Source organism: Meriones unguiculatus, chromosome 7 (assembly GCF_030254825.1).
Source record: "Meriones unguiculatus strain TT.TT164.6M chromosome 7, Bangor_MerUng_6.1, whole genome shotgun sequence".
NCBI classification, from domain to species: domain Eukaryota; kingdom Metazoa; phylum Chordata; class Mammalia; order Rodentia; family Muridae; genus Meriones; species Meriones unguiculatus.
The window spans coordinates 120156510-120227614 of record NC_083355.1 but is presented as its reverse complement, the minus strand read 5'-3'; the positions used below and the strand labels follow the sequence as shown (position 1 = coordinate 120227614).

General features: G+C 51.2%; 2 long non-coding RNA genes across 4 annotated transcripts; both read right to left on the bottom strand.

Annotated features, from left to right (window-relative positions):
• Nucleotides 1-26023: 26023 nt before the first annotated feature.
• On the bottom strand, nucleotides 26024-46434 carry LOC132655314 (uncharacterized). Of its 3 annotated transcripts, XR_009593168.1 has the most exons (4): nucleotides 38875-39205; nucleotides 37203-38274; nucleotides 36716-36795; nucleotides 26024-28198 (listed from the first exon to the last, which is right to left on the bottom strand). It is a non-coding gene; the product is annotated as an uncharacterized LOC132655314 (long non-coding RNA). The 3 variants fall into 3 exon arrangements; XR_009593167.1 differs by lacking the exons at nucleotides 37203-38274; nucleotides 38875-39205 and adding an exon at nucleotides 46084-46434; XR_009593169.1 differs by lacking the exon at nucleotides 37203-38274.
• A 10051-nt stretch (nucleotides 46435-56485) lies between these two features.
• On the bottom strand, nucleotides 56486-58489 carry LOC132655464 (uncharacterized). Its single transcript, XR_009593274.1, has 3 exons — nucleotides 58082-58489; nucleotides 56956-57050; nucleotides 56486-56789 (listed from the first exon to the last, which is right to left on the bottom strand). It is a non-coding gene; the product is annotated as an uncharacterized LOC132655464 (long non-coding RNA).
• Between the last annotated feature and the right edge of the window lie 12616 nt (nucleotides 58490-71105).

Here is a 71105-nt window from a genome sequence, read left to right as displayed (position 1 = left end):
ATTTTCCGTAATCTCTGAATGTTAAGTATTGACCATTACTGATTTTTGAAATCAGATAAAAGCAGCAACACTGGCCAGCTCTGAGAAGTGGACGGAATGTGGACAAGGCACTCTTCCCCCTCTCATCCTGGGATTCCCCAGGCAGAATCAGGCTTGGCTCTCCCTGGTACATGGGCATCTAGTCTGTTTTCAAGTTCAAAGAGTCTTCAGTGTTTCCCTTCACAGTTCATTCCTGGGTTTTTCAAATCTATCTGGACGAGAAAATTCTCCTGGGTTTAATCTGAAACATCAGTCCTCAATCCGAACCTCTGCTTTTCCCCTCCAACTAGCAGCAGCAATAGAGAACAGTGACGCTGTTTGTCCTAACCGAGAAGTTCTTTTCCACACACCCTGCAAATTAAACATGTGTACAGACACACACAGGACATGATGACCTGGCGAAAATTACACGATCAAGTGCTAAATTCTGTGGCTCCAGAGAAGGAGCCCTTTAGAAATCCCTACCCTGCCCTGGCCTGCCCCGAACGGCAGCCCAAGGTTGCCTGGCTTGTCCTTTTCCACAATGACACTTTAAGGAGCCTGCCTGGGTGGAGGGAGGCCTGGAGACCTCAGGACGCCGCCTTGGACTATTCCAGGCAATTAGGGAACTCAGACTTCAGGCCTTGACAGAAGGAAAGAGAGCAACAGTTGGCTATCCCCACAGCTATGTGGAGGACATAGGTCAACAAGAGCCTCGGCCTTAGCTTTCTATAGGTCTGTCCCTCCTCTCCGTGCTCTCTTCTACTTAACACCATCACAGCTGACAGTTAGCTCATTTCTTATGCTTCTGTCTTAGAAACACTGAGGGAACCCGTTTATTTCTCATGATCATCCTTATAAAACCAGAACCATGATCCCTGTTGACATGGTCTTGTGTAAGAGCTTAATTCTCTCCTCTCTGGGCACCAGTGGCCTGTGACTGCCATTCAGGAAAGCAGGTAGGAAGCTACACATTGGGGCCTTTTCTTTCTTACAGAGCTGGTTGTCCACAGGCATCAACACGAAGGGTTTTGCTCTCAGCCATTTCCTCATTTTCTGGGAGCCTGTGGCTGGGTAGATTGGTGTCAACTTGACATAAGTTAGGGTCATCTGGGAATAAGGAATTTCAGCTGGAAAAAAAAATGCCTGTCAGATTGGCCTACAGGTAAGCAGGGAGCCTTTTCTTGATCAACGATTGACATGGAAAGCCTCCCCACACAATGGGCAGTGTCACCCCTAGGCAGGTGGTCCTGGCTTGTGTAAAGCAGCAATGGGAGCAAGCCACTAAACAGTACTCCTTCCTGGCCTCGGTTTCAGTTTCTGGATCAAGGTTCCCGTCTTGAGTTCCTGCCCTGACTAACCTCCTGATGGACTCTGATCAGAACATGTAAGCCAAATAAACCTGTTTCCACCCCAAGCTGGTTTGGGTCACAGTGTTCTATCACAGCAGCAGAAAGCAAACTAGGACAGAACCGGATAGATGCACCTCGGTATTTAAGGGCTGAGAACCTTTTTGAGGAGAGGCTCTGCCCTCACTTTGGGAAGTTCTTCCCTTCCCTGACATTGACTGTTTTCTTTGCATTGTTCCAGTTTCTTATAGGCATAAACTCTCTCCTCCTTAAAACAAGTGCATTAGGAAATGCACTTCACAAATGAAACAAACAAACAAAACGGGGGTAGAGGATAGTCAGAGACAGCAGAGCCCATCGGCCCATTGGCCAGCCAGCCTCGATAATGGACGGTCTCCAGGTATGGTGAGAGAGAGACCCTGCTTTAAAAGAAAACAGTGGTGAGAGTGGCAGAGAAAGTCAGCCAATACTACCTCCTGTCTTCCAGATGCATGTGCCCACGTCTGTATGGGAACCTGCAGACACAAGAACACACACACGAACACATGAATATACCACACGTACACAAATCATGTTAAACAAGAATTTTCTGAGTCTCCAAAAGCAGCTCTGCCTGGTGAGCAGGCTGTTGGATTTCTCTGCTTGTTTGTCTCCGGTTTCTGACTGGCTAGATGCTGGGCGAGGAAGACGGTGAAGAATGGTGCTGATGCGAAGTGCCATCTGCTGTGCTCTTCTGAGTCAGGCTTCTCAGGCGATGCTCAGGACCCCCGCAGGTGTGGGCAGTGGTTTTGCTGTTTGAAATGCTTAACATGACACACACCGCACAGAGCGTCGTAGCCTTCCGACGTGACTGTCCCCTGGCGATAAGATTTTCATTTTGCGCCTGCCTCGCGCTTAGAGCTCAGAGTCAGGTCTGCCTTGTCTGTTCTCTGTCTAGATGGTCACAGAGCTAGGTTCTCTGGGGTTTGTGTCTGCCGCACTCAGACCACAGCCAAGTTCCATCCATGCTCTGAGGCAATTCTGGAGATTTGTACCTTGAACCTAGCATTTCTTTTGAACCCAAATGTAGTGCTTAGTAAATTAAAAGAAAAGGATTCTCAAACACCCTTGTAAGAAACAAGGCTCATTAACATTCCAAAGACACCTCCAATGAGCGTGTCTGCGCTTGATTCTCATCAAGTTCAAGGCGCAGTGACAATAAGACATGAATCTCATTATGTGCTCAGCAGGGAGCCGACCGCTGAAGCAAGGACCTCTTCATCCAACAGGAGAATTTCCCATGGGACTGTGTCGAGCAAGAATTATCAAAGTTAACTCCGAAATTAGCTCTCACTATCAAATGGCTCGCATGCCTGTTTAAACGAGTGTGCTGGAACTTGCACATCTTCTATGAATTTATTTCTCTTCATTTTTTTTTTTTTTAACTTTAAAGGGAGAAGAGGCACGGAGGGTGGGACCGGAATCGGGAGCAGAGGAGGAAGGGAGGTATAACCAGGATGGAAAGTGAGTAAATTAATTAATTTAAAATATTGAGTCAGGTGTGGTGGCACATGCCTTTAATCCCACTTTAATCCCAGCACGAACGGAGGCTACACAGAGAAACCTTGTCTGAACAAAACAAAAGAATTATATGTTTATATATAAGGGTGTTTTGCTTACATGCCTGTGCACCCCAAGTATGAACTATCAGGAGGCTGGAAGAAACTGACCCCGTGGACCTGGCACTGTGGAGGATAATAAGCCCGTGCTGGGCACCAGTAATTAAACGAGGGCCCTTTGGAAGAGCAGTCAAAGCTCTCGAACTCTGAGACCTCTCTCTAGCCCCTGCTCTCCTCTTTAAAGATGTTATTATAGGAGATTATTTTCTTGTTCAACTATTAATGGAGATGCCGCTTTTAAACATTCATAGGTTGGTTGGACCAGCAAGGCGGCTCAGGGGGTAAAAGCACTGATGCCAAGACTGAAAACCCGAGGCCAATCCATGGAGACACATGGTGGAAAGAGAACTGACTCCTGAAAACTGTCCTTTGTTCTGCACAGGCATGACGCGGCATGTATGCACACACGTATGCACACATGCACGCACGTGCACACGTGTGCTCATGTACATACATAGGCAAAATAAGTATACTAAAATTTCAATTAAAAACTTAAAAATGGGCGGCTGGAGAGATGCCTCAGAGGTTGAGAGCACTGCTCGCTCTTCAAAAGGTCCTGAGTTCAATTCCCAGCACCACATGGTGGCTCACAGCCATCCATAATGAGGTCTGGCGCCCTCTTCTGGCCTGCAGGCACACATACAGGCAGAACACTGTCTAAAAAAATACATCTTTAAAAAAAACCTTAAAAATGAGTACCTAAAGGTATTGCTAGAGCTCAGAGTGTGTGATGTATAAAGCCTTGGGTTAGGGTCCCAGGGTCCTTAAGCTAAATGTGAGCTTCCCACAGATCCACTAAAACTCACTAGACTCTGCATATAGAATAATGAATCTATGGATGACATTACGCTTCAACAATGTTGCCAGAGCAGCATATTGACTGGCTTCACCTTCTTGCTCTTATGGTTCTAACTTGTAAAAAATAACAACGATATTGACAAATTTATATAGCTATAACTAAAACATAGAGGCTACATATGAAACAAAGTAAGAATAAAATGCAAAAATTAGGGAAGCAGAGGCAGATGGATCTCTGAGTTTGAGGCCAGCCTGGTCTACATAGAGAGCTACAGGGCAGTCAGGGCTACACAGAGAAACCCCATCTCAAGAAACCAAAAGAAAAAAATTAAAAATGATGTTTCCCATAAACAAAAATTTTTGTTTAAAATGAAGATTTTTATACACATCTGTAAGAAAGAGGCAGGAAGTTTCCACTTAAATGAACAAAGGCCTGAGAAAACTAGGTCACTGCCCCTTGAAAAAGGAAATCGTAAGTGCAGTCATGCTTGCTGGGGATGAGTCCAGGATGCCCCCTTGGAACCACATTAGCAGATCCTCGTATAAAATGGCCTCAGATTTGCATGTAATTTACACACACGCTTCCACATATTTCAGATCTCTGCGTGACTCACAGCACACATGCACTGTAAATGCTGCAAACTGTTGCTTTACATAGTGTTTAAAGGGTGATGACAAAGGGAAAAGGCTGAGAGTATTCAAAGCAAGTGTAAGATTTTGATTCTTTTGTTTGTTTGTTTGACCTGGTAACTCATAAATTCAAGGGGCTGAGAGATAGTCAACAGAGAGAAAACGTACCTAAGAAGTTGCCATCTTAAAAAATATTAAAACATAGCAAAATGTTTGGCTATGATGCTACATGCTAACACAGGCATGGTGAGAGAGGCCGTCTCTGGGGTGTGAGATGAAATGCAAGGAAAGGCATCCCTTTAGGAAGACAGCTGGGTGATGTCCCAAAGCCTCAGGATAACGTATGACCGCACCTAGAGACTGTCCGGAGTGTGACCCAGGGAGGTGACTGGGCTGGGTGTGAGCAGAATGCTTGCAGGCGGAGAATAAGAGGAAGAGAAGACACGGGCAGAGGGCCAGCGTGTGTGCCTGTCTGCTTCTGGCTGCAGACAGAGTGACCAGCTGCCCCGCACTCCTGCTGTGCTTGCCCTGCCAAGACGGGCTGATCCTTCCACTGTGACTCAAGAGAAACCCTTCCTATGCTTCTCTTGTCACGCCTGCCACAGCACCGAGAAAAGTAACTCACAGAGACCTAAAATTGGTGATTGGATCAGTCTGCTGTAATGAAGAAAGACTAGCTCGGGAAATGCTTAATCTATGCACACACAACACACACAGATGCTTACTTATATTTATGAACAACAAACTACTTAGCAAGAGAATGCAGTAAACTAGTTATCTGAGTAAACTAGTTGTCTTAGTACACTGGTTACTTTAGTAAACTAGCCGTCTTAGGTTAAGGAGGAAGGCGTCTACATCATCTTACAGTAGGCCATCATCCAGGAATCAGTGCACGCACGCAGGGCAGGAGCCTGGAGAGAGGAAGCGGTGCAGAAGCCGTGGGGGAGTGCCGCTCAGCCTGCTTTCTCACAGCGCACAGGCCCACCAGCCCGGGCTGGCACTCGCCCTCAGTGAGCTGGGCCCTCCCCGGTCAACCATCAATCAGGAGAATGCACCACAGGCTTCTCTGCTGGTCAGTCTGGCAGGAGCATTTTCCTAATTGAGGGTTCCTCTTCCCAAAGGGCTCTAGCCTATGTCCCATTGACATAAAACCAGCCAGCGCTCTAGTCCACGTTCATCAGTGGAATACCAGAAAATAATTTCAGAACATTTACGAAGAGTTCGTAGTACCATGAGGAGACACAGTTAGCATACTTAATGAGACGGAGGACAGAGACTATTAGGATGTAAACTGTTAAGTGAGAAAAGTCCCATTGTGATCCAGTATTGTCTCAGTTAAGGAAAGGGCCCAGAGGAAATGGTATCTCATACTTGTCACACATAAACCTGCTGGCCTTTAGTATAGATGGGATTTTCAAGTGTTCATTGCAATACTACGTCTATAGTTAGACACGCAGTCTACTGCTTTCTTAAAAGGCCTTGAGAACAAAAGCCCACAGCTCACTGCTCCTGCTCCAATCAATCTATCAAGCTCGTACTTAGTGGATGCAGTGATTTGGTGTGACACAGTAAAATTATAATTCTCTAGCTAGAATGCTAGCCCTTATATGGTTCCGAAGCTTTTTAAACCAGTGAACCGCTAAGTTGGCAGCAGTACGGTATTTTGCAAGTAAAAAGTTAGCTAGCCATCTACAAATGGGCTGTTATTATTATTCCTATGATTATCAGTGGCATTTGATCACAGCTCAACAGAACAAGGGCTGTCTGCTTTATATCACAAGGAACCAGCAAGAAGTCAGTTCAGACCCAAAGTCAATCAATTCAATGAGACAAATAAGATTTTTTAAATTGTCGGTTGGCGTGGCATGAAGTGAAACTGATTGACTGACTGAGCTCCTCAGCTTTCTACTGATTTGCATAGCATTCTGAACACTCGGGCATTTGGCCTCTTTGCTTAAAAATGCAGCCTGCCTCTAGCTACATCCTCTCATCAGAGGCCAGACAATTTTTTTAAAATCCTCCTATAATTATCAAGAGACCGATGTTTATATGCCCACTGACAATCACCCAACATTCAGTGTAAGGTCTCCAGCCCAAGGCTGCAGGGGGAACACTCAGAAAATGGCCGCAGCCCCGACTGCTGTAGACACCACCTCCGCTCCCACCCCAGCACACCTTCGGGATGGCTAAAGCCGGGCTGTGCTGCTCAACAGGAAGGTGGTTTTTTCCCCACTCCTGTCTCCTCACTCGTGGAGTGCTGACTTCTCCTCATTCCTGTCTCCCCACTCTTGGAGCGCTGACTCATCAGCAGCATCTGTGGCCCAACATGGCAGTGACCCCTTGCCTCGGTGGTGGGGATTCCCAGGGCAGCATTTGTAGTTTTGGTAACCTGTGAGCCAGGCTGTTCTCTGGGCTTCAGTGGGGAAGTCTGAGGAGCTCCCCACTCAGGAACAAGGCAGACCAGATGATATAAAATATTTCCCAAAATGCAAAAGAAAATAAAATAAGGACCTCACAATCACACAGCTAAGCTCCCTGGCAAGCTCTTATTTGGGGAATTCCTCCAAAGAAAGAAATTGGGGCTGGAGAGATAGCTCAGAGGTTAAGAGCACTGCTTGCTCTTCCAGAGGTCCTGAGTTCAATTCCCAGCAACCACATAGTGGCTCACAACCATCTATAAGGAGATCTAATGTCCTCCTCTGGCGCTCAGCTGTACATGCAGGCAGAACATTGTATACATAATAAAATTTTTAAAAGGCTTGGACTATTAAAAAAAAGAAAGAAATTAATAGTATAAATTATGAACTTTGAAAAAGTAGCGAAGCCAGAGTTTCCCTGGAGACCTGTGGTGCCTTGGGCCTGTGAAAAGCAGAAGTCAAAGACCAACCCCCATGCTCTACCCGAGCTCTGCAGTGAAGTTAGATTTCCCACAGGCTACTTGTACTTTCAAGAAAAGGGTAACAACTGTGCCCAGGCAGAGCCATGGCTCTGAAGGTAAGGGAAGCAGGTGCCCCTAAGAACTTATAACTTGATTCTTTCATTATGAATCTGTCCATTTACAAGTATCGGTTGGGCCTACTGCCTACAAGGCTGCGCTAGGTGTCAGGGTTACAACAGTGGACGGAAGAAACAAGCTCTTTAAAAGGCATCGTGCTGTGGTATGAGAGGATGAATACGGCAGGCCAGGAGTGAATCTTGGGAGAAACTAAAGAAGGGTAAGGAGGGAATAGTGCCGGCAGGGGGTGAGGGCTTAGCTAAGTCAGTGCAGGAAAGACTGCAGCATCTGAGCAAGACCTGAAAAAACTAGAGAGTGAGATAGTTGTGTATTTAGGGGGGAAAGCAAAAAGTCTGAAATCAGGGTGCCCGAGAGGCAGGAAGGCACCTGGAATGGTAAGGCACAGGGAGTAGAAGAGAGGCAGAAAGGGCTGGGCCTCTGTGGACCCCAGGGCCTTTCTTGGACTAGGATTCTAGCCTCAGGACTGGAAGTCTACATTGCCAAGGCTCAGCCAGTGCTGCCGAGGGAGCAAGCTGAGCACCAGCCCTGCACAGCAAGCCACGCACAAGGTGGTGACAGGTGAGCCATGCAGTAGCCTGGCCGCTGCAAGAGGAGGAAGAGATCAAAGGTGATATCATAGTTGCCCGGAAGAACTGAGTTAGTTTTCCCAAGAGGAGGACGGGGAGGGGAGGACAGACAGGGGTCTGCATTTATAGGTGGTCACTGTCGTGTGGCGATGTCACAGACCTCGTGGAGATAGCCGACAGGAGAACCTTAAGCCTTAAAACTCCCCTTTAGAGTACAAAACGAGCTACAAATGAGAGCCAAGCACTCAGCTGCAGCAGCATTGAGGTGGCTTCTCCAGGAAAGCTGCTTGCAGCCATGCTTGACCTCAGTAACACCCCCCAGGCACGCATGCATGCCAGGGCGCGCACACACAGGCACGCACGCACGCATGTGAGCACACATACACACAGGGTCTGGAGAGGTGGTGTGGGGAGTGCCCAAGACACCCGTTTCATTTCCTCCTCCTCTTCTGATAACTGTCAGTGAGATTTTCATGTTTGTTTGATTTTTGAAATAGCTCAGCTCTATAGCGCACCTGACGGGCAGCCTCTATCTCCTGAGTGATGGGGCTGCAGCTGCAGATCAAATTATGAGGGGCAGTTTTGCTTTTTTAATAATAAGGTGGTGGATCAATTGACTAAATCCTTCCTTGCAATTAAAATTCAGCCTGTGCGACCCCTCATTTGCCTCCCCATGGGGAGAAATAATTCTCTCGGGATGTGATACAGAGGAAGTGAGAAGGCACATGGGGACCGCCTCAGTGAGGGGCGGACACAGGCCAAGTAAACCTACCTGATGGTTACCGCCCGCCACTCCAGCGCTGCAGAGAACAGCTGTTCCACGACCAGCGAGAAGGATCACCGTGGTTCTGAACAGAGAAGAGACCTTGTTAACAGATCTTCCGCGCTGTTGGACTTGGCCTGAGGCCCACGGCTTGTCCTCCGGCCTGGCGGGCAGCGCCGAGGATGAGGCACCCCAGCCTTGCTCCCACGCCCCGTGTCCTCAAGGAACACAGCGAAGGCTGCACCTTGATGCTTAAAGCAAGTGAGTGTCTCACTCAAACTGTCTGTCCAACCTGCCCTGGCTCTTCCTGGGCGCTGGGCGCCGACTCAGTCTTCCTTGTCTTCTGCCGACTGGCACTCTCCCATTCTCGCCCATCTTAGGTTTCTATCACTGAGCTAAAACACTGACGAAAAGCAGCCGGGGAGTCAGGCTTTCCTTCATCTCCCGCTGCAGTTGATAATCTAGGGCACCACAGCGGGGACTCAAAGCGGGAACCTAAGGAGTGGAACTGCGCAGAGGCCATGGACGGGGGCTGTGCTGACAGGGGCTGTGCTGACTGGGTGCTGTGCTGACTGGGTGCTCGCGTCTTGCTCCGCCCGCTTTCTGCTACCAGCCGGGGTTGCCAGCCTATAGGTGGTGCCGCCTGCAGTGAGCTGCGCCCTCCCACACCAATCATCAATCAAGAAAATGCCCCCAACCTAGGCCTGCCAGTCTGGAGAGGGCAGTTTCTCAATGACCTCCCTTTTCCCAAATGACGCTAGCTTGCGCCGAGTTGACACAGAACTCACAGAGCCATCCTCTACAGCAAAGGAAGACTTCTTGGCTCTGTCACTCCACCCCCCTCCTTACATCTTGGAGTTGTGTTTAGTAGCCCTGAGACTCCCATTGCACGTATCTCGTCACACTTTAGCTCGCCCCGCCCTGGGGACTCTGTCTTCTAGGGTGCATTGGCTTGGAGAGTGTTGCTTGGTTCAAGGGTCCATCAAGATGGTCTTGGTTGTAACGGATTTCAAATTAAATTGACACAAGTAATATAACGATGGCGTGGGAACAATGGTGAGTACCGACGATACCTCTCCTTTCTCTTCTCTCCCCTTCTCCCCCTCCCTCTGCCTTCTAACTTTGTACATGCCAGCGAGAATGCTACCATGGAGCTGCACCCCACGCATGTGGCATGTAGTTTTTTCTTTTTCCATTTTGAAGATAAAGTTTTTCTATGTAGTCCCAGCTGTCCTGGAGCTCACTAGGCTGGCCTTGAACTCACAGAGGTCTCCCTGCCTCTTCTTCCCAAATGCAGGGATCAAAGGCACGTGCCACCACATCTGGCTTCCAGGGGCTTCTCCTCAGCTTCCCTGCCAGGTCCCTGCTCTGTCCTGGAACAGGCGCCCACAGCGTCTGATCCACAGGGAGGAAACGTCTTCTCATAGACAGACATCCTCCTCTTAACTCACTGGCGTGAACTGGGCTTGAAAGAAGCCGGGGTGCAGTGTAGTGAGTGGGAGTGGGAGTGGTCAGCATCCAGGTGGTGCCTTCCGAAGGGACCTCCCCTGCACGTCAAGCCTGCCGGAAGAGGGGCCGCGATGCTGCTGCCTCTCCCCTGCTCTCGCCTGTATCTGAGGCCATCTTTTCACAGAGAATGACCTTTTAGCCCTCGCTCTCCGGCTTCCGGCCGATTTGGTCTTGGGAACATCAGCAGGGGAGTTGCTGTGGATCTCACAATGGCTGCATTATTCTACAGCTCCTATCAGCTGACTTGACACCCTTCCAACTCTCTCTTCCCAGGCTCTGTCTCTTTCCCCACCTGTCTGACCAGGTGCAGAGGCAGCAAGAGCTACCTGTTGCCAGCCCCTCTGCACACCATCCTTCCTGCGAGGCTCTCTCTATGGCCTGTGCCCACCCCAGCCCCTCTGCACACCATCACTCCTGCGAGGCTCTCCCTATGGCCTGTGCCCCACCCCAAATTCAGATGTTGAAATCCTCATGCCATGAAGATGAGGCGAGAGGACGCTTGGTCACATCATGGAGGGCAGAGCCACCATGCAGACAGATAGACAAGCGAAATGCCTTGCCTTGCTTCGTGTCAAGCTAGAACGAGAAGCTGGCTAGCGCTGGAAAGTCAAGCCCTCAGCAGCAGACACTGAATCTGCTGGTGGCTCGATCTGGGATGTCCGTCTCCAGGACGGGGAGGGGGAGTTTCTGTTGTCTATAGAGGCGGACGTGCAGCAGCCTAAACGGACGGAGCACCTCTCCAGCCACACCTCTGTAATAAACCCTTCAGTGTTTGTTACCTTACTTACCCGTGTGCCCATGGAGTCCTCCCTGAACCCTGACTTTACAACACCTGCACAAAAGTTGGGGAACTGTCACCAAGAGGAATGAAGAGTCATCCAAACCGGCCAGTGTGTGCTACCTCTTCCCTCCTCCCCGTCTCACCACGGAGAAGAAGACACGCTTTCTAACAGACGGCCCTGCTGGCTCAGGATTCCGTGCAGCTTGTATACACTAACAGCACTTTTAAAAACACGAGGCTTATCTCTTACGGTAATTCCCTGAAAGAGCACAAGGCTTCCACTGACTTCAGCAGGACATCCCAGGAGGAACAGATGCCAGGCCTTGCAAATCTGTGACCAGCAAACACTGAGCATGCCAACGATCAACTGGGAAACAGAAGACACAAAGCAGGAAAAGAAAATAGGTGGGGTCCCAGGACAGACAGGAGGAGGAACGAGTCATCCTGTGAGAAATGTTAACCTCCCAAGTCTCCAGGTGACTTCAACAGACGTGGCTTCCCCAAACCCGTTCCACTAACAACCCAGAGAGGCAGGGCTGCTTTTGTTTCCTTTTCTCATAAAAGCACAAGGACAGGCTAAGCCAATTTTAAGGGAGAGAGATTTATATGGGAACAGGTGACACAGTGCGCGTATCTGGGCTGCGGCACAGAATTCCTTCAGGATTAAAGATTGCAGACAATGCGCACAAAATCAGGGGGAATCTGCTGGAAGAAGCAGAGGAACAGACTTGGCACTGTGGAGAAATTCCATTCCGGAACTCCCTCCGACCCCTTCAGGAAAGTGAGCCCTTGGGACCGGCTGGGCCGGTTGTCAACTGAGATTAATTGGGGAGGAAAAGCCATCAGGTTTTCTCATGATGAATGTGTGTCTGCAGCGCCTGATGGAGTGACAGCCAGCAGGGCGGTCACCACCACTGGCAAACTCTTTCCCTTCTCGCCAGCCGGGCAGCCAAACCTTACAGGGCAAGCGCTGGAGCACACCTGTGTGCGCCAGCCCTGTCCTGGCAGCTGGGGAGGCACGCGTGTGTCCACACGGGGCTTGAGGCTGGCATCTGCCTCAGCATCTGTTCTGCCACGGAAGGAGCAGGAGGGTCCTTGTCCACCAGAACAAAAGGCCAAGGAGGCAGAAACATTTCTGTCAAAGGGGTTCAGCTTCCTGGATGACCTCATTGCAAAGGTCTGCACGGTGCAGATAAGCCCTCAGAGCTCTGGCAGAGGGCCTGCCAGGGAAAGGGGCAGGAAGCACCATTTTCCTCAGGCTGAGGGACAGGACACCTGTAGCCAGCAGAAGCCATGGGGCCCAGCAGGCTCTTGCCAGTTCCCTGCAAAGCCACAGGAGGCTCTCAGTACCCACAAAGCAAGATATGCTTTCCCTCAACAGACCCCACGTGGAGCATGTTGTTCTGTCCCCGCCATGCTTCTCCATGTTCCCGTCAGACAGAGCTACATGCCATTCTTGAGCTCTTTCTTCCTTGCTGTTCTCAGGAAATGCAGGATCACGGATAGAAGGGGGACTATGAGATCAGAGCAGTGAGTGAAAAAGAAAGCAAGGCTTCCAGGGTTTGTGCAGTTTGAGGCTCTAAGTTAGACAAAGTTCCAGGCCTGGAATTGCCCACAGACCAGTTAGAAGTCATGGACCCTGATGAACATGATCTTATGTCACATGTTGAAGGTTTGTTCCTGCAGGCTTCGCTAACACTACAGTAAATAAGAAGTCAACGGAAAGAAAAGAAGGCTCTCAAAACTTCATTATGCTCTTTGAGTTTCGCCCTAGGTTTCATTAATTTGTTTAATATCTTCTGTGTTCCAAAAGCATTTTGAGCAGTAACGGAAGATTCCGTCTGAGGGCTCATTTCAGCACTGGGCTGTCCCTTCTCAGCGAGCCGCTAGCATCATGTGTCTATGTGTATGTCTGTGTTTGTGTGTGTATGTATGTGTATATGTATGTGTGTCTATGTGTGTGCATATATGAGTCTGTGTGTATATGTGCATGTGCCTGCAAGTAGAGGTCAAAGGTCAAAACTGGGAGTCTCCCTTAGTCACTCTCCACTGAACCTGGAGGTCTCCAGTCTGGCTAGACTTGCCAGTAGCACGCCCCTGTGATCCTGTTTCTGCCTCCTCGATTGCTGGGATCACAAGCTTGTGTAGCTGCGTGTAGGCACTAGTTTTTCAAATGCTACTTTATTTGGGGGTCCTGAAAGCCTGTACCTCTCTTTCAACCCCCAAAGCCCAGGTAGGGAAAAGAAAGTCATGAGGGAAAGCGGACGCAGCCCTGGTTACGTCTTCCTGCTGGGTAGGGTTGCAGGATTTTGGGGAGCCATACCAATATCCATCGTGGGGATCCAGACGTCCAGGTGCCCAGCAAACTGTGAGCACGGCGCACAGTCCTCCCCCGACTCCTCCAGGCCACTGTACCTTCTTCCTCTGGGAGCTATGTTTATACCCCTCCAAGTCCTCAGACTTCAACTAACTCCAGCTGGCAAAGACCACGCTCCGCACGAGACCCTTAACAGGTGTGGACAAACTAACCCCCCACTTGGAATTATAACAAAACATGTTTACATCTCATAAACCAAACGGCCACAACGGCATTGCCCGGCTTGTACGTGCCAGGGATCGAACGCACGCCCTTATGTTTGCAAGGCAGGTACTTCACTGATGGAGCCATCGCCATAACTTCCTGTCTTTAAGAACCCACACAGTGATTCCCCATCCTAGGAAACCTCTGAGCGTCCCTCTTCCTGTGCTGTTGGGAGCTCTCCCTGAGAAGAGGCATGCTCACTTTGAGGTAACAACAGGAGCAGGGATTGTCAGGGAAGCACAGGTTTGTGGAAAAACAGTGTTCTTACTAACTTAAGAAAGCTACAGGATATGATGTACTTGGAAATGCTCGTGGTGTGGAGAATTTAGAACTGTCCAAACTGTGATGTGCTCCTCAAGAAAACAGAAACTGCCGCTGTAAGAAAAATTACAGACACGTTTAGATAAAAACAAAGCAATTTAGGCACAAATTCCTGTGACAGATTTTATATTAATTATGCAAGGGCACTCCTCAAGACAAAGCAGGAAAACACAGCAGCTGTTGCGCCCTGTACACACACACACTCACGTGTCCTGTAACACACCTGACCAACGCTGAAATAGTCCACTTACACCTTAGGGAAAATCAGCTGAAATACTTTCATTGCTCAATAAGCAAAACACAAAAGACTTCAGATTTTCAAGTTTTTTATGAGCTGCAATTTTAACAAGCTTACAGACGACATGCTGAAACCGCCTCTATCAAATCAAGGGAGGAAGTGAGTCTGGAAGGCCTCTCTGTGTTAACTGGCTCATAATCTTTCTGGGAATGCATCCAGTCGGAAGCCTCTGCAGCCTGACGCTGGACTTCAGCGGGACTTGAGCGAAGTGGAGGCACCATAAACAGAAATCTTTTGACAAGTTGTGTCTCATCAAATGTTTGTTGCATAAAGATGCTCTGAGTGGGACCAAAAGACACGTAGTGGAGATAGTGTCATAGTTCGCTGTGAGAATGGGAGAATTATGGCCTTCAGAGGCCAGAGAGGTGGCCCAGTGCTTACAAGCCGGCTGCTCCTGCAGACAGAGTTTGGTTCCCAGCTCCCACACCACCTGTATCTCCAGTTTCAGAGTTCTGGCACCCTGTTTTGGCCTCTCTTGGAACTGCATGTACCTGGTTCACATACAGATAAGGAGCACACATACACAAAAATAATTAAAAAAAAAAAAAAGAAAAAAGAAAAGAAAGAAAGAAAGAATAGCCTTCAGTCAGCCTCACTTACTCGGTGCTTATTAAATATTTCAGTGCACGGAAAGAGAGTAGCTCCTCAATGAAAAACATTTGATTGTGATAGGGCAGGACAGTGCAGAGGTTCCTCCGCCTGGTATTCTTGCTGGGGTCGTTTTAGGTTTGTTTGTCTTGAATTTGACCTCTTTGATGGAGAATCCCATGGAATATTACCCAGCTCTATTCGAGGAGCCTGAGATCAATAGGCCCCGGATTATCTATCCTGGCTTCAGTTAAACTGTATGCTTACAACAACTTCCCCTCTAGGTAACTTACCTTAGCTTCCTTTAAGCAAAACTTCCCCTGCAGCTACAAGGTAACAGGATGTGGGCCCCGAGTACCTGGGTATAGTCTCGGCCAGTCGGAATGAGGCTTTCAGTTGGCTGTAGACAGCATCTGAGCAGTCTGCTCTGGTGGGCTCCCACGAGCATGGTTTTAGCATGCTTTAATTCACCCAGCCATAGCCCACCAGCCTGGCCACCACTGTTCCTGCTGTATTTTCCTCACAGGTTGGATTTTTTCATGAGAGCAAGGATTTGCTGCTTCTCACTTTAATTGCACTTGCTGTGTGTGCCAGGCCTTGCTGCCCGACTATCGCAGTTCCCAGTAACCACAACCCTAGTCCTGGAGTGCCTCCAGCTCCCGGGTGAGGCCAGGCAGCCTGGGTAGAACTCCGGTCCCTTCCCTAGGGAACTCTTCCTGGGTCTCTGTCCTCAGTTACTGTCTTCTTGAATAAATAAGTATAAATGAAGGGATGAACAAGCAGGGAGAAGGCAACTGTGCTCAATACAACCATACGTGTGGAAAGAGGGCAGCAGAGAAAGTGGACACCAAACCCTTCGTTCTCTTGGCCGGGGTGAAAGGCTTTGAGCCAGGATTTCCTAGGGATGTAAGCAAACAGGCTTGTTTACACAGCACACAGCTGCCAATTCAAGGAGGCAAGAAAACAAAGGTGTTTTCCACACCCTGCTGATAAGGAGGCTGATAATGGGGCTGTTTACTCAGACACCAAAAAGGATGCTCCCCAGCCTGGGGCCAGGATGCTGAGGGAAAGTCCCTGGCTCCCTGAGGCAGTAAGGGAAGAAGCTGGTGCCCTGAGGCTCCTACCCTGGTAAACGTGGTAGCAGGGGAGGAGAGGTGTGTCCTGAGCAGACATCCTGAGGAAGAAGATCTTGATCTGTGACGGCCCCAGATCTTAGGAGAGAAAACCGTCTTCCCGGGGAGGTCTGGGTTTGTTAAGTTGGTGAGATTTGGAAGGAGAGCTTCCTTGCGTTTGAGCTGCTTCCCAGGAAGGACTCAGCAGTATTTCTGGGAAGGAAGTAAAGGGATGAAGGGAGTAGTTGTCCCACATGGAAGAAACATGGTATGAGAATCTGTGGAGAAGGAAACACGAGAGCACTGTCACAGGCAATGACTCTTCTAGGGCAGCCAGGAGAGCTGATGGCCTGAGCTTAAATACATCTCACACAGCTCTGGGCTCCCTGCTCCTCATGACTGTGGGTCTGTTGTCTTGTCTACAGAACCCACTTTTTATTTTGTTTTAGTGTCTGCTTCTGTCAGGACCCTTGAATGGACTCACCTTCCTGATGCATTGAAATGAAACGCACTAATGGCAACACCCATTAATAAATGCAGATCTTTTGAGAGCAGCCTGGGAGGAGAGGGTTGAAAGTAAGAGGGGAGAAGAGGAGGAGAGACAGAAAAAGAGAGAGAAAAGAGCAGAGGAGAGAGAAGGGGGAGGGGAGAGAAAGTGGGCTGTAGGGGAAGGAGAGAGAGAAAAGGGTAAAGGGCCTGGAGGAACCAAAATGTCCGGATTATATAGCAAAGGCTCTGTCTCCAAACTTGATATTGGTTTGGGGGCTTGGTGGGGATGGGGGCTGTTCGTTTGTTTGTGTTTCTGAGTAGCAAGTCTGAGCACCCTGCTCTATGGTGTCTTCCGGCATCCCCTGCTCTCTGGTTCCACAGACAGTAGTTAAGCACACACACATCTTGGGCACCGACAGGAAATGGAAAGGACAGAAGCACAAACCCCAGCTGAGCTGAAGGGAGTTGGAAGATGAAAGACAGAGGAGTCTGTGGGGAGAAAGCCTTCCTGCTGTCTGTGCTGTGAGGCACGCCTGGGAGGGACACAGTAAAAACTGGCAGTTCCTGTCTTTGCTGCACCTACCTGTGTGCTCTTATTTTGCCTACTTTGGGGCTGAAGGAAGAAAGGAAGGGGGGGAATACTCGATGTCTTCTGCTTTTAGGGAGACACTCAGCCATCCTGAGGAAGGCCACAGACACAATGTCCCAGCAGCCAGCAGGCTGCCTCAGCAGACCATGGCACCATGGGAGACACGAAGGCCCAGGCAGAACAATGGGGTGGATTGTGCCTCTCATGGGAATTTTACTCCTGACTCCGAGTAACAGGTTTTGGTCTCAGGCTTGCTGCCAGTTAGCTTGCAAAACCCTTCCAAACGTGTGCTGTTTGTGGGTCCCCCAGGAGACCTGGGAATTTCACCCGGAAACTTGGTGCTGTGAGCTATGCTGCATATTCAACATGTCCCTGTAAAAACTGGCGGGAAAACGCATGGTCCTGAGCTGTTAGCTGAGAGTGGGGAGCCGGGAGCCCCCCAGGAAGCTGACCATCGTCCAGCCTGCCCAGAAGGTGTGTGTTTCCTGCTGGAAGGTGTGTGTTTCCTGCTGGAAGGTGTGTGTTTCCTGTTGGAAGGTGTGTGCTTCCTGCTGGAAGGTGTGTGCTTCCTGCTGGAAGGTGTGTGCTTCCTGCTGGAAGGTGTGTGTTTCCTGCTGGAAGGTGTGTGCTTCCTGCTGGAAGGTGTGTGTTTCCTGCTGGAAGGTGTGTGCTTCCTCCTGGAAGGTGTGTGTTTCCTCCTGGAAGGTGTGTGCTTCCTGCTGGAAGGTGTGTGTTTCCTGCTGGAAGGTGTGTGCTTCCTGCTGGAAGGTATGTGGCTCCTGCTGAGTGGTTGGCTGGTCACATGGGACCGCGGTGGGCACCATGCTGCCCGGGCCTCAGGAGAAGGGCCTGAGTGTGCAGTGGCACACTCCTCAGAAGCCTGGGTGGCGGGCTGACTGCAAGTCTGAGGACACTTGGGCAGGGCTGGGGAGCGTGTAAACCTTGCGTGTTGTTTCAGGTGCAGAGTCCCCAGGCGGTTCTGCACGTGGCACCACAGGGGCTCCTGGGAAAACAGCAGAGTTGAGCCATGCAAGGACAAAGGTGAAATCTTTCTACAAGGTCTCCTTTAAAAAAGCCCATTATGTTTGGAACTTCCGGTCAGGCCACGCACATCTGAACTGTTCACGCTGGGTCAACCCTTGCCTTGCTCGCCTTGTCCAGTGGTGCTGTGGGAGGTGCTGGGGGGAGCCAGCAGGCAGAGGAAACTATAAATACCTCCCCCGACACACACACACACACACACACACACACACACACTCACACACCCAGCTGGCATCCTTCAGAGCCCAGCGAGGGAAGCACCTGCCGCTTTCAGGCACCTCCCCGCCTGGAGCTGGCTTCTGGCCCTCGGCCTTCGGATGTTGCTTTGTGTGACCTCTCCGCCTCTGAGGAAGCCAGAGCGGCCCAGCCCCACAGCTGCAAGTGCAGGGCAGTGCTGCAGGCTGCCAGACCCCTGCCAGCTCCATCCCCGAGGGCCATGGGGAGCGTGGTGGCCTCTCACAGAATGGCCTGCCTCTCTGCTCTCTCTTCTTTGGGGAGGAATGAAGCAAACCCTCATCAGTCGAGCTTCTGACTTCCTGAGCAGGAAATGCTGCAATCAGAAGGGTTTTCAAAAATCAGTCAATGAATAAATAGTTCCATTTACCTGCTTTGTTTTTATTTATGAAGTGCGGGCTCAGAGGTCCCTTGGGTGTTTTTAAACAGAGAGGCACTACTGGTCAGTTGTGGATGGTTCTGTAGTGGAGCCGTCCTCAGAACGCGCCTCGCTTTGTGTGAGATAGATAAAGAATTTAAAGGCATTGGCTGACAGTATTCATGCTTCACTGAGCGGAAGAGCAGGGGGTTATTTAAGAGGACTGCCAGATGTGGAGGCTTACACCTCTAACCCAGCCAAGAGAGGAGGCTCTATGAGAGAGTCCAGGGCCAGCCTGGGCCAGCCTGGGCTACGGAGAGAGACCGTCTCAAAACACAACTCTCCACACCGACCCGGAAGCCTCCTTCCTGCCTCCTGAGATCGGAGTTTATAGTTAGGGGCCAGGATTAAAAAACTGCCCCTCGAGTGTGAAATTCCATCTAGATCTTCCTGACTGTACCTTGGAAGGAGGTGTCAGTCAGCAGGACGTGATATCTAGCCAGAAGCAAGTGGAGCATGGCTCCGAAGCTAGGAGTGGCTGCTGCTCCCGGCCTGCTCACACCCACTCACACCCAATACACACGTGAACATAAAAAAAAGGAAGGAAATGCAGATTTTGAATTTGAGACTAGAGCCCAGCAATCCATTTTCACACCCCCTCAGATAGTCTCGCCTCACACCAAAGGCTGACAGGCACAGTCCAACTCCTGGCAGACACGGAGGACTGGTGCCGTTGATGCTAGAGCCACTGCTCTTGGCAGAGGAAAAGTCACCTCCAACAGAGATCTGCACACGTGAGCCAGACTGGAGCTGGGGGAACTAGCAGGCTTTCCTTCAGAGACACAGCCGCTGAGGGCTGTCCTCAGATGCAGCCAGGAACCCCTGTGTCCGTGAAACGGGAATGCTGCCTCCTCCACGGGTCTCTCAGGAGTGAAAAGGCTGCTAAGCCCTGAGCCAGCAGCTGGCACTCAGCAGAAACTCACCTTTCCTGTGTCTCTGCGGTTGTTATTTTCTTTGAACTAATAGGAATCTGGAGTGAAAAATTGTATTTATTTATTGACTTACTCACAGACAGGGTCTCATGGCGTCTGGCTGGCCCCAAACATGCTATAACACATTAGAGAGCAGACTTAGGAGGGCAAGAAGCAGTGTTCCCTGGACTTTGTGTTTTAGATTAAAAATAATAGTCCTGACCCCCAAAAGCATGTGGCAGTGATTACATCGACCCACGCTAAAGAAGAAAATGATGAAGTGTGTGTGTCATCTGGGAGCTTACGGATCACACAGTTGGGAACTTGGTGTCTTGGTGAGGGTTTACTGCTGTGAAGAGACGCTGTGACCGCAGCAATGTTATAAGGGAAACACTGGGGCTACTTCCAGTGTCAGAGGTGTAGTCCATTGTCCTCATGGCGGCACGCAGGCAGACTTGGTGCTGGAGGAGCCGAGAGGGCCGCAGAAGGACGCTGTGGGTACACTGGGGGTAGCTTGAGCATAGGAGACCTCAAAGACCGCCCCCACAGTGACACACTTCCTCCAACAAGGCCGCACCTCCTGATAGTGCCACTCCCTATGGGCCAAGCACTCACACACGTGAGTCTATGGGGCCATTTCTATTCAGACCACCACACTTGGGCATGCACAGGGGCTACCTGCGCAGGTACCAGCTACCTGCGTTAAGATGAGGAGGTGCTGGTCGTGTGCAGCCTTAGAGGTCACCTACTTTAATTTAATTAAGGGAAAAGTGACCCGTGGCCTCAGGGCACGGAATGGTGGGTGATGGTTTGCCAACCAGACCTCCGGCCTCAGCCAAACACTTACCAGTGCTGCCAGGGGTTAGGGCTTTGAGACACAAGGTTTCTTCTAAAGCTCATAAGGACTTTTATCTGCAGAAGTGTGGGACGGGGCACCGGGTCAGCGCGTAAGTGGCCGTGAGCAAATCTAGCCCTGGCTTGTGGCTCTGGGTCCATGATCTACATCACAGCTGTTTCCTCCCGAAGTTAGATGAATATTTCAGCTGCCACAAGTCCGAACTTCCATTATCCATCATTGCCCAGCACCGTGTTCTAGGTTAACTAAATAAATCCTAGTCTCTGTGTGGTGATTTGGTTATACAGCTCTTTAGGATTAACGGCAGCTTTACCAGAAGATATATCAATAATAAATATGAATCGTCACCTACAACACAGATGACCCACAGAAGACACACAGTAGTAAGGAAGGCGTTGGTATAGACCACTCAATCAGACACTGGCCCCTGGGAGATAAGACTGGAAGAGACACTTGGGTTGACACAGACCCGGAATGAGGCCTCAGCATCAAGGGCTTGTGCCATGTTAGCACTCAAGCTGTCCAAACTTCCAACATGGGCTCAACCTGGACCACAGGAGGATTTCTGGCAGTTAAGCACAAGCCAGCGCCCCTCAGGAGCTTGTGAAACCAGTCCCCATCTGCCAAGAGGACTCACTTCGTTTACTCTGTCAGAAGGGCCATGCGGCTCCATTGACAGATACTCCCCTCTTTCTTTCCCCCTTATTCTCACTCTCCCTATGCTCTTCTAGTCTCTGTTTCTTGCTCTCTCACTATCTTCATTATTCTCTCCCACTCCTGTGTCTAGCCCTGGACCTGTTCAGTCTACTGTTTCTCTCTTGGTTCTCAACTCTTCCAGGTGCCTCTAACTGTTCCTTCTCTCATCTCCAGGAAAACCCTCAGCCATACAAGGAACGGCTGTGCTGGCAGTTTCTTTTCTGAGCCCTCTCATGTACACACTATTTTCCATCTCCCTGATTCCCCAAGAGGAGGAGTTTCCTGGAACAGAGACACAAAGGGCTATTGTCATTTATCCTAGGAGGCCTTTCTTGCTTTCACTGGCTGCTTCATTCATTCATTCATTCATTCATTCATTCATTCATCAGACAGTCCTCGTGGTCTCATGGTTTATCCTAAGTGAGGCATATGTCTCCTGAAGTGATACTGGGAATCTGTACATCCTCCTGGCTGAAGATAAGATTTAATGTTTCTTTCTCTGTGTTTAAATAGCAACTCTATCAGGTTGTAATGTTGACAGTTAAAAACAAAAGTCAGTGTGTGCTCTCATATGGGTCCAGAGGAACAGAACTTTGGAGCATTAATGTATTCATTCACATTTTCACACCTGTGAGCAACCTGTCAGTAGCAAAATGACCGCACATTTCCTCTCTTCCTTGAACACCCGTTTTCTTTGCATCCCCACACCTTTGGCACTTTATGCCTCTAGCAGCACCAATTCATACAAACCTAACTGACTTTATTTATTATAGCTTACCTTTGGGGTGTGTGCTGTGTGTGCATTTGTGTGTATAAGCACAGGGATGCACACCCATGCACACCTGTGCAGAGGCCAGAGCTCTATCGGGCGTCCCCATTCTCCACTGCAGTTCTCGGATGGAGCCTCTCGCTGAACCTGGAACACGATTGGCTGGCTAGGCTGGCTGACCTGCCAGGCCTCTGTCTCTGTCTGCCCTCCTGGTGCTGGAGTCAGACACGCACGCAGCCTCCCCTAGCTTTTACACAAGTCCTGGTGTTTACACAGAGCCAACGCTTGGCTGACTAAGCCCTCTGCCCCAGCCCCAAATTACTTTTTAATTAATTCCTAATTTTTAAAATTTCTAATTTTAAGGTTTCACATACTAATTTCCCTGGATTGTTGAATTATCTAAACAAACAAACAAACAAATATAAATGCACCACATTTTTAAACAATGTGCTTATACCTTGAGGCGACAGGGGAAGTGGACTTTTCTTTTTGAACACCCAAGGCAGGCTGTGAAAGAACAAACAGCCTCATGGTATCTTCTTGCCAGTATACCCCAGGCCAATGTCGCTGGGGCCTGGAGACAAACTCCCTGAAATGCATCCAGTCTAATATCCCAACTGAAGGCACTTCCTCGGGAGCCAAGAGCCCCGGATCCTTAGGGGCAGCTGCAAACAGATGCAGTGGGACCAGTCAGAAGACCAGCCTGACAGGGAGAATGAGTGGGAACGGTAGGAGATGCAGAATGTGGGCAGAGGGACATTGGGGGAAACTTATCTGGCAGACCAGCCCACCACCAACAGGGCATGGTGACCAAGAAGGCAGTCGACCTCCGAGGGTCGCTGTTGTCAGCTCTGTGAGCTCTGTCCACAGAGATGAGCACCGCCTAGGCCCTGCACAGCCCAGAGAAAGAAACTTGACTCTTTCTCTGCAGCGTCAGGCAGCGCCCTCTGCTGGTAGAGCCCCCAAGGCTTCAGGACCCCAAAACCAGCACAGGTGGTGTGCAAGGAGGGACACAGGGAATGCACGCCAAGAGAAAAGCACGGCTAAAGGATTAAGGCGTGCACAAGAAGGGCGAACGACTTTCTCTCTGCCTTCGCTCCAGCTGAGCAGCTGGGAGACGGCACGCTGGTGCCTCCGTCAGCTCCGTGGGACGAAGTGTGACCAAGCAGATGCTCCACGCTCCACGCTCCACACTCCACGCTCCACGCTCCCTGCACTGGGTCCTGGCTGCCTCTGAGGCTGCCCACCCCTCCCAGACACACTTGAAGTTTGTCTCCTGGGTAATTCTAGGCCCTTCAAGTGGGTAAGCAAGATTATGTATCACAGTAGCCAAGCTGGAGACCTCCCGGAAAACCAACAGAATACTATTCAGCAACAAAAAAAGACAGGGCTGCTTAGGCGAATCTCACCAGTGCTGTGAAAGAAAGCAGATGCAAGAGAGGGTATCCTGTGAAAGTTCACGGTGTAAGAACACAGACAAACCCTCCATGATGGAAGTCAGAGAATCAGTACATGTGGGGCCAGGACGGATGCTAAGAGCACAGGTGTGTTTGTGGTGCTCACGGAGCTGGGGGCTCACTTTGTGGCAGTGACTCCTGCCCACACCTGCCCTTAGCAACACAGTGGGCTTGCTTCGGTCCCTGTCCACTACGGGTAGGAAGGTGGGGATGGGGGAGGAGGAAAGGGGCTGGGGGCGGGGCAATGGGGGCTGGGGCTGGGGGCGGGGCGCTGGGAGAAGGAGCGAAGCCTTCTGGTCCCTCATCTTCGCAGCCAGACAGCTCAGCCGACCCGAGGGCTCCTCTGCCACCCCCAGCAGGCCTCAGCACTGTGGTGACAGGGGGACGTTTGTGTCGCCGCCAACCAACCGTGGCGGGATGATTTCAGAATTGTTCCCTGTTGGCCTTCTCAAAGGAAACTCTGCTCTGATCTATAAGGCACGCCATGACTCACCGCACACCGGCTGGAAGGAGGCTCGGAAGGCGGGACGGGCAGACAGTGTCCTGGCAAGGAAGGGGCAGCCAGGTGTATCCACCACCACCAACTGAGGGGTGTGGGAACATCACTCGTCTTCATCCCTTCCTTCATCTTCCGCTTCTTTCCCACACTCCTCACACCCAGTGTGGGACCGTGGTCCCAGCCCGCAGCCTCCAGGGGAAACTGGGACGGCTCTGTCCATGCTGTGGACTGGATCAGGGCACGTGGTTGTGGATCCTGTCTTCACAGTTCCCAGCCACAGGCCTTCGATGGCAGTTTCACTTATGCTATCTTTTTAAGCCGTCTTGTTTCTTAGCGTGTCAAAGGCAGCAGAAGCATACAGAATGGTGGCTCGCACAGGCGTGCAAGCATGTGCCTCTGCGTGGGCTTGTGGGGACCAGGGGCCGCCGCCAGGCGTCTTCCTCCAGGGCTCCTGCCTTGCTTGAGCTGGGACTCCCCCGAAGCCGGCGCTCACTGGCTGGCTGGGCTGTCATCAGCGAGCCCCCGGGATACGCCTGCCTCCTGCTGCCGCCCCTGGTGCTGCTGCCGCTGCAGACCTGCGCTGTCACGCCTGGCTTTGGGAACCTCGAGTCTTCACTTTACCACTAAGCCATCTCCCATCTACACAAACATGTCTGTGAGTTTGCCCTTTGCTCAAAACATAATGTTCAAATATCCCCCGAACATGTCTGTGCTCTTTCTTAGCATGTCTGTGCCATACATGTAATCATTCTCTGACTTCCATCAACTTGTCTGTGTTCTTCACACAGTAAACTTTTACAGGATCCCTCTCTTGCATCTGCTTTCTTTCAACAGCATCTATGAGATTCACCTAAGCAGCCCTCTCTTTTTAGTTGCTGAATAGTATTCTGTTGGCCCTCCGGGCAGTCTCCAGTTTTGGTCACTGTGATACTTAATCTTGCTTACCCTCTTGAAGGGTCTAGAATTACACAGGAGACAAACCTTTAGGCCAGCCTGTGAGGACTTTTGAGATTAGGTTAACTGTGATGAAGAGACCCTCCTTAAAATGTGGGCATGCTGTTTCATGGTTGGGGACCCCTGCTAAGTAAAAATGAGAGCGAGCTAAGCACCAGGATCCATCTTTCTCTGCTTCCTGACTGTTTTAGGGTTGCTGCCATAAAACACCATAATCAAAGAATTTAAGCAGGAAAGGGCTCATTTGCTTTCCGTTTCCACATCAATGTTCAGGAAGTCAGGACAGAAACTCATACAGGGCAGAAACCTGAGGCAGAGGCCATGGAGGGCTGCTGCTTCCTGGCTTGCTCCCCATGCCTTGCTCAGCCTGCTTTCTTAGAACCCAGGGCCACCAGCCCAGGGGTGGCCCCACCCATAGTGGGCTGAGCCCTCCCCCATCAATCACTGTTGGGGATTCATCTGATGCTTGTATTTTGATGCTAATTGAGATCTGGTCACTGCCCTATCCTTGTTTTGTGAACCTGCCTAAGACATTTTTCCTGATTGGTTGATTAAAGGCCTAAAACCCAGGCAGGGTAGAATGGGTTAGGCGTGACTAAGGTTCCCCAGCTTTGGGAAGAAGAGAATCACAAGAAACAGACAAATGGAAGGAGAGGAGGAGAAAGGATGCCAAGATGGAACCTTGTGGGCCGGGAGGAAGGACTCCAGTAATGGCATGAAAAGGCCCAGGTGAAGAATACAAGCAAGAACTTAGATGATTATGGATGGAAGGTGGCCCAGATAGGAATGGTTAAGGGGATGGCATTGGATGGGGTCTGGGGGGGGTGGATGGTGAGGTTAGTGAGACAGCACAGATGGAATTATCTCCCCAGCCCATGGTGTTTTCAGGCAATTATAAAATCTAGCAGGTGTCTGTGTTTTGTTTGATTGTGATAGGGGGTTAGATGACACCGCCACAATAATTACAGGCCAATAATAATAAACACTATAAGCCTAATGCCATTTAATTTACTACTACAAGCGACATAGAAGTAACCAGAACAGCTGACAGTGGGGTGGGGGTGGGGTGGGCAGCTGCCGTGACAGCCTGGAACTGAGTGAGGAAACTGTTTCCCCCTGAATTGCTCTTGTCGGTTGTGCTGTCGAGCAGCTGAAAAGCGGCGGAGACGGCGGTTATGGGGCCTCTGTGAACACTGCTGTGCACGTTTTAGTACATATTACACTCAGCACACATTACGCCCACCCTTTTCCACCTTGAGTGTTGCATCAGCCCAAACACAAGAGTAAAGCTGCGTCATAGTTTGAGCAGAGAAGTTTAATGTGAAGACTGTTTAGGACAGGAGACATAGGAAACTAACGAGGAAGGAGGAGAGAAACTCTAAAGAACGCAGAAATCCCAACAAGCCAGCAGACACAGGTGGTCCCCTGGAGGAGAGTGAGCAAGCTGACCTGCTGTCTGGGGCTGAGGCACTGATCCTACTGAGACGTGGGGTGGGGGGTGTGGAGGGCTCTGCCCCGCCTCCCTCTTGACCCTTGTATTCCAGCCAAGATGACAGTGGACTCAGACATAGCCCCTGGGGTAGCAGGGACCAGGGGCATCAACAAGGCCCCAGGCAGAAGCACAGCTGTGCCCATGAACATGGCCTCCAGCAATGGCTCAGGCCTCAGACATCTGAGGAGGTTCAGCCTCTCTCCACCTCACACATGCTGCTCCGGTCCTCCATCCTTCCCTCTCCTCCATCACAGATGCAGTGGTCGCAAAGGCACTGAAAGCTGCAAGTCACCTTGCCTGCAAATACTCATGGCCATGAGTCACTGCTCTGGATCTGCAACACCATAAATGGCTGACTCTGTGGGTCACAGCGCTTGCTGCTAGTGTTTTTTTTAAAGCTGTTTTTTTTCTTACTTGTGAGCACTGGAATAGAAGAGGTTTGCTGTCACACATCAGCTTACACACTGTAGCCATATTCTCCCAATTAGTATTGCCTAATTATTAAAAAAATGTTTTAGAGACAGAAAGTTACAATCCTGTTTTCCTGCTCCAAAACTGAGAGTCATGGTAGAATAGAGAAAGTTCATCTTTTGAAATTGCCCTGTGTGCTTACAGAAGACTGTAAGTGTCTTAGTTAGGACTGGGCTTGCTGTGAGGAGACACTGTGACCAAAAGCAAGTTGAGAAGGAAAGAGTTTATTTCGCTCACGATTCCACATAATAGATCATCAAAGGCAGTGAGGACAGGAACTCAAACAGGGCAGGAACTCACAGGCAGGAGCTGATGCAGAGGCCATGTAAGGTGCTGCTTATGGCTTGCTCCCATGGCTTCCTCAGCCTGCTTTCTTACAGAACCCAGGACCACCAGCCAGGGATGGCCCCACCTGCAGTGGGCTGGGCCCTCCCCCATCAATCAAGAAAATGCCCTACAGGCCTGCCTACAGCCAGATCTTATGGAGGTAATTTCTCAACTGGGGTTCCTTCCTCTCAGGGGACTCTAGCCCATGTCAAGTGGACAGAAAATTAGCCAACACGGTAAACATTTTTATCATTATCGGAACAATTAAAGTATTTGTCCTTCTTTGCTCTGTCAGCCCAGTCATTGAAATCAGGGCTTTGTAAAGAATGATGCAGGATCTAGTTTGCAATGGAAACTCCTCCTCTATAGAACCAGCTTGTCACCTCCCACCTCCGGGAAAGACACACAGCCTTAAAAACTGGTGGTGGGATGACGGCACTTCTCGGCATGTTTATGACATCTGCCCTTCCTTGTCGTGCATTTTCTTTCCTAACACGAAAATCCATGAAAGCAGCAACCAGTGTGCGCTGTGTACCCAGTGAGTGCCGAGTTTGTTTTTTTTTGACTGAATCACAGTCATTATTTAGTTCAAAAGTGACCATGACAGAGTTTTGGGAGAAGAAAACATGAGGTTCAAAGACGAGCGATTGCTGCAGTAGACAGACCTCCACCACTTTACAGTTCCCGGCTGCAAAGAACCAGCTAGAGAAACCAGCTCTGCAGCCGCCTCCCCCACCGGGTACTCGCTCAGCCGGGCAGGGGCTTCATTTGTAACAAGTCAGAATGACGTATTCTGAAGGCGTGTTTGGAGAAGGCTTACTTCTGAGAACAGGAGACAATGGAATGGAACAGAAGAATAAAACTTACATCATCTTGGCAAGAGAGAGCTTCTCATCCAGTGATCATCTGTTGGTGACAGCTATGTGCCAGGCCAGGCTACACATAACGTAGATGCCAAAAAAAATCACAAAGGAAGATCACGTGGTCATGTCTTCATGGAGCGCAGCCTAAGAAACAGAAAGGCCGATGTTAGGGTTCCACAGCACAAGGGAGAGAACTGAGTGAGATGCCAGTACGGAGCTCCACAGCCTATGTGTTAGTGCTAGCGGCCAGAGGAAGGTGCGGTGAAGGCGCCTTTAAGGAGAGGTGGAGCCAAGGACAGCAGAAGCCATGCAGACTGACAAGCAAGGGGCGGCTGTATTCGCTTCTTCCCGACCCTGCATGCATTCGTTGACTAACCCCCCAGCAGAGCTGAAATCAGGGCTTTCCCTTTAGGAGAGCCTGTGGTTATGCGTTTACCAGCACACTGTCAGGTAGACGACAGCCAAGATGGAGGGGAAGCACTCCAGGCAGTGTGTGCACCGTGAGCAGAGAGAGGGCCCAGGGCCAGAGCCCGGGGAGACCCGCTCTGGCCTAACAGTCTAGGCTATAAAGTGTCCAACAGGGGCTGGGCGGTAGCTTAGTCTGCAAAGTGTCAGTATGTCTGCCTTGGCTTTTGTCTTCATTTCCTAGGACCTCCTCCTCCCCTCCCCGCACCCCAAGGAAGAGTTTCTCTGTGCAGCCCTGGCTGTTCTGGAACTTGCTCTGTAGACCAGGCTGGCCTCAAACTCAGAGAGATCCACCTGTCCCTGCCTCCTAAGTGCTGGGATTAAAGGCGTGCACCACCGCCCGGCCAGTCTACAAGTTTGGTCCTCACACCCATGAAGAAAATTGGGCGTCGTGACAATGGCTGTAATCCCTGTGCTGGGACAAACAGAGACTGCAGATGCCCAGGGCTCATGGCCTCCCTGGACAGTTCCTTGTCAGCAAGAGATCTCATCTCAGAAAAAGTGGGGCCCTAGAGAGGTGGCTCAGCAGTTAGGAGTACTAGCTGCTCCTGCGAAGACCGAAGTTCAGTTCCTAGCGTCCCCGTCCTTTTCCAGTGGCTCACCTACGGCCACCTGGAACTCCAGCTCTGGGGATCCGACACCCTCTCTGACCTCCCAGCACCCACTACCCATGCCAGAAATAAAATAAGATGAAATAGAATAGAATGGCTTTTGAGGAATGCTGGAGGACTGTCCTCTATCCTCCATATGCACAAGACACACACACAGGCGCGCTGTTGACACACATTAAGTCAACAGCAGCAGGGGGATGAGATAGAAAGCGAGCCAGGGAAGCAGCCGGGAAGGGTGCTGAGTGTCACAGCACACGGCTTCATCTGCACCCTGCAGGAGACACTGTGTCAAGGGGTGTGAAAGGCTGAGACTTTACGACCGCTGAAGCAAGTCCGTGCCATGTACACCCTCAGGGAGCATCTCACTAAGCTGACATTGGGACCACAGAGATGCTTCCCAGCACCACCCACAAAGCTAAAACAGCAGCCGAGCAGAGAAAGCCCAGCGGAGGGGCTGCCTCTGGGCGCCCCGTTTCTCCAACCTCCCGCTGGCTGAGCTGTCTGCTGTCTGCTCTGGAGCTTGCTTGTCAGCAGGGCAGACATGGCAGACGCCTCCATCCCCACAGCTTCCGTGTTCCCATGGAACACCTCAGCTTGCAAGTTTTAGACTGTTGTCCATTTGTTTTGTCAACTTCTCTAATTTCGTGACTGGTATCAGACAAAGCTGGGACAGCTGACAGGCCAGAAACAATCTCTGGACGTCTTTTCTGTGTTTTGAACACAGCTTCAAGTTTTCAGTTCACATCTGAAGGAATCACTTTACATCTTGACCCTGTTATGTTAGCAAAATGCCCCAGGTTCTGGCTAGGTGACAGGACAGCGTGACCTGAATAAAGATGTCTTTTCACCTCTCCACTTATTATGAAAATGCCCACTTCAACAAAAATGGAAAATATGGCAAAAATTGCAAGTGACTTCTGTGTGCCTTCTGGTTCTGACCCTGTCCACACATTTCTCCCTTCTCTGAGGCAGGGCGACAGCTGTGCCACACTCCCACGTGGGCCCCTGTTCTCCAGCTGTGTCCTCTCTGAACCCTGCCACCTCTATCCTTCATCCTCCAGGCGCCCCCTCATGCCAAGCGCAGTCCCACAGCCGGGCAGGGCACCATGTTGGCTCTTGGCTCTTCTTTCCAAAGTTATTGTTTTCATTCTGGATACATTCCTAATGGTTTTGCTATTGCTGCTATTGTGTTTTTTATAAAATCACACTGTGATAAGTCTCAGACTTGTGATCCCCTTGCCTTTGTGTCCCCCGCCCCAGCCCTGATTAGGCTTTGTTTTGTTTCCAACCTGACATAAGCCAGAGTTATCTCAGCAGAAGGAGGAGCCTCAATTGGGAAGATACCGCCTTCCTCTGGGCCACAGGCAAGCCTGTGGGGAAGGCCCTAGTGCTTGATGTGGGATGAACCAGCTGCTGTGGGCTGGGGCTGTGCCACTTCTGACCTGCTGGTCCTGGGCCGTGTAAGAGAGCAGACGGAAGAAGCTATGGGGAAGAAGCAAGCCGAGTAAGCAGCATTTCTCCCCGGCCTTGGTTCCCGCCTCAGCTCCCGCGGCTGACGGACTAACTATACACAACCCGTGCCAACAGCGGCCTGTGGTCAGGTCTTCATCACGGCAACAGAGCCAACTAAGGCAGCTGCTGGCTGGCTCTGGTGCCTTCCAGTTTCTGTCATAACCGTATAATCAGGCTTGCTCTTCCACTGCACAGAACTCCATCTAAGCCACTCTCAGAATGCAAACAGAAAGCTCTGTGTCAGCGTGCTGATTACCCACCAGGACAGCGGAATTTGGCCCAGCTAGGGGCATTTGTACCTCTCTGGCTCCAGTTGTTTCCTTGGGACATTTAATTCCATGACCTATTAGCTATGAGATAAGAAAGATCTGCATGGCCCCCTCGTGCTGGCAGCGAGCACTGTTAGGAAGTGGCTCAGCCACTACAGAGAGATTTTCTGTGGGGTCATCGGGACCTGCAGGACGTATCACAACCGCCTTCAAGGGTGCCAGCTGAGAAGCTGTGTGGCTGGGGACAGGAGCAGTGGGGTCCCACCGCTGGGCAAGGCTGTTGGTGGGTATGGTCTTCATGGCACAGCTGCAGAGAGGCCGCTGCCAGGGCGACGCTGCAAAGTCGCAGAGCCACACTTGGAGATGCTAAGGAATCCCTGGCAGTGGCCCTCTAGTGCCCTCTACTGGACACAGATTGTTACTTCTGCTCACTTGTTTTTTTGCTTACTACTATATGTATGCTCGTATTATAAATAAAACACAACCTCTCTGAGAGAGAGGCAGAGACAAGAGGGAGAGAGGGGTTTCACAGAAACCTTCTGCCTAGGTACACCAAGCTGGCCTTGACTGTGTGTGGCAATCCCCTGTCTATGTCTCCTGCCTACTTGGATTACAGCTGTGCACCAGGCCTGGCCACACAGCGCAGAAGGGATCTTCAGAAGAACCTCCACCTTTATCCAGAGCGTGCATAGAAAGGTTTCCGTGGCCTGGGAGCTGCACACTGGCAAATGGATGACAAGTATTGCTGGCAGCTGGCCACTGTGGCCACATTCCTAGCCCTGATGGTTCCAAGACACGGATGGGATGGCTTTCACTCTTGCCTGGATTCCCTCCTGGAGCAGAGAATTCATGAGGATCCGCCTAGGATTTCTCTTTTTTCTTTTTAATTCAGTGGATGGTGGTGTTAATATCCACTTGAGGTAGTATTAGGATAAATTAATATTAAAATATTTAAATGCAGAGCACCGTGTTTGAAATGCTATTAGGAATATTTATCACCTGCAATGAGAACGCAGTGCTCCATTAGCTCCAGACCCTCCCCGGGAAGGCTGGGCCCCCAGCTCAGATCATTACCCCAGCCCCTGTCCGCCTCCCTGCCCCAGACTGCTGCCGGGACATCTGCTCCTGGGCCACGGGGCTTGCTCTGCTAGCTCACACGTCGGCGCTGACACCTGCTCTTCAGCACGGCCGGCTGGTGAGCCGTGTGATGAGCAGGACAGGTGCCGCCTATATCCTGACCTTGGCTTCTGAAAGAATTCTGATGTTTAAGCCTGCTCATGTGGCATCTGTTACAGCTGCCCTGACCCACCAATACTGTCTAGCAAGGCACAAGAGTCAACATGTCTGTTAAGGGAAACACATGATGTATTCCAGAAGCAGCACAACTGCGAGCCGTGTCTTCAGCTGAGAGGCCAGATCTATGACGGGCTAGACATGCAAACCCTGGACCCACACAGCCTAGCCCAGGCCCGGCCCTCTCTGGAATGAGACCCTGAGCAGCTGGCCATGCCGCCCTGAGCTAGGGCATGCTGGGACAGCATTTTCCTCACAGATGTGTGCTGCTCGGATCACAGCTTCTATGCACCCTCGCATTAGGAGGCAGAAGTGGGGCATGGAGGGCTTGGTACCAGAAGATGTGACATAAGAAGGAAAGATGCAGGCATCAAAAGGGCACTGGGACCACCGGAAGGTGTCACCAAAGGCCAAAGCTGAAGCAATGTGAGTATCCAAGACAGGTGGGAGACAGACTACAGATGGAAGAACAGACAAACGCCCGTGAGTCCACACTGAGCCATACTTATTTCTGAGTACACCAGAAAGAGCTGACAAGGATCCCAGTGAAAACTATGAAAGAAAGGGAGACAGCAGAGGCCAGAAGCAGGCCACTGTGTGACAACGGCCTCAGCCAGAGGCGGTGACAAACTGGAGATGGGCCTCTCTCCCTCCGCAGTGTTTGGTAGGTGCAGGGGAAAAGGCAGGTCCACACTGTGGAGTCTGGCCACCCGAGTTGTGCCAAGTGTGCTGAGGTAATGCTCCTTTGCACACAGTGAAGCCACGAAGTCCCGAGAGGCTGTCCTGAGGTCGGGCCTTTCCCTGGTGACCTACCCTTGTTCTGCCGAGGATTCATCAGTTAATTCCAGACTGAGGGGCGGTATACAAGTAACTAGTCAGACATGTGCAAACATGTCCAGGTCATTAAGACAGAGAAAGAATGAGCCTCGCCATTGATGGGCTCAGGAACTCAGGAACCAGGACAAGTACATAGGACACGGGATCCTGGAACAGAGGACAACTAGAGTGGGGGAAATGCAGGATACACGTAAAATCCAAAGTCTGTACAGTGTTACACTAAGGCTACTGTTCTGTGTATGTGTGTAGCCTGTGTGTGTGCATGGCTGTGCTGTGTGTAGCATGTGTGTGTACATGCTCGTGGGTGTGTGTGAGGCAGTGGTGGATGTTGGATATCGTCCTCAATCACTCTCCTTTATTTGGGGCATTAGGAGCTCACTGACTGGCTAGACTGCCTGTCTAGTAAGTCCCAGGAATCTTCCTCCCTTTTCCACGGCTCCTGGGAATTCGTCCCGTTCACAGGGCAGGTGTGCTGCCTACACCATCAACCCAGCCCACAGTTTCCCTAACTCCCGGTCTGAAAGTTCTCTGTCAGGCCTCACAACTTCTGAGTCTAAGTACCTGAGGCCACAAAGCTAACCCTGAGCCACACAACCACCTCTCCATTCACCTAAGCTCTTCAGCGAGGGGGAAACACGCCGAAGGCCAGCTCTGTTCTGTGAGAACGGTGCCATGGTTTCACAGTTTGGATAAGGAATGGTTTCCCTGGCCTTCCTTTATCTGGTGGGGTCAGGAATCCTGCAGAGCCGAGTCCTGCCAACCCTCCTTCCAAACCTTCAGTTAGGGTTCCCCACACAATGTAGCTGGGGTCCCTGCTGCCATGGCAACTGAATGTGTGCCCGAGAGAGTCGTGGGTGGGAGGGCTGGGCTGCGCCTTCCCTGTGTACTTACCCAGTCTCATCTGGTTCAGAGCAAATGGACTCCCCGAGGTCTCGCCTGCCCTCTGAGCATCCAGAGTCAGCCAGAACTTCCTGGGGTAAGGTGCTTCTGAGCCACCTCCCTCCGAGGGGGAGGCTCCACTCGCTTCACTGAGGGAATGGCTTCTCCCTCAGAACAGCAAAGAAAACCACCTTCCACGGGACAATGCTGCCAAGCTGTGGCCTCCACAGGGACTTACGCCCTCGTCTTTCTGCTCAGTCCTCACACTCGCTTGACAAGAAGCCTACCCACTGAGCCTTGTGATCACCCCAAATTCCTTCTTTTCATCCCATCAACAGGACTCACTAATCTATGAGAGGCTTTACCAGGCCAGGATTAGGCCCCGGCTTTGTGCCAAACTGAATGACACTTAGCCAATTTAGTCATTCTTGATGTTTTGAGACAGACTCTCACCCTGAAGCCCAGGCTGGCCTTTAGCTTATTATGTAGCCAAGGCTGGTCTTTGACTCAACCCTCTTGCCTCAATGCTGGGGCTGCTGAAAGGAGCCGCCATGTCCAGGTGTTAAGAGGATGCCTTTCTGGATAATGGAACAGGTGTCCTTCAAAAAAAAAAAAAAAATCCATCTACCAACATAAAGCAGCCAGGTGGGGAGACACCAGCCAGGGCGATGCCCCTAACAGGGAAACTGGTTGTCAGCTCCGTGCTGTGCTCAGGGTGACGTCCCAACCACGACCAAGGACAGGTGCTTGGGAAGTTTATGTCAGCCCGGCAGTGAGCTACTGTGAGTCTGGTTCTGAGGCTGCCTGCATGCTGGGCAGACCACCGGGGAGTGAGGCCTGAGCTCAGAATCCCAGGAAAGCTGCACAGACGCTCACACCTGTGAGCCTAATGCTCAGGACACAGGCGGGCAGACCCTGAGCTCACGCCGTCTGGCCAGGTGGAGAGCTCTGAGGAAGTGGGAGCCTCAAAAGATCATGTGTACAATGATGAAGATCCCAACCCAGTGTCTGGCCTCACACCCAGGTGCACACACGCGCGCCCCTCACACGGCCAGTGCACAAACATGGACATACACCACACGCACGAAATTAAAAAACAAACAAACCCTTTCTCTGCCTAAAACTAGTTTTCCTTGACCTTTTGTTCTAAAAATTATTTGAGTGTAGGGTGTGTGTGTGTGTGTGTGTGTGTGTGTGTGTGCATGCACACATTAGTCTAGAACAGGACATCAGACCCCATGCAGCTGGGTGCTGGGAAATGAGCTCAGGCACTCTTCGAGGTCACTCCAAGCTCCTAACTGCTGAGCCCACTCTGTGCTCCTGACTGCTGAGCTGCCAGTTCCTGTTCCCTGCTTCTGCGGGCAGTACATGTGGCTCTGCCAGAGGCCGCAGTGTCCTCCTTCCCTTTCTCCATGGTCCTTCTCCTCCGCCTGGACACCTCGGCCCCTGAAGTGTTTCCTGTGAGGCCCATCTCGAGTGCACGCCCCAGCCTGACTCCCACTGTCCTCTTCGCCAGGCAGCTCCCCAGCTAACAGAAGGGCGTGGCACCAGGAAGTGCCCAGCTAACAGAAGAAGGGTGTGGTACCAGGAAGTGCCCAACTAACAGAAGAAGGGCGTGGCACCAGGAAGTGCCCAGCGTACAGAAGAAGGGCGTGGCACCAGGAAGTGCCCAGCGTACAGAAGAAGGGCGTGGCACCAGGAAGTGACAACAGTGACATCTCCTCTTAGTTCCCTGGTTCTTAAAATGGAGGATGGGCAGGAGCCGCCTCAGAAGACTCCAAGAAGAGTAAAGGCGCCTGGAGCAAATGAACCTCCGCACGCTGCAGGGCGGGTTTTGCTCAGACTGTAGAGAAAGCAGAATGTGGAGCAGAGTGGAGCTAGGAGAACCAGAGCGCGGTGGGGGAGGGGGGAGGCTGGTGAGAAGACCCTAGACAGAGGAGCAGGACCTGTGCAGGAGCACACTGAACACACACACACACACACACACACACACACACACACACACACACACACGAAGACGTCGTCACAGGGGAAAGATGAAGGGCTCTGCCTCCTGGCTCTGGCTGTGTCTTCCAGCCCCCACCTGACCTTTCAGAAGGCCAGAGGTCATACCCCAAGGTTTTACATTTTCTGTTCTCCTGCATCCAGAAGGAGCACAAAATGGGGAACAAAGAAGCCAGCAAGGACATGGAGGAGCTGTGCGCGACTCGGCTGTAGCGTGTTCACCCAGAGCCGCCCCTGCCATGCAGCACTCTTAGATGAACCAGCAAATGGGGATGTGAACGGAGACCCCCGTCTTCCACGCTAGGACACCGCTGACACAGCTGTAAAGCATCTGTGCAGGAGATAGCCTGCGGGGCGCTTCCGAGACCTGAACTGCTGTGTATTCTGCTGCCTTGCTCCCAGCCCTACAGAGGCCCACTTGGGAGCTCTGGGATGAAGCTTGGATTCTGTAGTTTTAGGATGGCTTTGTTCCAGACAGTTGTGAAGTAAAATCAGAGTGGAGACCCATGGCAAGGTTTCTGCATCACTCCAAATTTTTAGGGCGATGTCCTACAGACTTTCTAGTGCCCTTGCACACCTGAGCCCTGAGTTCTAGTCTGGAGTTATAATAGCTGTAACAGCAAATGAGTGAGCGAGTGAGAGAGAGAGAAAACAGAGCCATGCTAAGAGCCTGCCAAGGCCCTCCTAGAAAGCATCCATGCCCAGAACCTACTCCAAAGGGAGAGACAGGTGGATTAACCCACCGATCACCAAAGAGTAGTTTGCTTTCATTCTGGGATGTCAGTACTTACTGAATCTTCAGGTCCAGGTCCAGCGCTGTGGCTGACATAGTGCCGGGTCTTTGGAGAGACACATAAAGACGTGCTTGTAACTGTAAGAGATAGATGCACAAATGCAGACATGTAGCTGGCCCTTTGGTGGGTTTGTACATCCTTATTGTGATGTAAAGATGGTTTTGTTCTGGTCCCAGGTGTGGGATGTGGGGTGGATTCAGATGGTCCACAGCAGTAGACTATTTGCCTCATGAGGCCTTTGGGAGGGGCTCTTTGCCAGCTGCACATAGTTTAGCTCTGAGGACTCTGGAGAGCTCAGAGAGGAAGGGAGCTCCAAGAAAGAATGCTGCGGTGCTCCCTCTGCTGCTTCTGTTGATGCGGTGTGAGGGGGAGAAGTTGGAGAGCTCCTGAAATGAATACTGGACTTTGTGCAAGGAACCTTAGCCAGCAGGAAGTAGCTAAATAGAGCTCCGACCCCTCCCTACCACCTCCTTTTCTCTCCTACCCGGTGTTGGGGTGGAGCAGGGAGTAAGAGATACTTGACAAAGGAGGAATCTCTTCAGGCTTGCTGCAGAATTGGCGGAACTCATGTTCTCTTGTCTGTGTCATTCCGAGACTGTTGTCACTCAGCTCTAAGGAGGAACCCACGTGTCCTGGCTTTGGGCTCCTCACACATGAGCTTCTTCAGATCAATGCAGGGACAGTCTGTCTCCTCTCACTAAGTGACCTAATCGAGGGAGTGACATCTACCGCACAGCAGCGTCAGCAGCCTTTGTCACACAGTGCAGCCCTGTCGAGGGAGTCACGTGGGAGCCCTTGCCATCTTCTGCTGCTCAGAGGCAGGTCGCTGGCACCCAGCGAGAGGACACACAAAGGGTGGGCCACCGAGTCTCCAGAGGTCACACCAGCGTGTGCCTGCCGCACTCGGCAGCTTTCTCTCTGTATGTGACACTGAGCTCAGGATTTCCTCTTTGCTGCTCTGGGCAGGACAGGCATAGCCCTAAACTTTTATGTCACTGACCCCAGATGGCCTCCTGCTGCCTGTCCTGCTTTGGCCCCTGCAGATGAGCTTGGGTATGGATCTGTTATATGCAGCCTTGATAACCTACCAGGAAACAGACACTAAGGAAGGACAGCTGCTGCGTCTAGGGTATCAGATCTGAGTCTGCTCAGCCCTCACTGCCCTGCTGGTAGCCCCACCCACCTCTCAGACCACCCCTGAAGCAGTCTGTGTAAATTGAAGACGACTGTGTAAACACTGAGCATTTTGCTCGTTAAAGTCTCAGATTCTTGGGTTTCCAGCAAATGTCTCCTCACTTGCATTTGCCCTTCCAGAAGCCCACATCGAGGCAAAATTCTGTTTACATGCTTTGTGGCACACTACCAAGTGTCAAACCTTGAAAACGGTTCCTTGTCCATTCCAGTGTGCAGTACCTCAAGTGTAAATGCAGGGTAATCAACAGAAGAAACATCTTTAATCTCCCTTTGTCTTTTCTGTTTTCTCTGCTTAGTCCTGTGACTTCTATGACTGTGCTGCTAACATCAGAAGGAGCTGGCTCTTTGCAGGCCCCCTTGGCCTACAAACAAACAAACAAACAAAAAACAAAGGCAAAGCAAGCTTCCTTCCCACTTAGATTCACCCTAGGGTTTGCCCTCAGCCCCTGAGCTCAGCACCCTCTCCAAAGTCATCAACAAGGTTGGGGAGCTGAGGCTCCTGGGAGTGACTGGGGTGAAGGGGAGGTTGCTGGACTCAGCCCCCACGGTCCCCACAGTGCCAGCAGCAGAGAGCTGAACCTGGTCGCAGTGAGGCTTCCACTTACTGCAAAGCCAGCGCTATTCTCACAACAGCGAGCAAACAGTCACACTATTGTGGAGACAACTGGGGCTTATCTCTGATTACTTAAGCAGTGAGAAGAGATTCCCACATCCCTCTGCACTGGGACCTGGGAATAAGGAACCTCACTCCCACAGCCCAGCGCTTACAGATAAGCAGAGGCTCAGTAAATCCTGCGTCTGGGCTCTGATTGCAGGGTTCTGCAGCCGAGAAGGGCATCTTCTCAAAGTGCCACGCTCAGAGACCAGCGCTGGGGGCCTGCTAGGCTCCTGATTCCCTGGGCAGTTACTCTGAATCTCCTGTGTCTGTCTCCTGTCTGAAAGAGAGTACTGTGACTACTTACCTCTTCAGTGCCTTCAGGAACGGGAATGAATGAATTCATGTCAAATGTCACCAACGGGCCTGGCCTAGCACTGGCCAGCAAGCTATCCTAGGACGAGGTTCGGCTGCACTGTCAGGGCAGCAGCACCAATCACGTGTGGCTTCTAAGTACTAAGCACTTCCTGAATGTTTTCTCCTCCTCCGCCAGGCCCTTGATCCCACAAAGGGGATGCTGGGCAGAAACAAAGAACGAGTGGAGGGGAGCAAAGCACTGTGCTCCCGCTGGGGAAAACTAGTCCAGCTGAGAGGCCTGTCCCTGAAGACAGCCACAGCGTGTCCGGAGGTTTACTGCACGCAGCCTTGCTCCTCAGTAGCCTAGGAACTACAATAGCTAATTCCTTCTGCTGGGTAAGTAGAAAGGAAGACAAATCTTACTCATTACATCATTATCCTCGTGGATACCCCCCCCCCCCCCGTGGAGTGGGCAAATAGGGCAGAGTTGCTGGCTGGCATTTTATATTTAGCCTGCTGACTCCAGGCTCCCTCATCATCCACACACCAACCACAAGCCTCCGGAGGGCCCGAGGCCTGAAATTCCCACTGCACCCTGCCACGCAAGATAGCAGCTGTGAGTCACAGGAGGCCACTTAAACGCCATGTTTAAAAATAATTGGAATCAGTTAAGACTGGAAGCTCTTTCTCAAATCGCATTGGGTGCACGGGGGGCAGCCATGCACCTTTAAAGGGCGTGTCCATCACCATGGTCAAGGTTTTCTTACAGTGCTGCTCCGGACGTGAGGGGTAGTGCCCACATCTAAGAAAGCGCTATTGTTGAGAGCCGTAACTTGTACCTGCAGAGCCAGAGCCAAGCTTAGCCCATTTCCAACCCTGAAGAAGGATGGGCTCTGTAGCACTCACAGTTAAAAAGCGAAGCCTCCCCATACCCCCAGCCTTGACGTTGCTTAGGAATGCTTTTGTGTCCTCCCCACCCCAGGGCACTGGGGATGAGTCTGGGATGCTGTCTTTGCCCATGGGTGACAGAACACGGACGGCTGTGCTCAAGGTGGGGACTGGCAATGCCCCCTTTGATAGAATGGGTTAGATTTAGGGCAATACAGCTTGCCCCTGGAGACCCAGCCTGCAGAAGGCAGAGCGGGCGTAAGGGTGAGAAGGGTGCCGCAGATGGAGATGGCAAGTTGCGAGATCTCCTGAGGGAATCTGAGCTTGGGCTGAACCGCCTGGGTAGAGTCTACACCGATGGATTAGCCAGATAATAAGCTGCTGTTCCCCTTCATTTTCCCACAATGACGTTCCTCTAGATGGCATGGGGAGGGGGCACCGGGCTCGGAGGATGATGCCGCCACTAGAAGCCATTATCCTCTTTAATGGGAGCCAGCTGCAGCATGCCCACACAGACTCCTGGAAGCTGCAGGACCAGAACCGAATCATTGAGGCTCCGCCCTAAAGACACAGAAGCTGCCATCCAACAATGAGGAAAAGCAGACAGGAAGAGGGAAGGCCTGCGTTCCCATCCTGGCCTGGACCAGGGCCAGATGCCTGCCCACGAGATGGGAAGTCCTTCACAGTGCGTTGCCTTTCTGCATAAGGACAACTGTCCCCACCGAGGTTCCGTTCATGATGGTTCCTAACTGGGCTGTTTCCTGGCAGGCCTGGCAGCATGGAATGAGCCGATGGCTCTATGAGGGGCCATGGCTCCATCTCAAAGCAACATCAAAGCAAGGCGACATTGCAGGCTCACGCAGGGTGGCCTTCGGGGAAGCCAGGTGTTGACTGCTCTGACTGCGCTTCGGGCTTCCGTGGGCCTCCTGGTCCAGAGTCCTTCCAAGGCATGGGTTGACCTGCCCAGCCTCCAGCCTCCTGCTCACCTGATGTGGGAGTGAAGGGCGTAGGCTGCAGGGTACAAACAGCAACCGGCTGTTTCCTACCTGTGTGTCTCTACAAAACCCTCCTGTCTATTCTGTAAGGCAGATGCTTGGCACCTTCTGAGAGCAAGCAGAGATAAAGACCGGGCCAGGCACAGTGGGGTGTGTATCCTTTACTCCTAGCACTCAGGAGGCAGAGGCAGGAGAATCTCAGTGAGTCCCAGGCTGGGGTGGTCTACATAGCAACTCCAGGACAACCAGAACTGACAGAGAGAAAAAACAAAAGCATAGTAATAAGTGTGGGAGGAAGACCCCAGGCTTGTGTACTCCTGTGCTGTAGCACAGTGCTTTATCATTTGTCAGAAGCCTAGGCCTCCCACTTGCATCTGTTTTGTACGGCCAGATTACATTGCCCACTGTGTCGCACTTAGAGCTGTGCCATTAGAAGCATTCCTAAGATGAACAGCGTGTGCTGCAGACTAGGGAATGCTCGGAAATGGCTGCTGTTTAGAACCAAAATCAAAGAGAGCGTTTGCAACATGGTTCCTGCACCTCACATGCGTTGGGAAGAAGCACTTGCTTCACACCACAGAAACCCTGTTGCCATGAGATCCCCTCAGAATCTGTGCCCAGAAAAGCCAAGCTTCTGCTGTGGGGAGATGAGGTACTGTATCCTCCCAGGGTGGGGCCTCACGTGTCCTCAGAGTTCTGCCTGCAGCTACCTCATTAAGCAGTTCTGAAGAGAGTTCCTAGCTGCCCTCACAGCCTCTCTCTGCAGCTCACAGCCCCTCTCTGAGGGGGTTCCCAGTGCAGAGAGTGAGAAGGAATCTCACTCACGTGAGTCACTGGAGGTGAGCTTCAGTAGCAGGCGCACAAACAGATGTGCAAGCTAAGTCACAGACCTGGCTAAACTTGGGTTTCAGAGAGACGGTGTACAGTTTGGGGGACAGAAATGACGGAACTGCCGCAAGGCATGAGCCTGGCTTTTGAACCTTGAGAGCCTAGTGCCACAAAGCGTGGGATAGGTGGACCGGAGGCTAGCATCCCACACTCTCGTGCAATGCAGTTATTGGCTGGTGTGCCCTGGGTTAGGGGGAGGGGACTGCTCAGAAGCAAGTGAGGTTGACGCTGCTAGGCCAAGGGCGGCTCTCCAGAGGAAAGACCCTCTCCAAACACCTTCTTACTTGCCAGCCTCCGACTGTTAGGAGGGCAGCCATGCCTCCGTGCTGGTTTTAATCTGCGGAAGCGCTCTGAACTGGTTATCCACATTGGCCCCATCTCGTCAGGAATAATCCATGGATCGGCATTCAGGAATAGAACCACGCTCACTGTGAACTGCTAGCCTGACCGCAGCCTGGACTCCATCGGCTCCAGGTCACTGTGGACCTCTCTAGCACCTCTTCCAAGCACTCTCCTTCCATGATGCTCCTATGGTCACTTTCAGCAGGATGGGAAAAGGGGCGGGAGAGACATTCTAGCCTGTGTCTGTGCCTTCCAGCCTGTGAGGACTTGGCATTCTCCTCTCCGGTGGGCTCAGGCAGTGCTACCTTAAGAGTGTGAGATGCCCACAGCAGTTTGTAGATGGATCATGTGGTGCAAAGGGATTCCAGCGACATGCTGGATCTGCATTTGCCTGCGAGAAGTCCAGTAGGAAGCTGGAAATGGTGGAAACCCTCGGGGCCGTAGTCACCACTGCATTATAGGGCTCTCTCTTTCACAATGGCACAAGGCTTAGGGTCCATGACCTCAGGGAAGGTTCATGGTTCTAGAGGGTTCAGAACTCGCTCACCTGGAACCATTGCTCCCTGGCCATGATAAGAAAGACCATCACTTTAGGGAGCATGGGGATGACAGGGCAGCTCACCTCACGATGGCAGGAAGCAGAGTGGGGGGAGAGACCAGGGCAAGGGGCATCCTTTGCAGGCATGCTGCCACACATAACCCTCCCCTTTCAAATAGCATCGGAGTATGTTCCATCAGTTCATTCATCTGTTGATTAGGCCAGAGCTTGTGGGATCCAATCACTCCCTAAAAGCTCTACCTCCAGACACTGCCCTGGGGATGGAGGCTTTAAGACATGCGCTTTAAAGGGATATCACATAGCTAAGCTCATAAACCATCTAGCTGGCAGGAAAGGGATAATTTTTACCTTTTCAGGTAATGGGGTGATCTTAGAATCCCACGCACCCCCCCATAGCTGGTCCAGGTGATGGGGTGATCTTAGAATCCCATGCACCCCCCCATAGCTGGTCCAGGTGATGGGGTGACCTTAGAATGCCATGCACCCTCCCACTCCTGCCATAGCTGGCTGTGCTTCATCCAGAAAGATTCCTGCAACATGACCACATGGGGAGCCTTTGGTGTCCAAAGGAAATAGGTCAAAGGGTCCTGACAGACTCAGGGCTGGGAGACAAAGCTCTTGCCTTTCTCAGGAGAACTGTCAATCAATTCAATATCCCCCGTGGAGGAGAAGGGTCACAGAGAACCCTGTTCACCCTGGCATCTGGGGAAAACATCGCACGCAGCTGCAGTCACCAGAGCTGTCTGACCCTGTGTAGTTTTGTTTTATGTGAGCACAGGGGGACACGGAGCACACTCACTTTCTCCCCAATCAGACGAGCATGAAAGGCGTAGGAGCTGCCCTTGAGTGTAATTTGAGGGCCTCTGAGTGAGTTCCTGCCCTCAGCATGTACTAATGGAATTGACGCCTCCACTGCACCTCTAGGGAGAGGCCTCTTCCCATCATGCCCCTAGTCCTGGCCTGGGGTGACTGCTCCACCGACCACTCCAGAGAGAGGGCTGCTTTGCTGCTCATGCCCCTGGAGTCCTGAGAGTCACATTCTGACATCTCCGAGCCCACTCTGTGAGCCATGGCTCCAGGGCCTGGTCCCATGTGAACACATGCGTGTACTTACAGGGATACACTATGATAATCTGGGCATCTGTGTAAGCCCAGAGGCCCAGGTGTACCCAGAGCCAACCAGAGCCCAGTCCAGGGGCCGAATCTCCTCTTGTGAGGTTCCGGTGCTCTGTGTTCAGGCTGGCTTGGATGGAGATTAGAAAGAGCTCAAGTCTGCTGAGAAGACGCCCAGAAGAGCTGGCGGCAGGCAGCCTGCGGGCAGTGGCGCTCTCAAACCTTCCCCAGGCAGCAACCCTTTGTCTCATTTCCTCTCTTTCCATTGCTACTTCACAGCTATTGCTGTGAATCCAAATGTAAATATTTGATACACAGGAGATCTGATATATGATCCCTGTGAAAGGCTGTTTGACCCCAAAGGGGTCACGACCCACAGGTTGAGAATTGCTAGGGGAGGGCAAGCTGATGAGCAGCACCGTGGCGTCTGCCTCAGCTCCTGCCTGCAGGTTCCTGCTGCCCGGGTTCCTGCCCGGACTTCCTTCAGAATGGACTATGATGTAGAGATGGAAGCCAAACAAAGCCGTTCCTCCCTAAGTTGCTTTGGTCTATCACAGCAGTTGAAACCCTGATGAAGACTGTCCTTCACGGAACATTCTCACTCGTAACGGCTGGAAAGGGTCTGGCGTGGAGTTGCCCTTGCGGGTTTTCCTGAAGCTGGATGGCTGTAGCAAGCATGCCTGGTGACAGGAGAGCCACGTGGCTGAAGAGGTGCGTCCAGGACCCTTGCCTTTGCCCGTTCCACCTCTTCTGAGCTCCCCTGGCCGGGCGGCCCCAGCCCACCTCCTGTTGCAGCCCCCTGGTGGTACAGGGACAGGCAGTTCTCTGCTTCTCCTTATTATCTCTCGAAGCTCAAGCTTCTCCTCCGAGGTGCTCAGAAAAACCCTCAAGCCCTGCCCCTGCGGGTGCCTTATTACCTCTGGGCTGGCCCCTAGGGTGCTAACCTCCACAGTCTCTCAGGTACCCAGTCGCTTCTCTTCAATCCAACACGCTCCCTCACTCTATCCCCAGCCAGGTTTCCCTTGACCCTGTTCCCCTACACTGGTGCCCTGACTCGAGTAGTTCTGATGTCCCCTCTGTCCACCTCCCCCAGAGCCACATCCTCTCAAAGCAAGTGTTGTCCTCCCCCACCTCCCATCATGTAGCTCCCTCAGTGAGCACCACCATTTCTCTCCATCCGTGGCCATGTGTACTTCCGTAGTGGGTCCCTGTCTGTGGCTCACATTGGAGCCTCTGTGACAGAGAGCATCGTCTCTCCCGACACCCGCTCTTCCGGAAGGTGCTGGAAGGTTCTGCTCAGAATCTCAAAGGCAGCTCTGTACCGAAGGGGAGGAGACCCGTGTCACCCATGCAGGTGAGGCTGCACGACCTAGGGTTGGGACATCCACAGGTGAGAACTACAAATTGCCCACGCTTGTTTCTCAGCCACATGGACTCAGACCCGAGGGCCCGACCCTGCTCTGAGGGACCTACATCTGAATTTACGTGGAGAGCTTCCTCAGGGTGTGGTGGCAGCCGAACAGGAGGGCTCTTGTAGTTACCTGATTTCTTTGAAAATGCTTAGAAAAGAATGTAAATTGGAGCACATTTTGCTGCGCATTCATCACACAATATTTTTCAAAGGGACAAAAGGGGCTGGAGAGATGGCTCAGAGGTTAAGAGCACTGGCTGTTCTTCCAAACGTCCTGAGTTCAGTTCCCAGCAATTACCTGGTGGCTCATAACCATCGATCTGATACCCTCTTCTGACCTCCTGGCTCACATGCAGACAGAATACTGTATAAATAATAAATACATAAATCAAAGGGAAAAAGTATGGGTAAAACAAACGTAGAAGCGAGGGCTCTCTGTTACCAACTCTCTTTGGGAGTAGCTGATGTCAGGCTGTCCTGGGCCGACGCCTCCCGCAAGGGCAGTTAGCATTGCCCAACCTGTTCCTGAGAACAGACTCTGCTCCCAAGGGTCAGCACAGGAACTGCTGTAGCTGCGCTGGCCCCACCCATGTCTGACACAGGTGCCTGCACTGCTGACCCTGACCTCTGCTCCCCCAGGTGCTGCCAAACCAAGGCCATTTCCTCTTCCGGTCCCACCCGTCCTTCCCTTAGCTGGGAGTAAGTCCTCAGATTTCCCCTGGGGAAAGGCCTGTGTTTGCCTGATGGGAGAGGAAAGAAAGGAGGGGCTTTTTATCCCAGCCACGACCTCCAGGGCTGTGACTCCCACCCACCCCTCCGTCCTCACGCTCAGAGGACAAGCACTCTTGAAACCCAGAAGGCGAGTGCGGGGGCAGCAGGAATTGGAGGCACATGATGCCACGCCTTCTCTTTGTACTGTGGCAGGACACTATTCTTTTAAAAAGAGAAACTCAGCCTTGACACGCAGACCCAGCGGGGAATTTGGACCTTAGTCCTAACAGAAAGAGAAGACTAGAAACTTACGTTCTTTGAAGGCCTGGTCACGACTTTACAGACAGTGATTCCAACAGTGCCCCAAGAGGAATCTGCAGCAGCCCAGACACAGGGAAATACAGGTTGAGCTGCGCAGGCTCCATCCCTAGGCACCTCATCGGTGGGTCCTTAGCGGCTGAGTCAGCACACAGAGGGAGCCAGGGAGGCTGAGAGGGGTCAGAGAACAGCAACAAGTCAAGACAGCATCGCATTTGGCAGTGCAGAAGTTCCAGGATGAGAGTTTAGTGAATGAGATAAGCCAAGTCCGGGCTGGGGTGGGATTTCTCAGTTGACAAGTGACCACCCAGGGTGTCTCTGCGTGGAGCAGAAACCGCAGCAGGCACAGCGACATCTGCTGCTCAGCACTGCTCCAACCCGACAAGGAGAAACAGGAGCTCTCCCCACCTCCAGCCCCCACAGCAGCTCCCTGCTGATCCCACAGGAACCCCGTGCTAGGACCGTCATCTTCCTAGGTGACACTGGGGGATTTTATTCTTAATACAGAACAAGGAGATAAGGCATTTTAAAGCTAGTAGTCATTGTAGCATATTTAGACCAGATGATGCAGATTAGAAGGACCTACCTCTCTTGTGACACAGGAAGAACACACACACACACACACACACACACACACACACACACACGAAGGATTTAAGCATTGTTATGTAAGACCAAAACAGGAATGAATACCTCACAGGTTAATGAAAGACCAAAACCAAAAATACATCTTGCAGGCTAAGAATTCTGTTATAGTTAAAATAGTTAAAAGAAATTCCTGCTTGTTTGTTGCTAAATTCTAGCTAAGAGAGAAATCCATTTGCCCTGTGTCAAGTTCTTGCTAAACAAGGTTTCTCTTTGTAGTTAACAGAAAGTTCCTGTTTCTTGGGTCTGCTGTAAATGGCTTGTAACTCCATTTCTTGTTGCATATCCTCACCTTTGTTTCTTCCTCTGCTGAGGCCTGGTCCTTTGACATAAGTATAGCCATATTTGTTTCAGGCCCACCGGCCACATCATCTCAAGTTGTTGCTGACATAAATCTCTGTTGACCCCAAACTCTGTTAATGTTCAGCGTACTGTATGGCCCCATTATTCCCAGAAATCCCCCAACTATAAGCACAGCTGGCCCCAAGTGCCAGACATGCCTTCAAGGTTAGCTAGACCTGCTTGTTAGCAAAATAACTTAAGTCAGAGCCAAACACCCTGTTTCACCACCCGACCCCCTGAAGGAGGTAATTTTGGTTTTTACCTTTATAAACTGACTGTGGAAAACAGGTCCCTGTCAACAATTAGGCTCCCAAGTTCCTTTCTGTGTCCCTGGCCATAGCCAGTCTTGGGGTTTAGGGGTTTTGGGTTCAGTAAACCATCCACATCTGATTAGACTGGAGTCTGAGTGTTTGTGGCTATTCTCAAACTGTAACCCCCTTTTCACTGTGTCCTTAGACTAACTGCCAACCCTCCCTCCTCTGTGAACACTAACAGGGACTTCAAGAGGCCAGCGGGGGCTGCTCTCTCAAACCCCAACGTAGGGGGAAACAAATGGCTGGCCAGTTCCAGGTGCACCCAAATATAGCTTCCTTTAATTTGGATAGTCATGGACTTGGTTGTTTTAAAGAAAGAAAATCCCAAATTGTTCAATTTTACCAATGAAGACTGGGGAACCAAACACTGGGGTGAAAGCCTCAGAGAGGAAAAGAAAAAGAAAGCACCCCGCTGGCCTTCCCACTCAGCTCATGTCCCAAGGTCAAAGCCAAAGCCTGCTAGCTCACCCAACAGCCCAGGAGAAAAAGGCCAAAAGCCCAAAGTGAAAAGCTAAAGAGCTAAAGAGCTCAAGACCCAGAAGCTGCTTCCCCTCCGCCCTGGCTTAACTGCCCTCAACTCAAAGCCCCTCCTTCTCTTTATTCCACGTCAGCTGGTTTCCTGCTCTGCCTCTTGACTTAGGGTTAACTTCACTGAATCCTGTGTGCAGAAAGCTCTTGGGGTAAAGATGTGTGCTAGGGCTGAGCCACACCAAACAAAGACAGGTTTACAGTTCACAATCTCGGGATTCATGATGAGAACAATACCCTGCTCTGCTTTCTTTCTCAGGAATCTCAGGATCAGCAGGGAACCAGGCACAGTTACGCCCATGACAGCAATGAGACTTAAACCTCCCCTTTTAATTTTAACTTTTTCTTAAATAAGCTAAGATTGGGCCTCAGGGCTGTTCTGTTCCCTGGTTAACAGCTTTTAGACCCTCTGCTGCTAAAGCCTAGTGTGAAACACTCTCAGCGCTTTGAACTCTTGTTTGACTCTTGAGGAAGCTATGACCCAACCACACACCTCTGTACATGCCTGTACTCTACATGTCTGTAACTTTTCTGTCCCAGACAGGAGGAGGCACCCCTCCAGACCTTCGCTTAGTGAAAATAGGGCCATGCATTTGCACTAGGCAGTGATTGGAGCCACACCCTTGCTTCTCTGTTTCTAGATCTTTAAGGGCTGTTCAGTGGGACACAGCCTCCTGTGTCTCCCAACAATTACAACATCAGGCCAATAAGAGGCGTCTACGAAGTGTCTCTCCAGCCACTTTTTGTTAACAGATTACACCAGAGAAGACAGCCAGGGCAGCCACTGAGTCACCTGGTTGGAAGAGGCGTGGATGGGCTGGAGAGGGTGTGTAAGGGCACTGGTTGCCTTCCCAGAGGACCTGGATTCAAGTCTCAGCATCCACACGGAGGCTCACAACTGTCTGTAGCTCCAATTGCAGGGGACCTGACACCTTCTTCTGTCCTCCTCAGCTACCAGACATGGCACACAGACATACATGGAGCCAACACGTATACACATAAAATAACAAGAAAATTCAAAACAAGGCAGCTGAGAACTCCAGAGAGCAGCCAGGCCAGACATGATGGCAGCAGGGTCTTTGGAGATGACAGGAGATGGTGGAAGTCGGGGAGAGGTGAGTAAAGGCAGGAGCCGAGGCTGAAGACAGACAGGAGAGTATGAAGAGTCAGAGAAGACAACCGTGGGACCCAGTTGTTGGGATAATTACAAGGACCTGCCAAACCAGTGTCCAGTGCTCTCAGCCCCTCTGGCCCCAGTGTTCCTGGGAAGATGTAATTCTTGCTGCTGGAGGGCTGAGCACCAACAGGCACCATCTTCTGCTGCTGGGTGCTGTCTGCTGTCTGCTGTCTGTTGTCTGCTGTGCTGTGTTGTGCTGTGCTGTGCTGTGCTGTGCTGAGCTGTGCTGTGTGCTGTGCTGTGCTGTGCTGTGCTGTGTGCTGTGTGCTGTGCTGAGCTGTGTGCTGTGTGCTGTGCTGTGTGCTGTGCTGAGCTGTGCTGTGTGCTGTGCTGTGTGCTGTGCTGTGTGCTGTGCTGTGCTGTGCTGTGCTGTGCTGTGCTGTGCTGTGTGCTGTGCTGAGCTGTGCTGTGTGCTGTGCTGTGTGCTGTGCTGAGCTGTGCTGTGCTGTGCTGTGCTGTGCTGTGCTGTGTGCTGTGCTGAGCTGTGCTGTGTGCTGTGCTGTGTGCTGTGCTGTGTGCTGTGCTGTGCTGTGCTGTGCTGTGCTGTGTGCTGTGCTGAGCTGTGCTGTGTGCTGTGCTGTGTGCTGTGCTGTGTGCTGTACTGTGCTGTGCTGAGCTGTGCTGTGTGCTGTGCTGTGTGCTGTGTGCTGTGCTGTGTGCTGTGCTGTGTGCTGTGCTGTGCTGTGTGCTGTCTACTGTCTACTGGCTGCTGCTATGCTCATTGCTGCCAGTGTGAGGGCTACAATAGCCACCAACTATGGAGGTCACTGGAGAGTACAACCCAGAACAGTCCAGTCTGGGTACTTAGAGCTTTGAGTCCTCACTTCTAAACCACAAGGTGATAGGGCTCGGCTCCCAGGTCCGAGGTTATAATCCTCTTGATCTGTAAGTTTGGCTCACAGGCCCTGGCACGGAAGGGCCTGGGGTAGCTAGTGTTGGAAGAACTTGCCTCCTACCCATGGTCCTTATCTGGAACCCAGACAGCTCTCAGCAAGTAGTTTCAGGAGAACACAATACAGCCACAGTGCTGTATACAGTGATACTAAATTGAACTAACCGCCGATATGCCCACGTCTGCGCCACAGTTATGCACTGGATTGTATTTTCCAAGAAGAAGTGAAAGTTTTGAGTCCCAATGCCTTTAGCTGTGTTGCTGGGAAACGGGGCCTTTGCAAGTCACTAAGTTAGTATGATGGTATCTGTGGGGCAACAGGGATCCAGAGACAGCGCAGGCCATGCAAACACGAGGACAGGGGCTGGGACAAGTCTCCAAATACCTGAGCCAATGTGAAGGAAGGCCAGCCAGCCCCAGAAGTGAGGAAACAGATCTGGAATCGAGTCTGCCTCGAAAGGGCGCAACCAACCCTGAAAGTCCATGATTTCAGACTTTGACCATGCCTCAGAGAAAACTTCTACCGTTCTAAGCCACAGACTCTATGGAGTTTAGTCACGGAGGCCGGCAGGCACGCATACAGCCAGTGAGGATGGTTTCAAGAGTGCGAGGCTGATGTAGCTGCGGCTGGATAGAGACGCTATTATTGGTCCTGAGAACACCCGGGGCTGCGGCCACTTGGCAGTGTGTGACTTTGAAGGTGTGCCACTGCCTCGATACAAAGCACAAGCTGAACCTGCTAGCGCCTGGCACGCCCTCCCTGAGCTCGTGCACACGAACACGGCCTCGAACCAGGGGGTAACAGCAGCCATGCCACCACGAGAAGCGAGGTAGGGTTTGCTTCCATCTGACCGAAACACGGAGAGATCGCCAGCCCACCACAGACGGAGCCGTGAGCATGAACGCTCAAGTGCCTCTCTCAAGAGGCTTCCCGGTTCAGAAACGAGTGAGGGCCAGGACTCAGCACCCTGATTTATCAAGTTCTCCAAAGAGCTGCGATACTGATGTAGGTTTGGAAACCATTGCCACAACAGCTTTTGCAACAACAGCCTAAAATTACATCAAATCGAATGATTTCAAGTGGGGGTGGGGGTGCCACACTTTAACCCAGCACTCAAGAGACCGGGGGAGGAAGTCCAGGAGTCCAGGGAAAACCTAGGTTTCAAAGCAAGTTCCAGGCCGGGGTACGCAGCAAGACCCTGCCCCCCAAAGAAAAACTGAGCCAGGTGTAGTGGCCCACACCTTTAATCCCAGCACCTGGGTGGCAGAGGCAGGTGGGTCGCCCTGAGTTTCAAGGCCAGCCTGGTCTACACGGTGAGTTCCTGGCCAGTGAGGGTTACACAGTGAGACCTCGTCTCTAAACAAACAAACAAAGTGAAAAGAAAGAAAGGAAAAGCCGTGCACTTTCCCCATGCATATAAAACTTTCAGTCTCCACCCTGCAACCTGGTCATGTGCTGGGGCCAGTGGCACAAGGCCAAGCAAGCGGACCACGCAGCTAATCAGCTCTCCTCCGTGGTACAGCATATCTACCTGTGGTCCATGGATTATGTAGCACAGGCCTCTGCGATTACAACAAAGTCAGTTTTGTCTGCTTTAAAAAACAAGAGGAGACCTCAGGCACCAAGTAAGGCAGAGCCAGGAAAGCAGCGGGGTTCCAAGGGCAAGAATGGGGATGGCAGGCCAGGCTGACAACCCGGAAAGCCCGTCTCTCCTAACTCAGGCTGGTCCCTGCTCCAAGACAGCTCCTGCCCAGATGTGACCTGAAGCAGCACGCTGATTGCCAGCTGCCTGCCGGACGGTGCCTGCTGTCTAACCAGAGACCATCTGCTTCCCAGGGAACTGTCACAAGGCAAGGTCAACGCCCCCTATGACTGCATAAGTGTGTGTGGCCAGACATGGCCTTATGCAACACACACGTACGCCTGTGTGTCAGGGCACGGCCTGCCTATGTCACACGTGTAAGTGTGTGTGACAGGACACGGCCTATGCCACACACACATAGGCCTGTGCGGCCCTTGAGAAGATATGGTGAGGGTGACGGACAGATGATCAGGCTGTTAGCTGCCCCTGTTGCAGAGTCTGGACCAGCTGAACCAATGGACATCTCTAAGGGCGTCACAAGACAGTTACTAAACCGTAAATGCATAAACTTACAGTTGTTTATTAAAATGAAGGTAACTAATACTCAAAGTGCATCATTGGGTGCCTTGACCTCGGCTCACTACTTTTTAAGTTTTTGAAGTTATTTACCTCTGTTCTTGCTATGTGGAGCAAGAATGATGTAAGAGCAGGTGGCCGGGGGCTCTCTTCAACGCTGTGTTCTCCTGCTTTTCCTGTTCAGTGGAATAACGCGTAGTTTATTCTGGAGTCACATTTGAGTGACGGTGGCCTAGGAGCACACAGTTAGGTTACCTCAGGTTCTACCATCTAGGGTGGAAGCAGTTCATCGTTTTGTGGGACAAATAAAGCTATAAATCAAAGCAAATTTAAAATTTGTGGGTGGGGACAGCGGAGAGGCAGTTACGTGAGCTGGAAGCCCACAACGCCAGCTGATGCCTTCTTAGCTTTGGGGTTGGTGGATGCTGGTCCTCGGCCAAGTTCATAGATTCTAAAACATTTTTATCTGTAAGTCACAGTGTGCTGGTTCCTACACAGAGGAGGAAAACAGTGCTCCGAGGGCCGGAACTACCCCAAGGTAAGGTAATCACCCTCTGGACTTGATGCATTCATTCTCTCCACAGAACTGTCGCTCTGACCTGTCAACCTCTGAAGACACAGCTTCTTCCCAGGAGTTTCTGCTCACAGGTCCCTGCTGACCAAGCATCCTGTCCTGGGCCGGCAGGGGCCACAGGTCATTTATTCAGTATTAGAAGGTTGCTCTAGCAAATGTTTATTCCTATGATCCGACACAGATGGGGCCTGGAGGGCACAAGGCAGCATCCTTCAGGAGAGCGGAACAGCTGGCAAAGGCCGTTAAGAAAGAAGCTCCTGGACTGTAGCAAAACTGTTAGTCCTTGTGCTCTGGATCTGGATTTTTCACTCTCGGTATGTGACATAGGTTACTCTACCTAAAGTTAGGTGATCAAGAGCACAGTTTTGCTTGATGGGGTGAAGGTAACAGAAGAAGGACACACGTATCTAAAGTAATAAAAACACTTGTTTTTAAAGATAGATTGATTTATGTTTCCTCTATACTTACAGGTTTTTAACTCTATTAACAACCTTACTTATATTTAAATGGTTATAAGTGGGACTTTAGAAGTAATAACTATGTATTATTCAATCCACCATTTTTTTTGTAAAATACAACTATTAATTAATTTTAAAATCCAAGCCAATTGTATTATAAGACATTTTACTTAAAAAAGAATCACCAGTACTTAAGCAATAAAACACTGTGAGTGTTGCTATTATAGATTGATGTCTTTTGTGTTATTTGGAGAAGGAGAGTTAACTCTTTATCTTTAGCAGTGTCATGGTGTCATTCACAGCAGTGGGACACTGACTAAGACACACACACAAAGCTGGCTAGAATGTCAGGTGTTGTTTATTTCCTCATTTCTTGAAAACCTTGTTCTATATATATTTTTTAAAAAAACACATTTTTTTTCTAATGAAAAGTTGCCTGTCCATGCTAGCTAGGGAATGTGTTTGTGTCAGTTTTGTGTGCTGCTTTTGGGGTAGACTTTCTTAGCTTTTACTCTGAGCCCGTCTTCTCCCTCAGGGTCTCAGACTTACCCTGCACATTTATGCAAATGTGAGGGGGCTCAGGACACTGGGTGGCCTGTCCCTCATGGTGTCTGCTCAGGAAAGCCAAATTTCCTCGTGGCCCAGGAGTGGGTACATTTTTGGGGCTTCCTTTGGAGGCTGTTCACATTGTGGGGTGCTCCCCCCCAACACCTCCATCCACACTTTTGGGTGGAAGAAAACAAATGTCTCTTGTCTTCAGTGCGGCCGTCACCAAGTGCTTGTAAACTTCCTAAGCGAAAGGTCTGGGGAGGTTGCGGAAGAAGCAGCCGAAAAATGAAAATTATATATTTGAGGAGCAATTTCAGGGGACAAAGGACAAATGATAATAAATCAAAACATTTCAGAGACGAAGAAAACCAAGACAAACAAAACAGAACCCTAGATGCCTTCAAAGTTCCAGAAGCAAACAACATCCCCAATGCTTTTTCGAGATATGATAGCAAGCAAGGGAGCAAACAGCCAACCAAACCAAACCAAATCCAGACCAAAACGCTTAACGCAAGCAAGCAAACAAATCTTAAACCAAATACTCTGAAAGCAGACTGAAATGGTATGTATCAAAGTAGGATCCTTATCAACCAGCTCAGATAAAACAAAATCAAGGGACGTCTGGAGCCCGGAAGGAAATCTCCAACAAGCCCCCGAAGAAGTAAGACCAGGCGGTTCTGGCGTCCCCTCGGCCGATTCCTCCAGCGAAGAAGTAAGACCAGGCAGTTCTGGCGTCCCCTCGGCCAATTCCTCCAGCGAAGAAGTAAGAGCAGGCGGTCCTGGCGTCCCCTCAGCCGATCACTCGGAAACTCCCACACTGTGCTGTGAAGATTGTCAACACAACAAGCCACGCCTCTGGTCTTAAAGGGAATAAGTATTTTACTCCTCATCCACTTTGAGCAACTGTGGTCCCTAACATACTTAGGTTACCCCTAATTCCATGTTCTGCCTTTATAGCTTGATGTGAACCATGGTGAGGATATTTGCAAGTTAGAAACCAGCACACCAGATCAGGGCTTTTTGTTTATTTATTTACATTCCTGTGGTGCTTACTGTTAAACCTGCTGGTAACTCACTAGAACTTCCTGAGACAGCTTATTTTCACGGGACGGAGCATCTGAGAGTTAGCTTCTAACACGTGGACCCTAATGTCTGGAAGTTACATTGATCTGAAATCTGACCATGACGGTGGGTATGTGACTGTACCTTGTGGTGACAGCACTCGGTTCTGATTCTTCTCCCTCCGTCAGGTCTATTTAATGCTGTGGCTACGCTGGGAGTACCTGTGTTTCCAGGGAAGTCACCTTGAGGCCGGCTGACTAGCAGCCACACTGTGGTCACAGTTACTGTGGGCGTGGCCTCCCTGCAAAGGCTCAGCCTTTTCAACGCCCTTGGTGGTCCTCAACACATCCATACACCTCCAGTGTCCCACTGAGTCCGTGCAGTACCTGGCTTCCATGCAGTGAAAGCTGAGAAAACAAAACAAAACAAAACAACCCCTCCCCCCAGCTCATTCTGAAAGTCTCACGTTGTGGTGCCAGAATTGTCAACACAAAAACACTCCTGAAACAACTGTCGTACAGAAAAGCTTTGAAATCCATACTGAGGATGAGCCCCCTGCTCAGGGCCCTGGGAGAAGCTGTGTGACGGAAGGAGGCCTCTGGTCTCATGAAAAATGGCTTGATTGTGGGTGTGATGAGATTAGAGGTCAGTCCTGTCGGATAGACACAAGGTGGCTCACTCAGTATAAGCCAGAGGCAGGATGGTGGGTCAGCGAGGTGAGAATTCTCAGAGGTGACATCCCTGAATCCAAGATGCAGTGTGGGCTGTCCAGGGTGGAAAATATGTACATTTTAGCCACAAACCTAAACCGAGTCATTAAGGGTAGTTCTTGACCTATCAGAGAAGCAGAGGCCTACGAGTTTGCAAAGCAATCCTAGTGTGGGAGAGTGTCCCCACACTTCTTCAGGACTAGCCACGAGTGCAGAGAGAGAAAGGAAGAAGAAAAGTTTCCCCGAGTTAGTCCCTGCCCTTAACTGACATGAGATGGCGCTGGACGGACCCTCCTGGGAACGGCAACAGGGCGTGCTCATCTGGTCCCTCTCTGATCCGAGCCCAGGATTTGAAGGCTCACAAGTCAACTCCGCAACCAGCAGATTTTGCCAAAAGCCCCTCATGGCGGAACGGACCCTGTGGATTCTACTGGACTCAATGTCTGTCAAAGTGCTAAATCAAAAGTGAGGTCAGCTGTGGAGCATGGCCAAGACAGGTGCCATCACGCCATCAAAGACCCAGGGTTGGTGATTCTCTACTACGTCCTCCCGGAGAATCTTCCTAGGGCTGGTGCATGTGTGTAACGTATGTTTCTGCTGTGTGGGGAAGGGCGGCAGGCTGTGTGTGCACTCATGGCCTGCTTGTGGAGGTCAGTAGAGAGAGCTGGGGTGTTGCTCCTTAGGCCAGTTTCATCTTCTGTAGAGTCAGGGTCTCTCACAGGCCTGGGACCTCCCTCCCTCCTCGTTAGGTCACCAGCACATCCGGATGGATGGTGGCATCCTGAGAACTCCAGGGAACGCGACAGCAGACACTCCCGTCTAAGCTGAGGCGACCGAAGGAGGAAGGTGGTGTGCAGCATCTTCCACTCAGTCCTGAACGCTTCCTTTTCTCTCCCTAGAAAAAGCTGAGCACATTCTGAGCCATGGCAAGCATTCACCCATTTAGCCACAAACCTAAACCAAGTCATTAAGGGCAGTTCTTGACCTATCAGAGAAGCAGAGGCCATTTATTAAGCTAGATGTGGTGGTGCTCGCCTGTAATTCCCAGCACCAGGGACCAAAAGGCGAGGCTCAGGGTTATACGGCCAGCCTTGGATAAGCAGCAACAGCGACTCCAGCCTGGGCTGTGTGAGAGTCCTCCACAGGAGCCAGAGAAAAGGCTTGGTGGTTACGAGCGCTGGCTGCCCTTGCCGAGTGCGTGATTCAGTTCCCAGCACCCACACGGTGGGTCACAGCCATCATTAAGTTGACTCTAGGGCTCCAATGTCTTCTTCTGGCCTTTGTCAAACCCTGCAAAGAACAGCATAAAGGGGATTTGTTTACAGATTTCACCAAGATTGGAGACCCATTCTCAGCTGGCCTCGCCTTCCTCGTAACAGTGCTAGCAATCTAGGAAATGAGCAAACAGAAGCCAGAAAGCACATGTGTGTAGTTTCAGCTGTGGGTTCCAACTGACCTGAGTGATAAGCATACATTCCACAATCAGCCTTCTGGGTTCTTCTTCCATTCCCTTGTCCCAGAGATGCTTCTCTGTTCTTGGCATGACATTTTCTGTATGGAGTTGGGATTGAAAATGACAAAACAAACAAACAAACAAACAAACAAACAAACAAAGATCCAGCTTCTAGGGAGGCCATTACTACACTTCCTTTCATGACACGCTGCTTTGTCTGCTTGGCCATCTACTGCTGATTTCAGGGAAACCCTTTAGCCAGCGCAGGGGAGTCGACTTCAAAAGCTGACCTGCGGTGCCATCTAGTGGCAGCCGCGCGTAAGCTGCTTTGCGGGTTGAGAAGGTACAGGTCTGTCGGTGAGCTGCTGGCTAGAGTGTTGTCTGTCTGTCTGTCGTTATGACAAAGCACGTGGCAGAGCGAACTGCCAGCAGGGAGGATTTCTTTCTGTCCATGACTTCAGAGGTTTCATCCCACAGCTGCGGCTGTGTTGATTCTGGGCCTGTGCTGGGGCACAGAGCTGGCGGGCACAAAGCAGAGAAGAACCAGGGCTCTGAGCAGCCCCCTCGGAGGCCCCGCTCCCCCAGCCTGGCCTGCCTCCTAGAATCCCACCATCCCATGAACACAGCCACCTAAAAGAGACCAAGTGTTCAACATGGGCCTGTTGGGGCATTTCACATCAAAACCACAACTCTTAGGCGAAGCCTAGGGAACTGTGAAGACTTTGAATTCGCATTAGAGGAACTGTAGCTTGTTGAGTTAGAAATGCACACATCTATAAGCACACCGTCTGCTGTGACTTAGCTTTTAAGTGTTTACAAACCTCTTTCAAATAGTATTATCAATGTGTCTTTATTAAATCTTTAATTTTAAATTTCTTTTGAAATGGGAATGAATGGGGCAATGTTGGCCTTTAATTGACTACAGAAGGGGCTCGAGTTATTTAAAATGACTCTAAACAGTACATACTGAGTCCGGCAACTCAGAAGCCTGGCTGATTTTGTTTTCATAGCATGTAAAGAGCACAGGCACCATAGACATGTATCAGGACCCTCGGGCTTTAAAAGATTATAGCATTTGTACCAGCGGGACTTACCAAATACGATTATTAAATGACAACAGCTCACTTACCCACCACTGCAAACCAAATGTCACCGTAAAGATTTTAAGCAAACATCAAGTCTCTTAAGATTTCATTTCCTAAAGCAAAAACAAACAAACAAACAAAAAGAACTTCACAACAATCCTAAAATATCTTGGTACATTAAAAAGTTGTTCCTTTGCAAATTGTGTGACGATCAGGACAGCATTTAAGGGAGGTTTGTCACAATAGAAAGAAGCCACCTGGTTCTTGTTTTCTGTCTCTGTATTTATATTAAAATGTTACTTTAATCCCCTAAAAATAACGTTGTGGCTAATGACATACACATTTTATCTCACTTAATGTTTCTATCACAGTGAAAAAGACACTAGGGTCAAAAGCAACTTGGGGAAGAAAGTTCATTTCATCTTACAGCTTGCAACCCATTATCCAGGGAAGTTGGGGCGGGATCCTGGAGGCAGGAGCAGATGCAGAAACCACGGAGGGTGCTGCTTACTGTCTGACTCCTCATGGCCTGCACAGTCTGCTTTTTCATAAAACTCAGAACTGCCGGCCCAGGTTGGTGACACCTACGATGGGCCGGGCCCTCCCCATCAATCACTAATTTAAAAAGTGTGCGGTCAGTGTGCTGGGGGCATTTTTCTTTCACTTGAGGCTCCCTCTTCTCAGCTTGCGTCAAGTTGTCATACACTTGCCAGCACAAATCTCTTCATTTAATCTTGATAAATCCCCTGCAATGGGTCAGAATTATAACTAATTTAGTTCTTTAATTACAACAAAAACATAATCCTTACATTGTTATAAAGTAATACCATCCCCAAACCAGAAACCACATGCGTGCTGTCAGTACTTACAATCCCTTGCCACTGGGATGGGGAGATAGGTGGGAGACAGAGGGCTTGTCTAGATCTCAGCCTCAGCGTTGCCAAAAAATATCCTGTGGCTTCTCTTACCCAAGTTTAGGACTAGGATAAAGAAAGGAAGACCAAACAAGACTTATTTCCTGAGCTTAAGAATTCTGATAATGGGCTGGAGGGATGGTTCAGTGGTTGAGCACACAGTGCTCATGCAAAGGGGCTGAGCTTGATTCCCAGCACCTACGCTCACCACTGCCTTCAGCTCCAAGAAATCCAGCGCCCTCTTCTGGATTCTGCAGGCATCTGCACCCCCATATACATGTAACTGGCCTTTGCTATTCTGTGGGTTCTTCTTTTTCCTACCCTTTAACTCCGGTTTCACCCACTAGCACTAGATAGGAGAGAAAGTAGGAAAGAGGAGAGAGAGGAATTAGGAAAATCACAGTCAGGAGATTTGCATCAGCAGATCCAGCTGTGGGTCCCAACAGCACTGTCCTGGTCCTTTGCATTCTTGTCACTTCTTCCTGGCTTCAGGAACCGGGGGTTTGGGAAGGGTGAGACCCCGCCTCTACTCGTGTGCTGTTTCTTGTTGGAGCCAGAGCTGAAATAGAAAAAAATTGATACCACTTGATTTTGAGGAACGCCGCTGTTCTGCTTGGGTCTGGGAGACAGCATGGGAGACACTCAGGGTGCTCAGGCAGCAAGCCTGGGCAGCCTGCCCGTGGGCAGCCTGGGGCACACTCCTGCCCCAGAGCGTCAGCAGGCATCACCAGCTTCCCTGTCACTCACTGGACCGCTGCAAGCATCCTGTCCTGCAGAAGCTCGGTGCCAGGTTGCATTCTTCCCTGGGTGATCTGCCTCCCAGGCTGCGCACTAGGCCGCTGCTTTTTTTCTGGAGATGGCTGGGAGACCTGGGGGCTGGAGCACGAGCTCTGCCACTGAGAGGCATGCCCTGCTCTGTTCTGTAGGAGACACCGCTCTTTCTCCTTGGCTGCTCCTACTTCAGACTGCTGTATAGTTCCTGCAGGACATGCCCGTCACTGGCCACCTGGATACTATGAAGAAGATTTTACTGGATTTTCTTTATGTCAAATCAATGCCTCTTTCTCACTAGCGACCACTGGCTGCATGGGTCTGAACAAAATTAACCCGAGTGATGGGGATATATTTGAAGGGCAAACTACCAGGGACTAGGTGGAGCAGGCGGCACACACTCACCTTTACACAGTCCCTCGGCTAGAAGAGCAAAGCCAAGGATGCTCTTTGCTGGGAGATAGTGTGCTTCGCGTCCCCATGGCATCCTCTCTCTATGTCTGTGCCCAGACTTCCTCTTCTCCTGAGGACAAGTCACATTGCATCAGGGCCCACTCTGCTGACGTCATTGTGACTTCCCTTCCCTTCTGAGGTGCTGATGATTGGTGCTTTGGTTTAGGAATCTGGGGGACACAGCTCACCCCACAAGGAAAGATAGCTAGAGAAACGTGTTGCCACACTGTGTTCCCTCTGAAAACAATTAGAGGCAGTTTGCCTATATTTCCCAGATCTGAGCCTGCCAGACAGATGATGGAGGGGAGGCTCAAGAATGAGAGGGAGGGGAGGAGTGTTCACCTAGGCGGGGTCAGTCACAGAAGCCTGGAGGATCAGAGAATGGATGGATGTGAGGAGCTGGCCAGTGAGGAGCTGGGCCAACCATGCTGGAGGGGGCCTGCTAAGTGGCCTGGCAGAGAAGCTGTGTGTGTGTGTGTGTGTGTGTGTGTGTGTGTGTGTGTGTGTGTGTATAGTTTGAATGAGAATAGCCCTGAAGGCTCATATATTAGAACATCCAGTCTGCAGTTGGTAGAACTGCTTGGGAAGGATTAGGAGGTGTGGTCTCCTTGGAGAAGGTGTGTCGTTGGGGTTGGGCTTTGAGGTTTTTAAAGCCAATCTTAGTGTGCCTCTCTCAGCCTCCAACTTGAAGATCAAGATGTGATCTAGCTGTCCCTTCAGGCCACCAACATGGATGCTAGCCCTCTGAAGCCAGGTGCCAAGTCAGATGTGTCTTTCTAACGATTTATTTATCATGTATACAGTGTTTTGCCTGCATGTGTGCCTGCCCGCCAGAAGAGGGCACCAGATCTCATTATAGATGGTTATGAGTCACATGTGGTTGCTGGCAGTTGAACTCAGGACCTTTGGAAGAACAGTCGGTGCTCTTAAACTCTGAGCCATCTTTCCAGCCCCAAATGCTTTCTTCTGTAAGCTGCCTTAGTCATAGTGTTTTATCATAACAATAGAAAAGTAACTAAGGCATGTTACTGTTTATGGGACATGTTGAAACCAAACAGGCTAACTCATGCCAGGTAAATGGGTTGCAGAAATTGCCATCTACTGTCTCAGGGCCTCTTAATCTTTTTATACTTGTAAGTCCTTTCACCTGAGAAGCTTCTTGTTTTTGTTTTTAATTTGTTCTTTGAGAATTTCATACATGTATATACCATGGATTATAATAATATACTTTCATCTTCATTGGCATAATTTCTGGTTCAGTTTACCCTTGTTCATTCAAATTCTGACTTCTCTCCCCCACTATCTGGTTTCAATCCAGACATTGCATTGTGGTGTTTATTCTAAGCATCACCTGTCTCAAGTTTGTGTGAACATGCCGCCATTTGCTCTCTGCATTGCCAATAAAAGCCTGTTAGCCAATGCAGAGCATAGGTGGGACATTCTGCTCTGCGGACGGGAGGAGAAGGAAGAGGAAGTGCAGATGGATCCATGAGGAGAGGACCAGGAAACACCAGCAGAAATGAACCGTACCTAGAATATGACTGAGAAGCAAGTATAATGGGGAAGGTATACAGGCTCGGAGGTTTAGATGGAATAATTATTGTCCAGCACTGTGCTCCAGCCTAATTAAATAAATCTAGTCTCTGTGTGGCTATTTGGGTTTACAGCTGGTTAGGGAATAACCGTTGCTTTACTAAAATACAAATCAATATCAAATGTTAATAATCAATAATCACTATTAATAAACACATCTTCCTCAAACTGCACCTGTATCCTGCTATGTTTCCGTCCCTGGTTCATGTACACACACACACACACACACACACACACTCACACACACACACACACACACACACACACACACACACACACACGCTTGCATGCGCACACATACTATCCATCATAGGACAGATGTGGGACTTGGGAAATTCGAGGCCTGCAGCAAAGAACAGGGTCTTGAGGAAGGGCTGGCACACAGCTGCCATCCATGTTTCTCTCAGGTGAGCCCTGGGAGGCAGCCACACAGCCACAGCTTTCAGCACGGGCGTGAGTGGGCCTGGCAAACAGGTGGAGAGTGAGGGCTTGTCCAGCAGGAAATGTAACCTGCATGCTGTGGAGAACCTGGCACAAGGGACAGAGCCTGCAGAACAAGAGAAGCAAGAGGCTTGGCCCAACCGGCTTTCCCCATGCATGAGTCCAGAGCTTTCCCTGCATTACCTGCCACTGGGGTGGGCTAGGCCAGCGCTGGGAAGCTGCTTGAGGATGCTCCGTGGAGCGGCACTGATCAGACACTGAGCACTCACTGCGGCCTCCGCTCACTTCCCGAAACTGTCTCACTTCATCTCTGTAGTTACCGATAGATTTGAGATTCCATCGGCTTAAAAAAAGGTTTCCTTCACAGTGTGTGTGTGTGTGTGTGTGTGTGTGTGTGTGTGTGTGTGTGTGCGTGTAGAGGCCAGAGGTTGACATTGCATATCTTTTTCAATTGCTCTCCCTCTTATCACTGAATCAGTGTCTCTCCCTGACCCCGGCGCTCACCAGTTATCCAGACTGGCTGGCTGCCTCTGTGGGGCTAGAGGACCGGGCTGCACCCAGGCTTTTACAGGGGTGCTGCTGGGCCTGAGCTCAGCTACCTGTGCGGCAAGCACTTCGCCGAGTGAGCCACGACCCCAGCTACATAGTCACACACAAAAACAAGACTCTGCTTGGCTTTCCTGCCACACACGCTCACTTGTCTGGTGACACATATCTGCGAGCCGTTGGTCCCCAGAGACACACTGATATCTAGAGCATGTGTGTAAGGAGAATCACAGATTAACCACAACCTCCAATTTCCGATGGCTCTCCTGCTTCACTGAAGTGAAGTCCAGTCCTTTTGCTGGACTAGGGGGAAACCTGCCAAAGGGGGCTCATCTCTAAAAGACACAGCCAAGGCCGCGTGTCCTACAGAGTATAGGAGAGCACGCTGCTCAGCAGTGCCCTGCAGAAAGGTTCCACAAAGGGCAACAGCTTTCTCGTTTTTAAGTGCATTTTCTGTTGTCTGACATTATGTACTACTGCAGTAAGTTTCAAGGAGGCACTAGCGTATTGGCAAGGCTGTTGTTTTGGTGTTTTAGGCACCAAACCCTAGGCCTCATGCATGCTAGGTAAGCCCTTCACAGCCAAGCCCCAGCCTCAGCCACAGGAGTCTTAGTCTGGCAGTGTTACTGTATTATGACAGAGAAAAACAAAGTGTTCCATTGTGAACCCCAAAATTGTGAACTGTAAAACCCTGCCTCTTGTTTGGTGTGGTTGAGGCCTAACGCACGCCTTTAATCCAAGAGCTTTCTGGATGCAGGATTTAATAAAGTTAACCCTAGGTCAAGGGGTGGAGCAAGAAACCCGCTGACAGGGATTAAAGAGTAGGAGGGCCTTTGAGCTGAGGGGTATTTAAGACAGTATGTAGAAGCAGAAGGGCCTTTAGCTCTTTAGCTCTTGAGCTTTAGCTCTCTGGATTTTTGGGCCTTTGAGCTTTGAGGTAGCAAGCTTTTGGCTCTGGGTTTTTTGGCCTTTTTCTCCTGGGCTGTCAGCTGAGCTGGTGAGTTTTTTGGGCATTTTCCTTCTGGGATGTGAGCTGAGAAGGAAAGTCAGCTGGGTGCTTTCTCTGTCTCTGATCTACCAAGTTTTCATCCCAGCATCTGACTCCTGAGCCTTTATTGGTAAAACAGAACAGTTGGGATTTTCATTTTTTAAAACACAATATTTTGACAGGTTTGTTTCACAGTGTCCAGTTATAAATGGTTAGCTTTGTCATTGAAAGGCTTTGCTATTTTTTTTTTTTTAAAGAAACTTTTTGTTTTTGAGACAGGGTTTCTCTGTGTACCTCTGGGTTCCTCTGGTTGTCCTAGAACTCACTTCGTAGACCATGTTGACACATGCTAGCATTTACAAGCTCCGCCTGCCTCTGCCTCCTGAGTGCTGGGATTAAAGGCCTGCACCACTATGCCTGGCTGGAATTTGCTGTTTTAACTCCATGTTTGTATTGGGCCTTGCCTTCAAATGCCTTCTGTAGCCACGGCTGGTGAGGATAGTAACTTTCTGAAGAACCCTCTTTAACGCTAGAGTCCTGCCAAGTCCTCTTGTTCATTTTATGTAAGTGAAGTAGGAGCGAGCAGTTTGCTTTCACAGTCACCATTGAATAAAAACAATTTTTCATTAATAATGCATTAAGTATTCAAAAGATGTTTTGTAAAAATTATGGCATAACAATCCACTAGATACATTAGAGCAATTTTGTTATGAAAAATTTATCAGCACAAATATTAACTTCTGTTAATTTATGTGGAGTATTCATTCCGGCTTGCCCTAGGAGTGGACCTATAGGAGGAGACGGGAACAGCTGTGGATCCACGAGGCAGGGTTTATCAGGAAACTGTCTTACTCAGGTGGCGGCCAAAGGTCACATGACACCGACACACTGTCACAGCAGCCAGCGGTGTGACTTACCTGAGCCTGAAGGGCTGAGCAAGCCCGACCCAGGCGCTGGGGCTGTGCCCTCTGGGCAGGGCAGGAGAAGGTGGGCACCCCGGCTCCAGGTGGGGGTGGTTCCCGTCCTCTCCTCTGCCGAGTTCTCCCGGGCCGGGCAGGTACTGGATGGTTGGAACGGGCGCTGGTGAGGGTGGTGGATGAGGTGGGTGTGGCGGCGCGGTGGGCGTGGCAGCGCGGTGGGCGTGGCGGGCGCGGTGGGCGTGGCGGGCGCGGGGCGGCCCCGGTGAGGACCGGGAGGTGAGAGTGTGATGGTGTGAGGGCGGAGGCGGCTGTAGGGAGGGTAGCAGTGAGCGTGGCTCTTCCTTCCCTAGGCCCCATCCACACATGGCTTGATTCTGTAATTCTCACAGCTTGGCCGATCCGCGAGCTCGGGTGCAGGAGCCAGGAGCTGGGTGGCGGCCGTGAGGTGCACTGGCCACTTCTGTCAGCTGGGCCACAGTCCCGAAGGTTTCACAGTCCCCCGGAGGAGGACCGTCGGCGAAGACCACGTGTTTCCTGCAGACTCAAACACCAGCTCCCCGAAGTCACACGATAGTCCAGATAACCACCTATGCTTCATGTACAGTAAAGATTCCAAGATGGAGCAGGAAGAAGCCGGAACACGACTGCCCCTAGTTGTCAGAAATCTTTGGGCTTGGTTTGTTTTCTGAAACAGGGTCTCTCCACACAGTCCTGGCTGTCCTGGAACTCCCTGTGTAGATCAGGTTGGCCTCAAACTTACAGAAATCTATCTGTCTGTATCTCCCAAGTGCTGGGATTAAAGGCATGAGCCACCAGGCTAGAAATCCTTTCTAAGATTAGAAAATAGAAAGTGGAACACGATTGGGGAAATGAATGATTTGGATGTTTAAACATATTGTTGGAAAAGACACAGCTATGGCAGAGGAAAGTGAAGGGAAAGGCCCTGGCATGCTGGCGTGTGCCATCCACGGCACCCTCTGCCTCTGCAGGTCGTGCTGAAGAACAGTGAGGAGCGCCAGGGCAGGAACTGCTGTAAAATGACTACACTGAAGGGTAGTAAGGGAACAGCGGACTGCAGGGTGCCAACAGAGACCTCTTCCTGAGGACTCATCCCCGCTGAAAACATTCCACTTCCCAAAGACAAATATGCACAGGAGACACACAGAGCCCAGAGGAGACACACAGAGCCCTATAGAGACACACAGAGCCCCAGACAGACAGACAGAGCCCCAGAGGAGATGGACAGAGCCCCCCAGGAGATGGACAGAGCCCCATAGGAGATGGACAGAGCCCAGTCTCTGGGAGCTGGGGTTGAGTGTGACAAGAGCTGACTCACGCAGGAGCTGGATCTGAGCTCCCTCCTCTGGTGGAACAGTGAGTGCCCCTGAGTGTGCCAGCTGTCCGGGACAAAGGGACTATCTCGGGAGAAACCCGCATGAGTCCGTGACGCTGCGTGACAATTTCTGTCTCTATGCTGGGTGTGTAAGCTCCTCACAGAGAAAAGCAGTCTCTTCCCAGAGCGTGTTCACCTGTAACACTTCCAGTGGTCACGAGAGGGCGCCTCTGCAGAAGGAAACACACGTGCATGGATCACTGCTTCTGGAGGTGCACACACGTATGTGCACACATGCACATACAGCTCGTGCAACGCCCACACCGTCCTGTGCGCACACATCCTTGTTTCTGGTGGCCTGCACACACATAAATAGTTGCATGCATGCACACAGAGGGAAACTGCGAGGTTGCGCTTGAGTCTGTCCACGTTACTGAGGTGAGAATGGAGTTGCGGGAGAGGGGGTGGCCGTCCTCGTGCGTTGGTGGTTGTGCCGAGGACAGGGGGCTGGCACCGGAGGGTCACACAGAGCCCGGCGACAGCTGCTCTGCTCTCACACATGGCAGATAGTGTGTTTTCCTGGTGAGCAGAGCAGAGGGGCTGAGGTTGCAGACTGGAGTGTCCGAGGTCCCGGTCTGCGTCTCCCTCCTGACACTCGGTGAGCCGAGTGTGCTTTCTCGTGTGCTCTGCTTTCCACAAACTGATGCAAACCGGAAACACTCTCGCTGTCAGATAAAACGTGTGTGTGTGTGTGTGTGTGTGTGTGTGTGTGTGTGTGTGTGTACAGACGGGCCATCACCCTCGTGTGAGGCACTCTGTAGAGCCAGAGCTGGAAGATGTGGAGCACACCCGCGGTCACTGCCCCCAGCCCCACCTACCGTGTCCAGTGTGACACAGCTCAGGGCGGCCGGCATCAACCGGCTGCAGAGGGTTTCTCTGTGCACCAGTCTCTTTATGCCGTGAACTCATTGGTCCGAGGTTTCACGGTGTAGCCCTGGCTGGCCTGAAGCTCAGAGATCTGTGTGCATCTATTTCCACAATGCTGGGCTTGAGGCAGCAAAAGTCTTGGAATATGTGAGTGTGTTGTTTGTGTGTGTGTGTTGTGGGTGGGTGGGTGCGCAAGGGGGCGTGTAGAAACCAGAGAACACTGAGTGTTGGTTCTCTCTCACCAAGTGGCTCCCTGGGAACAGTCACGTCAGAGCTCAGCAGCAGGCGTGTGTGCCTGCTGCACTGTTGTGCTTGCTCCCTGCCTTCCGTTTCTGTGGGTCAGCTGTCGTGACTGCCGTGACACAAGTCACAGTCAGAGCCGGGAGCCCTCGTTGTGCACACGCTGGGTGATGGCACGTGCTTGGTGGTGATGGCACACGCTTGGTGATGCACACACTTGGTGATGGCACATGCTTGGTGGTCACGGCACACACTTGGTGGTCACGGCACACGCTTGGTGGTCACGGCACACGCTTGGTCACGGCACACACTTGGTGGTCACGGCACACACTTGGTGACGGAACACACTTGGTGGTCACGGCACACACTTGGTGGTCACGGCACACGCTTGGTCACGGCACACACTTGGTGACGGAACACACTTGGTGGTTACGGCACACACTTGGTGGTCACGGCACATGCTTGGTGATGGCACACACTTGGTGGTGATGGCACATGCTTGGTGGTGATGGCACACACTTGGTGGTGATGACACACGCTTGGTGATGCACACGCTTGGTGATGCACACGCTTGGTGATGCACACGCTTGGTGATGCACACACTTGGTGGTGATGGCACATGCTTGGTGGTCACGGCACACACTTGGTGATGGCACACACTTGGTGATGGCATACACTTGGTGATGGCATACACTTGGTGATGGCATACACTTGGTGATGCACACACTTGGTGATGCACACACTTGGTGATGCACACACTTGGTGGTGATGGCACACGCTTGGTGATGCACACACTTGGTGGTGATGGCACATGCTTGGTGGTGATGGCACACACTTGGTGATGGCACACACTTGGTGGTCACGGCACACACTTGGTGATGGCACACACTTGGTGGTCACGGCACACACTTGGTGATGGCACACACTTGGTGGTCACGGCACACACTTGGTGATGGCACACACTTGGTAGTCACGGCACACACTTGGTGATGGCACACACTTGGTGGTCACGGCACACACTTGGTGATGGCACACACTTGGTGGTCACGGCACACACTTGGTGATGGCACACACTTCGTGGTCACAGCACACACTTGGTGGCGGCAGTGGCGTCCGACCCCTCTTTGTGGACCTGCAGACGCCCTGCTGCCTTGGGGAGAAGGAGGGTTGGCCCAGGCGTGTCCCGCACCACCGTTGAGTGTGCACTCAGCACTCGCAGTGGTGCACGTGGGAGTGGGTTAGACCCACTCCTCTCTTCCCGTGTGCTCTGACACCTCGCTCCTCAGTCCTTAGCTCTGTTGTGAACACTCAGCAGGAAGCACTGGACACGCCAGAGAACACAACCCAGACAGTTCACCTTGAGCTGAGTTCACAGAGATCTGGGAGGCTGGTGAGACCCAGGGCTGCGGGCACGCCGGGCTGCGGGCACGCCGGACCACATCTCTGCAGCTCACACACAGCTGCACATCCACCCACCAGAGTCCCGCCAGGCCCTGCACACGGAGACTCTCCTGTGGGCGCCTCTCGCAGCAGCCTCTGTCTCTCCTCTTCAGCCCTGGATGTGTTAGTCACAGCCAGGTCAGGCCACGTTGGTGTTAATTATCAACAAAAGTGTAAAAAGTGAGTTACAGTCGTTAAACAGGACCAAACAGGAGTCGTCCTGAAAGAGACACTTTTTTCTTCTTTTCTTTTCTTTTCTTTTCTTTTTTTTTTTTTTAGCACTTTCAAGGTCACAGACTGGTAACAAAAAAAAGTTTCAAACCTGATATGAACAGTATTGCTAAAGGAATGCTGTCTTTGAATTTTACAAGCTGCTTATGAAGAGTCCAAACGGTAGATACTGGATAATACTGAAAGCCCAAGTTAAAAAATAAAAACAACAGCAAAAGTAAGACTCTTCTTTGAATGGAAACAGCAAACAGGGATGGCGCCACGCGTGGCCATCAGCACCAAGTGACACGCTTGCCTTGGCTCTGTGCTCCTTTGTCACACACGTACTATCCATGGCCACTCATGAGGAGAATGGTGACCAACAATTTTGGAACTTTCCAGAAGCCGTGAGCCTCATCCCGTTCGGTGGGGAAGAGGCACAGAGGCAGCCTGTTCTGGCTGCAGAGACTCACCCCGAGGGAAGAGGGAAGAGTTTGCCCATCTCCTTGTTCGCCATCTCTTTCTCCTTGTTCGCCATGTCCTGATCTCCTTGTTCGCCATCTCCTGATCTCCTTGCTCACCCATCTCCTTGCTCACCATCTTCTGTACTTGAAAACATTTTTCCTTCAGTGTAGCAGGAGCAGATAGAAGACACACGAGTCCAGAGAAAAGCCTTCTCTTCAGTGTTAAGCAGCACCCAGGCGCCTGAGCCAGACACCACCCACGAATGACCAGTGGCTCCCGAGGGACACAGGCATGCCCTTGGTGCAATCACAGCAGAGTGTCGCATGACTCCACCCACACGGGGGAGCCTGCACAGCTGTAGTGTGACAGCCACAGTAGTGCCCTCGGTGAGTGTGGGCGCTGAGGGAAGACACCCAAGCAGAGGGCGCACCTGGGCCCAGCAGGAGGGCGTCTCTGGAGAGCCCCTCACCACTCAGGCCGGGCTGAGGCTGCTGGCAGGGATGGCAGGTGTACAAAGACAAAGTGTCTGTGCTGCAGGGCAGAGCCAGCGTTGGTCACGTCTGTAAGCACTTACAGCAGGGTGACCCCCCTGTGCTGTTCTGGGGATGAGTGGGGAAGAGGGACCTTGAACTCAGCCTTTTGTTGCTGTGTCTGAGGCAGGCTGTCCTGGAACCTGCCAAGTAGACCAGGCTGGCCTCAAACTCCCAGCAACACGCCTGCTTCCCCCTCCCTGTGCCGGAGTAGAGGTGCGCGCCACACCTGGCTGAACTCGGCTTTAATCCACTCATGGATTAGTCAGCGTGTGAGGAGGGACTCCTGAGCTTGGAATCCTCTTCAGCCTTGAGGAGCCGACACTAGGATGTGGATGTCACATCTGGCTGCTGCTCTATCTTTGCCAAACTTGGTTAAAGAAAGCCCCAGCCCAAGCGCGGCTCTACCTGCCCAAGGCCAGTGATGCCACCTTGGAGGTGGGAAGTCCTCAGGATCCCGCCGGTTCCCTGACTTCATCCGCACTGTTGGCAGGTCATTCAGAGCTGCTGGCTGGTGCTAACGGTGGGTTGGAATTCGGAAGTCAAGGCTGGGGTGTAGCTCAGCTAATGCACTGCCTGCCAAGTGTGCACAAGGCTCTGTGCACAAGGCCCTGTTCCGACTGCAGTGCCACATAAACCTGGGTGTCGCACTGCATGCCTGCCAGGACCAGGGAGGAAGAAGCAAGAAGAGCAGAAGTTCAAGGCTGGCATAGGACACACGGGATTTTTGGAGCTGGACATCCTCTGGCCAGGGTCTCAGCCTTTGGGTAGTGTATGCTATCTCTAGGGGTGGGAGTGTTGCTGGGCATACCCTACTGGCCTAACGGCTGTGGGCTGGGCATGTCGCCCTGAGACCTGCACAACTCACCCCACACTGGGCTCAGTCAAGTTCTGATGAAACTGTCCAGGGCTGGAGGCCCAGTGTCCAGTGGATGATGTCCTTAGAGGCATAGAGGGAGTGGAGGAGAGGGAGAGAGAGAAGAGAAGGAAGGGGAGGGGGAGAAGAGGAGGAGGACAAAGAGAAGAGGAGGAGAGAAAGGAGGGTGAGAAGGAGAGAGAAGAGGAGGAAAGGGGATGAGAGAGAGAAGAGGAGGAGGGGAGGAGAGGAGGAGGAGAAAGAGAAGAGGAGGAGAGGGAGAGGGAGAGAGAGAAGAGGATGAGAGGAGGAAGGGAACAGGAGAGAAAGAAGGGGGAGGAGAGGAGCAGGGGAGGAGGGGTGGAGGAAAAGGAGAAGAGGGGGGAGAAGGGACAGGATGAGAGAGAGAAGAGGAGGAGGGGGAGGAAAGGAACAGGAGGG